Source organism: Crinia signifera, chromosome 3, assembly GCF_055691185.1.
Source record: "Crinia signifera chromosome 3, ASM5569118v1, whole genome shotgun sequence".
NCBI classification, from domain to species: domain Eukaryota; kingdom Metazoa; phylum Chordata; class Amphibia; order Anura; family Myobatrachidae; genus Crinia; species Crinia signifera.
Genome location: NC_139219.1, coordinates 42,845,633 through 42,917,721, shown reverse-complemented (window position 1 = coordinate 42,917,721; position 72,089 = coordinate 42,845,633). Strand labels below are relative to the sequence as shown.

Sequence of the window (72,089 nt, the reverse complement as noted above, 5' to 3'; positions counted from 1 at the left end):
CCTAACCCCAACCACCCTCTTAGTGCCCAATCCTAACCCTTTGTTTACAGAGCCTAATCCTTGCCCTAGTGCCTAACTCTAGCTGCCACCTTAGTGCATAATTTCAACCCTTCCATTACCAAGCATATCTAAAGCCCTAGCGCCAAATCCTCTGCTCCCGCAGCCTATACCTAATATCGGATTTCTCTTCCATGTAAACTTATCAGTATTGTAAAAATCATAGCTATCACATACTGGCCTACCTGACCCTCTCCATGAGGGAGAAAATGCTCTGTTTTTGGACTTCCCTGGTAATGTATGATTGCCATCACCTGTGGTGAAACGCCTTTCTTATCAATTATCCAGCTCCCCACAGGTGATGACAATCCTACATTACCAAGTCCAGGAACAGAGCATTTTCTCGCTCATGGAGAGGGTCAGGTAGGCAACCCTGAGCTATCAACATGGTGACTGCATATGTACCGGATGACTGTCCGGCAGTTGGGATTCTGATGGTCAGTACTTCAACATTGGAATGCTGACTGTTTAAATGCCCGACAGTTGGGAACCCGACTGACAGGGGCTATTCTCCTTTGAGGGTATCCACGACCCCCCAGAGAGGGAGTATAGAACCGCAGCAAGCCCGCAAGGGGCTTCATTGCACTCACCCCATTAGAGTACTGGTGGTCGGGATTCCGATGTTGGTACACTGACCGTTGGAATGCCTAACCACAGCCGACTGCATCTTCAAACAAAATCTGGCCTTTGGAACTTTCAAAAACAAAACAAGTGTGACTGTTTCTTCTCTATTACCATGTTCATATAAGAATTCTCTTTAATATGGAGCTCTCCACTCACCACTGAACATGGAACCTTATCCCCAGATGTATGCATATAAAGGAATGTAATATTCATTCCCGTAGACATAGGTATGCAGAGAACACCCACGCACAGCACTACATACACCTACACAGAGATGAAAAATTACAGGCTCTCGTAAGTCATGTTCAGCTTTCTTTTCCCTGGACACTTTATAGCTCTTTTCTCAGAAATTGAGGGTCGAAATTAGTGCGGGGCGGAATACTACTCCCATGTCTGGTTAATTCCGGGTGGGGATTAAACAGATTGCTTCAGGAGTATTACCTTACCCTGCACACTGGCTTCATGGTAAAATGAGCTCATCTGAGAGATTTGAGATTAGAATTGATCCTTTCCAGGTGCAGGCAGATCTATCTGATCATATTCTGTGCCATCCCGTCATGTCTTTAGATGCTGCCATTCCGGAAAGCTCCCAGTGATTGATGCGTTATGCAGAAGTAAAACCTGCGTATTGCTGCGTTATAGGAATGTAAAACCTACGTAGTATTGCCTTGTATCTTCCTACTATCCCACCTTGGGTACTTGTGTATTATAGCGGCGCCCATTGCATCGCATACCATAAGGCATGCGATGGTATGCGATGCGACGCGATATCGCGCGATATTGTACAATGTCATACAATTTTAAAATTGTATGACATTGCGTATGGCATACAATGAAATGCGATTAAAAATTGTATAAGCACCCTAATGGGTGCTTACAATGTTAAATGCACCCCCACGCCACCCCCCCACTATAAACGTGAACCTGAAGCGTGGCGAGCGCAGCGAGCACCGAGGGGCGGCTCCGACCTTTTCATACCCCCACTATCAACGTCGGCGTGGAGTTGAGAATAGAAAGTGTGGCGAGCGCAGCGAGCCACCGAGCCCGAAGCGTGGCGAGCACACGCGGATACCTTCACAGGTATCGGTGTCCCCTCGCGGGCTTCACAGGTATCCGCGTCCCCTCGCGGGGCTCGCCCTCCGCCTGCAGTGTAACTACACAGCAAAACTGTGGCAGGGCATGCTGGAATGTGTAGTACCACATAAGCCGGAGGGCAAACGTGAATAACTGAGGGGTAGACTGTGGTTCACAGTCTAAGTACTCTGTTTGACCCACCAGGTTGGCAGTGACTTTACTTATTTGACAGCCAAAGTGTTCACAGCTAAGATAAGGGCATAGTTTGCAGTCATTTAATGAAACGCAAAGTGCCCTCTTCTCAGTAATACAAATTTTGGTACTTGTGTAGTTTTACGGCGCCATCATGGCACCGTGTGTCTGTGTCCAGCTGCAGGGCTGTAAACTCCATGCCAACGTGTATAGTTCGTACCCCCACTATCCACGTTGGCATGGAGTTGATTTTAGATAGCGGGGCGAGCCACCAAGTCCGCATCGTGGGCGAGCGCAGTGAGCCCCGCAAGGGGACACAGACGCACGGCGCCATGCTGGCACCGTGAAAGTACACAAATACCCAAATTTTTCTTTTAACTGTTTTATGCTTGCTACAATCTCTTGTACCCCTTTCACATCACATATGCCGGGTTGCACTTGGGATTTGGACATGGGTCCGCCCCAGGAGCAACCTGGCATTTGCAGTGTTTAGCTGCTCACAGTGACCCATCTTATTGCTGAGTCACTGATGTCATCCGGGAGGCGGGGCTTGTCAGGTGGTGGGGGTGGAGGCAGCACTGATGTGCCGCTGCTGCCTCCTACATAGAAGTGAACGGGATCTGGGTCACTCGATTCGGGTTAACTGTTTACACTGCCCAGCAACCTGGGTCCGACTTGGGAATAACACTGCTTTTATCCCGGGTTGGATTGCCGGGTTTCTGGACCCGGGATATTCAAACCTTTCACACCACACGCCGACCTGGCAACTACAGGATTGACCCTTGTTATTTTGTGCAGTGTGAAAGGGGTATTACATAGTGACCTAGGCTTCAGTATCGCTACATTTCTCATGCAGCTCTGGCTGGAAATGTGTCCTGCACTATATTGAGAAAATGTGTAAAGGCCCATACACACTGGGCGACTTTGAGCTGAAAGTTGCTCAAAACAGCAGTTTTGAGAGGCTTTCAGCTCAAAGCCGCCCAGTGTGAATGGCCCGGCGATGAGCGCTGCTGCGTGTTCCCGCAACATCTCCGGGAAAGCCGTTCATCTGCTGGTATACCAGCAGATGAGCGGCTTTCAGGATGGCTTTGCGTAGCGCTCTGCTATGCAACGCCGTCCTCCCCCCCCCCCTCCGACGGCGCCAGGCAGGGGTAAAGCCGCTCAGTGTGTATGCACACTGGCTTTCCCCGCAGCGATGAACGCTATTATCAATGTCCATACACGCTGGGCATAGTCGCCCAGTGTGTAAGGACCTTAAGATGTTTCTTCTGCAAAGATTGAATTCTCAGTCACTGCGGCAGATTTGTGTTGTGCGCTCTATATATTGGGCATTGTTGCATATATTATAGAACAGCTACATTTTCTGCATTATTATTATAATGGATTTTTTTTTATTTTTAGGAAATGTATTTTCAATCCATCTTTATTATTATTGTCACATGTTGATCTTCTGAGGAGGATTACATGCACTATTGCACACTGTCTGCGAGACTTCCCCTCGCCTGCCCAGCACGTGACATCAGATGGACCGCCTTTCCTATTGCTTAGTGCCCTGTGACTGAGAAGCTCCCATAATGATTAGTGTTTAATGTAGCCAGGGGCTGAGCACAGCATGGAGGTGAGCATATATCTCATCCTCCGGTTATAGCTGCACTGATAGGAGATCCCCACAGAACCATTCATTTAACAGATTGTTCTTCTTATCTACAGGAGTGCCACATGAAGCAGCCATCTTGGGTGCATCATATAGGTTACAATGGGTGGGATGCATTATATAGGTTACAATAGGCGGGATAAGACCAGGGCACAGGAGGTTGGTGCGTCTTGGCCAGGAGACTGATCAGTCAGGTTCAGAGAGTTGGAATCAACCAATGGACCATTCAGCGCAACTAGGCCCAAAATGCAGCTCCAAGTGGTAAGACAGAGAGTGAATGTAGAGCTGGGGATGGAAGCTACGAGCATGTGATCATTCCCTGCCTCTACGGAAATTTGCTACAGGATGGTCAAATCCAATCGAAGTATTTTAAATAGATAAGATGTAAATTTACTAAAAAATAATCTTGTAGCATAGCATCATGGGTACTTGTTTCCTATCTGGGCGCCCATCGCGGGCATCGCGGGTACATCGCATGTCATTATAATGACATGCGATGCGCCCGACGCGATGCCCGCGATTTTCCCATAGAGAACAATGTTAAATGGCTCAATTTACCCGCGATGACCGCGATTTACCATAGGAAACGATGTTAAATGGATCAATTTCCCCAAATTATCATAGGGAACAATGGGAAATGGGGCAAAAACACCCCTGAACATAAAAATGTCCCCCCAAAAGTAGTTGACGCCACCCCGCCATCAACGTGAACCCGAAGCGTGGCGAGCGCAGCGAGCCCGCGAGGAGCGGCGGTACGCGTCCTCCGACCTTTTCATGCCCTACTATCCACTAGGGCGTGGAGTGAGAATAGAATAGTGTGGCGAGCGCAGCGAGCCACCGAGCCCGAAGCGTGGCGAGCGGACGCGGATACCTTCACAGTTATACGCGTCCCCTCGCGGGCTTCCCAGGTGTCCATGGCGACGCGGACACCTGGGAAGCCCGCGAAGGGACGCGTTTACCTGTGAAGGTATCCGCGTCCGCTCGCCACGCTTCGGGCTCGGTGGCTCGCTGCGCTCGCCACACTATTCTATTCTCACTCCACGCCCTAGTGGATAGTAGGGCATGAAAAGGTCGGAGGACGCGTACCGCCGCCCCTCGCGGCCTCGCTGCGCTCGCCACGCTTCGGGTTCACGTTGATGGCGGGGTGGCGTCAACTACTTTTGGGGGGACATTTTTATGTTCAGGGGTGTTTTTGCCCCATTTCCCATTGTTCCCTATGATAATTTGGGGAAATTGATTCATTTAACATTGTTTCCTATGGTAAATCGCGGTCATCGCGGGTAAATTGAGGCATTTAACATTGTTCTCTATGGGAAAATCGCGGGCATCGCGTCTGGTCCATCGCACCCGATTTTTTATCGGCCGCGATGGCCCCGATTTTACCCCCGATGCCCGCGATTAAAATCGTGGGCGCCCAGATAGGAAACAAGTACCGCATCATATTCCTATACTTTAGGCGTAGCTACAGCTGTTGGGGCCCAGTCTCTCTCATATTTTCACCCAAGCTCCATATCTGAATCAGTCTGTCAGTGAGTCACACACCAGTATTATGTAGAGATGAATAATAAGGTACCAGCTGTAGTTTATAGGGTGAAGAATGAAACATTGCTACATAGGCAGTTGCTGAGCGGTCTTGTATAGTCCCCTGATTGCATATTTCTGTGTGTATCCATTGTACAGTAGTGATTGGGACGCCCTTGTCTATGGTGCTGACATGGAATTACTATTCCACTTGCAAAATAAGTTTATGTACCAGTTATTCCACTTGAAAGGTTTTTCTTTGCCCAGTAAATAGAGACATTCTCTAGGTCTCAGGCTACACAATCTTTTCTTAAAGTCTGTGGTAAAATTGCCTATATTTGTGTATAAATTTCTTTGTACATATATATCCTATATCAGGAAACTATTTGACCTTTTACCCCAAAATATATTTAGATACACCGATGTTACCCCTTTGTTTTTGAAATTATATAATGGTAATACACACTGTACCCCCAGAAATTGATGATTTATTCTGCTAGTATGGTACACAGCCTGGCAGCCATTGATGATGATGATTACCAGTGCTATTTTTGTGGGTGGAGTTAAAAAGGGGGAGGGGCATCAATTGTTGCATAATTTTTTTAACACATAATGCCCTCAGTAGTGCCATATATACACAATGCCCCCAGCAGTACCAGTTACACAATACCCGCAATAATGCCAGATACACAATGCTCTCCAGCATTGCAAGATAAACAATGCCCCCCCAGCCAGTGGTGCAAGTCTTAAAAAAAAAGCCGATGATGATGATTACCAGTGCTATTTTTGTAGGAAATTAGGTTCAGGAACTGTGGGCCGGGCAGAAGAGGGCAGCGATATGGGTGGAGCGAACAAATGGGCAGGGCATCAATTGTTGCATAATCTTTTTTAATATACACATATGCTCCCACAATGCCAGGTGTGCCCCCACAATGGTGCCAGGTATGCCCACACAGTGCCAAGAGGTATGCCCCCACAGTGCCAGCACACGCCCTCCAGACAGCACAAAAGTATAAAGGCCCCCATACACTATGTGTCTTCTCCCCTTTTCGCATCCAATCCCCCTTCAGCTGCCCGGGACCTTCCCAGGTGGCAGGATCACATATGCGGTACTACTGCATGCAATGTATCACATGCAATCCCTGTTCCCTGCCACCGGGAGGGGTCTGACCCAGAGATCTTACGTGCACCACGTATCATCTCCTGCTCCAATCTGCCAGAAATGGGTGATATCAGGCCCAAATCGCATAGTGTATTGGGGGTCTTTAGACCCGCACTCACATTCAGTATTGGATGAATATATGGAGAAATGTATTCAGCAATAACTTGATGCAATAATGAACACATCACACATCCGACAACCAATTCAATTGCTCCAGGGCAGTTTTTGTCAGGTCTATGCTATATAAATTAATTTATGGCTGAATAACATTCTCCATCACATAATACTGAAAGTGAGTGCTGGTCTAATGCTTTGCTCTGCCTGGAGAGGGTGAGTAGTATATATTGTATATACACACACTTACATATAGATTATTTCTCCACAAGCTCGTATAGAGTTTTGCCATTATTCATATTTATTTGACACTTTGCGGTTCTGTTGCATGTCCTAACAAATGCTATTTGGACACATGGGATATCAAACCGTATTAATTATTCTGCTGCCCCCTCCATGCCCCACATCGCATGTTCCCAGGCTCCCATTACCTTCTCTCTGCTGACGGATCAAGGCGATCACATCTGCTCTGCATATACAGCTGCCGGGTTCTCTACATTCCTTTATGGGTGTTTTCTGCCCTTAATCAGCGCTGAAGTTTAGCCTCAAGTGGTTGTTTCGCTCTTTCTGGAGTGTTTCATTTCATTTTATTTAATGTTTTATCGGGGGGACCCTAGAAATGTTTTCCTCCAGAGGAGATCACTGAGGATCCATCCTGATTCTCAGTAACTACCCTCCCTCCCAAAAAATGTCAGGCATTTCTTAAATGGACTGCACTCATCAGAAATAGCTCACAATTATTACACTGTGTCATCTCTAAATAGGCTACGTATGGTTCTATTTATTAAATCTGTCATCTTGCACTTTATGTTGCGGACATCTAAACGGCACAACCTTTCTCTGAAGGATAATAAAGATGATCTATACCCACCAGGAGAACAGTAAAAATGCACTTTCATTCGGCAATTTTGCAATGCTGGAATCCGATCTATGATATAATGTTGCATAATAATTAGAACATGTTGTTATTCTCTATACATTAACATTCAATTAGAGATCTTCAGTGGATCAGCAGCATTGATGGGTCCAAAGTTCATGTGGATAAATAATACAATGAATATTTCTAAGACATTGCCCTTTCTTTAACCCATTCATGAAGAGACATATCCTCTTTAAGCAGTGCTCATAAAGCCTCCCGCACGGCCCTCTGCCCATCAGAAGATAAAGCCACTGTTACCCATAATCTTACCGTCTTACTGTGATCCCTTCTTGCTCCATCTGCACACTGGGCCACTCCACAAAATACGGGTTGAGTATTCCTTATCCGAAATGCTTGGGACCACGAGCATTTTGGATAAGGGATTATTGCGGATTTCAGAATATTTTTTTTTTTTTACATACTCACCTGGTCTCCTTATGTCCCCTGGGGTCCACAGCGGCCATCGGATTCCTCTTCAGCGGCATCCCCGGTTCCAAGGATGCATTGTGCCAGTGATGTCGACGGCACACCCGTGCAATGCATCCTTGGGACAGGGGATGTCGCGGCATAGGAATCCGATGGCCGACGTGGACACCGGGGGACGAGGCAAGTATAAAAAAAACCACCAGCACTGCAGCCACACACAGGGGTATTTGTATGAAGCTTGGAGAAGTGGTATCTGTCCCCATAAAGAACGTTATGTGCAAGGTGATAATGCACCAGCCAATCAGCTCCTAGTTGTGAATTTACATATTGGAGCTGATTGGCTGGTGCATTTTTCCCTTGCACATAACGTTCTTTATAAGGACAAGATACCACTTCTCCAAGCTTCATACATTTACCCCTCATTCCTAAAATTATGCTTCAACCCCATATTTTGAAAGAGAAAAAATATAAGATACAGTGCTTGGGTTTTTACTGAAAGTAAAATAAATTAAATAAATAAAAAACATCACATATAGTTACAAATTCATAAACAGGTAATTCCCATAAGAAAAACATATATATAAAATCATTAAAAATGAATGGGTATCAATGGGTTCCAGCAATGTATGAGGGTGTATTTGTAGAGAGTTTGTGTTATGTCCAAAAACATGACATAACACAAACTCTCTCCTCAACCACATATTTTGCCTGCACTCTCTCACGTGCCACATTGCACAGCTTGAGATGGTTCCACTGCCAAATTTAGAGCAATTTCAGTCCTATTGGGAGAAATATGGTATAAAAATAATAATTATTATTCAGCAGCAGCAAATCCTATTGATTCTGTTTCACCCTGATTAGCTGCCACACTGTCTGACCTCATTGGACGATTGGCTACATGCCTTCCAGTTCCTAACCATGCAGCTGCCAGTACAATGCGGGGGGCCAGGATGCCTGGCTCCCTTGTAGTTGTATTAGTAGCTATTACTGCTTTATGGGCCTGTCCATGGAGGTGAGTGCTACGCTACAGCACATGCATGTTGTGTACGTAGTGACACCAGTGCATTTGGGATACACAGTATACAGTATATTGGAAATGTGCTGGGCGTTCCTGGGCAGTAGCTTATTCAGATAGAGGGCCAGATTCTCTAAGCTTCAAAAGTGATAAAATGGAGAGTGATAAACAGCCAGCCAATCAGCTCCTGTCTGACATTTTTCAAACACAGTCTGTGACATGGCAGGTAGGAGCTGATTGGCTGGCTGTTTATCACTCTCCATTTTATCACTTTTGAAGCTTAGAGAATCTGGCCCATAGAGAGATGACAATTTTTTTGGGGCATGTTATAAGAGTCCAGGCTCATTGCTCAAGTGTTTGCATACAAAGACAATCGCTCACATACTGCAAAATCCTGTCCTGGTGCGAGCAATAGTGACCTCTGAAGATGCACCAAGTGGTATTACAGCATCTGAAGACACTCGCAGTGGGCGTTTCGGTCCTTGCACATGCAGACTCACAGATATACACCAGGAGAGGGCTAATATCTTATCATTAGCATAGAACCGGCAGATACAACTACGGCCAATGAGGAGAAAGCAGCCACAGCATCATGTGACTCAGACTCTGCCACCATGGGTGGTAATATAGCTGTGGTGAGGCAGGTGCTACTCTGTGCTCCCCCATGGACAGGGAATAAGTGAATGTATACTGTTCAAACCTTTCAAATCTGAAAATATAATTGTAATGGCATTTGCATGTTAAATGGAACCTGTAGAATGTGTTTCCAGCAGTGATCTGCTCGGTCGTTTCGACTGTACTGGCAACAGTGCAGTTGGTTTCAGCATCTTCCCGTAGGAAGCAGGGTGCCCCCGCAGCCAGGGCAGGCGACAGGGGGGGGTCAAAGGGGACACTTGTACCGGGCCCCAACCTTGTGAGGGGCCCCAAGGCTCTGAGGGGCTCAGGGGATGTAAGCATGGCTGCTGCCCTAGCAATAGTTTATAAAGGTGCTGCCTGCCCACCTGGCTTCCTGGAAGGAAACTTACAGTACATGGGCCCCAATCCAGTATTCCCCCTCAGTCTGGTCACCTGTCCGGCTACCAGTACAAATGCGTTACGTGACATCACACAACACAGTGAACCATATGATGCACAATGCTACGCCTTCCCATCTGCCCTGCCATATTATATTTCATAGTGAATATGAATTATCATTTATTTCTAATTATAAAAACACATTCAATGTAATAAAAATCTTGGTGTGCCGTTGGGGAGCCCCAGAGATATCAGTGTACCGGGCCCCAAGATTTCTGTTGCCGGCCCTGCCCGCAGCTCCCTGTCCATCACAGCACAGCTGCACAGAGAGGGTACATTCCTCTGCTGCACCCAGGGAGAACGGCTGAGCTGGGGAGTGCTCAGTGCAGAATGCATGTTCTAACACACACACACAGTCATCAGCAAGACTTGTCATTCCTATTTACTTTCAAAGATGAGGGCATACTGTATATCATCATGTATATTCACCTCCTTAGCAAGGCTTTATAAACACATTAACTTCACATTTCCAAAATCAAACAATGCTCATTTCTTACCATCTATGTATATAGTGCCGGCAGTGGCGGTTTTTACCTATGGGCTGCAGCCCCCCACCAGGTAACATCTGCCACTGCCTAAAGCCAGATACAGTCTGTGAGATTGCACTGGCTTCACTGTGACTGGCAGTGGCTTTCTATTGGAAGTACGACCTGCCAGTCACCCAATTCAGTCCCATTGGGACGTGTTCCCTCCGGGATGCCTCTACCATTAGGCAGCTTTAGGCAGCTGCCTGGGGCGCCAGGATTTGGGGGGGGGGGGGGGCGCGCCACCTCCAAGTTTTCCTTTCAAAAAATCATGGCTATCTATGAGGAATGTGCAACTTCTAAGACCTCACCACCATACTTTTCCTTGAGGCATAATTCCCTACTTTACTGCCCCCTCCTCCTTGTACTCTGTTGTGGGTGTCAAAGGGAGGCCTCCAGGGAAAGCAGGGGACTCGTCCATCTTCCCGGGAAGGGCTGGGATGACCAAACGATTTTTGGGAGCCTCCTTGGAGGGGGCAGTAGGGTAAAGTTTTGCCTGGGGTGCTGAGAAGCCTTACACCGGCCCTGGCCTCTATAGGCTGCAATAATGTAAGTCCATAAAAATGGGTTCAGCACATGCCCAGTACCGTGGTTGATACTGCGCATGTGCTGTACTCGGGACAGTGAATATGCTTCTATGCCGAAGCAGCTCATAGAGGATAGCACATGCACAGTGCGAAAAAGCTACTGTGCATGGGACAGTCCCGCGACGGGGGTCAAGACTGGCAGCGGAGGGAGGGGCGTCATCGCGGCAGCCCCCCCTCCTCCACAGAGGATAGCAGCCACTGGGCACCAGCATGTTTTGTTGCATTTTACAAATGGTAATATTATCCAGTAATAGAATACTTTAGCATATCTGTAGCTTTCAATATAAACCTATACACTATGTTGAATAGCACATAATAGGTTTGTCATATTGGTTCCTATGGCACCAGTGTGTGCTAAGATAAGTGAAGGGGCCGTCCACATTACTGCATGTGCGGACAGCTTTATTGGCTGTTATGTAAACATCACATAGAGGAACTGGAGTTGTCACTCATGCAGTTGTATCCAATGATGTGACTACCAGAGCAGTGCAGCTGCACTGGATGTGTTCAGTTTGTCTTTACAGGAGACAGTCACATATAGATGTAGTTATCCTGTAACTGCTATGAGTCAAGTCACAGGGAATAGACAAAATAGTACAATAAAGTGGACCTTGGTATTGTTGTATTAAACTGGACAGAGCTGATGTGACAACTTGTGTGTTATTTGGTCTGATTTGCATGGAATTAAACAGCCGTCAGGAAAGAGATTGTGTGATTCTATACAAATGATAAGCAAATGCAGCATCTGCAAGAACCATGTGCTGCATCTGAGGATGATCACCATGACGACCATCAGTCACAATTTGCAATAGTCCCAGACCCCGGTCATTCTGCATAAGCTGGAGCTAACTCAGACTGGCAAGGTCTGAGTTAGGGGGGACATGATAGAAATCTTCAAATATATCAAGGGTTTTAACATAGTACAGGTGGGAAATTTTCTTCAAAGGAAAACAAGTAATAAAACACGAGGACATGCACTGAAACTGGAGGGAGGTAGGTTCAGGGGAAATGTTAGAAAGAATTACTTCACAGAAAGGGTAGTGGATAAGTGGAATAGCCTCCCATCAGAGGTGGTAGAGGCTAAGACAGTAGATCAATTTAAACATGCTTGGGATAGGCATATGAATATCCTTACAAAGAAATAAGGATTAAAAAGGGTTGAGTTTACCTGAAGGGTAAAAAAGGGGCAGACTAGATGGGCCAAATGGTTCTTATCTGCCGTCAAATTCTATGTTTCTAAGGTCCAGGAATTCTGTGTCCCAATGACACAGGACCTTGTTCCAGCACTCCTGCAAAACGGGGGAGACATGTCCCCATTTAGGAGAATAGTTGCAATTTCCACCACCCAAATGCGGCCTAAGACGTGTTATGTTAATTTGCAGACCCCCAAACATTATATTTGCACGTACGGTGTTACCATCTAAATCAGGCAGTAGGGTGATCAATACTATTGACCTAACCTGCGTCCAGACATTTTCTGTGCCACATGGCCTGCTGAGGGCCGGGTTACCTCCCAGTTTGTTGTAGTGCTGTTCATGTGTTGTCCTCTTCAATAAACAGTAATCCACGGTAAGCAATTTAGCGGTAACACTCGATATCTTAAATAATGGTTAAGAGTAAATGTATGAGTACAGTCTGGCTAAAGACATTGAGACATTTCACTGCCATTAATATATTTGATAATGTACCAAGGTAATTATAAGGGGTGTGGGACAACGGGTAGACAGCAAAAACGTCTACACCATTAGGTTGACATGCAAGAAGGTTGACATGGGTTTAGGTTGCCAGTGATTTCATGTGCGACCATATTGCCAGTGATTTCATGTGCTATGGGCGATAAATTGCCAGCCTTGCAATGGTCGCTGGTTGCAAGAGCATGCTCCTGCGACTAGCGCTTTCCCCGGCAGTCAGCTGTTTCCCCCCAGGCAGTTTCACCTTCTCATCAGCGATTATCTCTGGTCCAGTGGCGTAACTATAGCACCGCAGCCCCCGCCACCGCGGGGGGGGCGCTGTGCATGTGGGGGCGCCGGGGGCTGCGGTGCTATAGTTACACCCCCCCAATCCCCCGCAGACTTACCTATCTCGCTGGTCCCGGCCGCTCCGTTCTTCTGCTGAGGACCACCACAAAATGGCCGCCCCCATATAGCACACAGTTCTCTGAAACTGTCTGCTGTATGGGGGCGGCCATTTTGTGGTGGTCCTCAGCAGAAGAAGAACGGAGCTGCAGGGGATTGGGGGGGGGGGGGGGTTGCATGGGCGGAGGGGGATTGGGGGTGAGGGGCGGCGGGGGGGCGCCCAAAACGTAGTTACGCCACTGCTCTGGTTGCTGGTGAAAAGGAGACACTGAGCAATATATTGCTTGAAAACAGGACAATGAGCAATATATTGCTCCGTGTGTACACAGCTTTAGTTACATTGCATTGAGACTAAGACGTATTTTTGGGTCAAAATGCCTAAGCTAGCAGTCACTGGACCTGGCAGCTCACTTGCACGTGGCATATTGAGGCATAATGAGGACACTTTTTTATTTTGTACCGTGCATTTTATATTACATATTACAGCTTATGTTTTTCCTGACCTAGGCCCTAATTCCTACTTTTATGCTAACCCGATAGTTTGACATACTGTACAAGTCCGATGGTGGGGACACTGCTCGTATAAAGGGGATATGGTCATTGGGTCTACAGCAAGTTGGTCGACAATCGTTAGGTCGACATGGGTCTAGGTCGACACAAGCATTAGGTCGAAAGTCAAAAGGTCGACATTGGGTTTTTCACCGTTTTTTGAGCCCACATGTGCCGACAGGCAGTATTTCATGCCCTACCATCCACTAGGGAGTGGTGAGAGAATAAAATAGTGTGCCCGAAGCATGGCGAGCGAAGTGGTGCACTGGAAACGGTGTGCATGTCGACTATGTCGACATTCGGGGGAAAAAACAGTGAAAAACCCATGTCGACTGTCGACCTTTTCCTCAATGATCCTCAGAAATCCCTGCGCCTGGCGATTTTGCCTGCCTGGTAGCCATGTTGGAATTCTGAATAAACAGTGGGAAGTACAAATGTTACCTTACTTCACTGCACATCGCCCCATATTGGAACATTATGTGCTACGAACACATAAATGGTGACTAAATAAAATAGCGTGAGCGTCGTTAGTCCATTGTATATGCGGAATAGGCCACTTTCCTGAGAGGGTTTCTACAGTTGCTAGTTGCAGGTGATTAGGGAATAAAAGCGTGATTTCTTATGGCCTATTTATAATTGGTGGTTGAGAAGGCCCTAAGAAGTAAAATTCCTTACCGCCACATACCGCAGCCCTGTGGAATGACTTTTCAGGGGCCAAAGTCTCTTGCTGGGAAAAGGCTCTGAACCTACGGGTTGGGATCATTCGGTCTACAGCATCTTGGTCGACATGGGGAAAGGTCGACATGGCACAATGTCGATACGGCTTTAGGTCAACATGTCATAAGGTTGATTAGGTCGACAGTGTCTAAGTTGACAGATAAAAGGTCGACTTGGGGATTTTCAGTTTTTTTACCCGAATGTCGACACAGTACACATGGACACACTTTAAAGTGCACCGCATCCCCTCGTTGTGCTTCTGGCACTATTTTATTCTCCCGACACGCCCTAGTGTGTCGGCACATTTCGGCACAAAGAACAGTAAAAACCCCCATGTCAACCTTTTGACTGTCGACCTAGTGCTTGTGTCAACTTAATAACCTGTCGACCTAGACCCATGTCGACCTAATGGTGTTGACCCAATGCTTGTCGACCAAATGACCGTATTCCGAACCTACATAGGGTGAATACAGTAGTAAAGTGGTATCTTCCACTATCCCTTTAGTGCCGGGATCATTGGAAACAAAAGTTACATGTGATGATGTTGAAAGAAATCTGCATTTTTCAGGGAGAAAATGAGATCCTTCTAGGCAACGCAAACAGCTTATCTCTACATTCCTTGGCGTCACACTGTATCACTCCTCTTTCCTAGAAATGTATAAGCAAGTAGAAGCTCGCAGTGCGGCCAACGCTGTCTGTGTTCCGTATCAGAGTCATGCATAGAGGGCTGTACGAGGGAACACAGTGTTCCTCAGCAAAATAAATAACATCAGATTTGTGGGATCGTTGAAAGGAAAATGAGAGAGAAAATTCTAGATGATATTATATTCTAGAGCACGTTCTGCCATTTATAGATAATGAAGAAAACTTTCTTTGCATTTATAGAAATTTGAATTTGGTTCCACAGAAATTGGGAGGACAGAAGTTTTCTTCACCAAATATATAGAGGATATCGTTTTATATGCTAAGTATCTGAGATTCTCAGTGGCAGATCTAAGCTGCTCTTACCTATTAATTAGGCAATTGCCAGCGCTGGGATTACAGTATTAGGCGTGTGCTTCACCTCCAGGCTTTACCAGTCATGTTCCCAAAGATATTTTACAGCTTGGAAAGTAGACTCTGTGTTCCTGCCAATTAAAAGAGATTTTGACTGAGTGATGAGCCAGGTCTTGTGTCTGATTGGGATGAGAAGGGATTGTAATTTCTGCATGTATGGGGCTGATTCGGAGGTGGAAGCTATGCACACAGGTGCTGCGTCTTTGTTTGCAGTTGCGGCTTCATCTTGGCTCTCAGCGACTACATTATTGTGCGCAGCTCTTAGTGGATGCGTCATTGTATGAAGCGGCTGTGTCTCTGGTCTCAGTGGCTGGTGGCAGAATAAAATGATGCTTAAAGTTTTAAGTAAGAAGATGCTAGCTGTTGGCTTCTGTGATTTCCAGCCGGGTCATCTGTGTTACCATCAGACGTGACTAGCCCTCAGATTACTCAGGATGTCTGGTGAAAGCATGCTGCCTGTGCCAGGGATGAAGGACCTGGCTTTGAAAGACCTGGAGTACAGGATTGGCACAATCCTGGTTTCTACATCCCAAACGTCTTGAAGCGCTGTGTGTAACATGGCAGCTCCAGGTTTGCACATGCTCAGTGCTGCTGCTGCGCATCTGTAGATCTAAAAAAACTGGATATGTTTGTTAATACTGAATTAATGATTCTCTCAGACCAAGAGGGTAATTCAGACCTGATCTCACATGCACAAATATGCAGCGTCCGGCATTTATGTAGACCGCCCCACTTGTGTGAAAGCCTGCCTTGCAAATGAATGTGATCGCTGTGCGTAAGATGTGTACAGCTGCAAATCTACTTGCAGCCATGCAAATGTGTTCAAAATCATTGGTAAACCGCTCACAATGAATGATTTTTTCACTGGGCCCCAGTCATTGCAGGCTCAGAGTTGCCAGAGTCTTACTCAGTGGCTGCGATGGAAACAGGAATCTCTGTCCTGTTGCTGACATCACACACCCTCCTATAAGACACTTAGGCACGCCTGCGTTCTCCCTGACACTCCCCAGCATGCCTGCGTTCTCCCTGACACTCCCCAGCATGCCTGCGTTCTCCCTGACACTCACAGCTTTTTTACCGCCATGCCTAGTGTTTTTGGGGGCACTCCCTGAAATGACCAGATACCACCCCTAGACGCCAACTTCCTGTCAATCATCTTGCAGCAGGCCAGCAAGTCTTCATCACAGGATGACCAAGTGCATGCGTGCTATGGGCATACGCAGTATCGATAATCGTCCGCCACGCGATCAGGTCTAAATCAGGCCCCAAGTGTTAAAAAAAAAAAAAACTAGAATAAAGGAAACATGTACAGGATATATAGATCTCAAACAAACTTCAGATTACAGCCCCACACGTTCTAATCCCTCCAGCCATCCAGCTGGGCCGTATAACTGGGCTGTGATAGACGCTCTCGTTTGTCCCAGGGACAGGCCTGAGTCATGTCCTGCGTTCCATCAGCATCTATTTACACAACGTGATTGGCTGGGACAGTATATTATACCATGCAGATTTAATGTTTGTGTGTTACGTTTGCTGCTAGAACTGTTTACAGGACGATATATATAAAGAACATCCCTAATGACTGCAATGACTGGTTTGTTTGTAAGAGTAAACGCTCTCCAGGAGTTAGTAAGAGGGCTGGAATTGTGAAATAATCCAGTCTCCCCGTGTGGTGGATCTCGCCTGGGTCCATATTTAGCAAAGCCACTGCACAGGAATTAAGATGACGCAATGCAGGAACGATGTTGAAATGATTTACATTTAGACATCTTGTATAAAGAGATTTTTTGCTGATTTTAAAACGTGTCTTCCCTCTCCTCTCTGCTGTTTAAATGCTTGTTTATTCCTAGTCATTAGAGTTAATGTAGCTGCCTCTTACTTCCTGCACTGGCTTCCAGTCAGACGCTGATCACTTTCCCATAAGCAAAGTGTGAGCAGTATGGGGAGAGGAGAGCCGCACGTGGGGGTAAACCAAGAAGAACAATAACAATCATCGCTAGATCAAGCAAAGCATAATTTTAACACAAACAATGTAATCCAGTTTTATAAACGTGTGGGTGGGATGAGTGGTCGCTGTTACGTGATAGATCAACAATGTGAGGTCTAATGTCAGTTAGTGAAAGTTCCCTCGTTCTCCTAAAACAACAGTGACAATCTACTGTATGCAATTTTGCCAGTGTTCAAGCAATGCCACCTTCTCACTTACCCTTACGTCACTCCTGGTCAATGTGAGTAAGGGGCAAATGTATTATGCTTTATAGTTTCTTAGTGTTGATATGTATTAAAAAGACAGTCACCGCAGAGGTGGCACAATAGCTCACCCCTCCAGCCATCTCTGATACGCCTGTGACGCAATAATGAATGTCTCCGTGTGGACGAGCTTCGATACCACAAGATTCTTATTCTAGAGTTCAGTGGCACGTGTACAAAGAATTCTGTAGGGGATATGGTCGCTAGGTCTACAAGCATTAGGTCAACATGACTGAATATCGACATGCAGGAAGGTCGACATGACTGAATGTCGACAGGGCCATTAGGTCGACAATCGTTAGGTCGACATGGGGTTTTACACTTTTTTTTTTGAGCTGACATGTGCCGACAGGCGGTATTTCATGTCCGACCATTCACTAGGGCATGGTGGGAGAATAAAATAGTCTGCCGAGCATAGCTGTGAGCGCAGCGAGCCATGTGAGGGGATGCAGTGCTACATTTCAGTGTCCATGTTGACTGTGTCGACTTTCGGGACAAAAAAGTGAATAACCCTCTGTTGATCTAACCCATGTTGACCTTCATTCATGTCGACCTAATGCTTGTCAACCTAGTTGCTGTCTATCGTATGATCCATACAATTTTGTAGATGGGCAAGGGACTGGTTACTAACACATCGCGCTCTGATTCCCTAAATCTCAGAACATTGTCGCTTCATGTGCTGTAGGTCTACTTCAGCTTCCTATAATCCAATATTAAAGGTGCATGTGTCTTCAATGTACCCACTATCATAATACTTATATTATATACTTTATAATATGTTTGACCACAGATGTGACCTTTAAACAGCCAGATCAATTGACATTGTCCTCTGCATACAGAATGATTTTGGACTATTTCAGGGTAGATTTACACAGTAATCGTCATAAATGTAAGACGTAGGTCTTGTGATGATATTGGTCTGCCTTTGGAACATACCCTGGAAATCTCCTCGTATTTCTAACTACTATCATGTCATCTAGGGCTTTTTATTTTAGGAAAGAGCAGGTCTGCAGCGTGGCAGCCGTGGTTGGGCTATCCTTACTCCTGCCACGGTAGCCTGTTGTCCATCAATAAGAGAGGACAGCTTCCCTTGACAGGGGTACATTACATTCACTTTTGAATCTCCATCTAAAACTGTTTTGTCAGTTTTAAATACAATGATTCTTTCAACATGTTTTTTTTCCATATGAAGTAGAATATTGTGTAATCCAGTGGTTCCCAAACTGTGCGCCTAGGCACCCTGGGGTACCTCGGGACACTTGAAAGGGTGACTCAGGTTGGAATTATTTTCTTATATAGCGCACACATATTCCGCAGCACTTTACAGAGAATATTTTCCCTGCTACAGTGGAGCTTACAATCTATATTCCCTACCACATGTACACAGACACACCACACAGACATTCTAGGGTTAATTTGTTGGGAGCCAATTAACCTACCAGTATATTTTCAGATTGTAAGAGGAAACCAGAGTACCCGGAGTAAACACACGCAAGTACAGGGAGAATATACAAACTCCACACAGTTAGGGCCATGGTGGGAATAGAAATACACCGTCCGTACTGCCCCATTTATATTATTAAGTAATGGACAAAACCAAAGCTGGTGGGTGACCGTTATAATATATGTCTACAATTAGAACCACAACTATGTCCACCACATAACAGAACCCAAGGGTGACCAGGGGTGCCTTGAAAAATTCTGATACTCCAGGGTGCCGTGATTCAGGAAAGTTTGGGAACTCATGGTGTAATCCATCTACCCCACAAGTTCTAAACTCAGTCCTCAGGACCCCACATGGTTCATCTTCTCCAGGTTACCTGGGGATTTTTAAAATGTGACACTTGATGCTACACAGTGCTCCTGCCGGGTCACCATGACCTGTGTAAGAATCCTGGGGACAGTTTGAGAACTACTGATCTACACCAATGGAAACATAACCCAAGTGGCCGGAACAGTATTCGAGGAAACATGTAAAATTTCACACAATATGGCACTTTGGTTGGGTATTATTATACACATATGATAATATAGGGATGAAGTGGAGATCAGTGGAAGCACAACCAGTAATCCTGACACCTGCTCATGCCGTGTGGTCTGTCTTTTTATACAGGATTTGCATATTGCACAGTCAGTCCTCCCATGGCCTTGGACCTGTCACTCGGGGTCCTGTGTGAGCGTCTTCAGCATTGGGGTCAAGTTCCAGCTGGTGTCCCTGTCCTTGTGGAGTGGCTGTTAGGAGAGGATGACCTCAGCAATGAGGTGGCTGTGACTACGGTAAGTACACTGCCCAGCAGCTACCTCCAGCACCTGACATATGGAATAAGCGTGTACTCTGCAGCTAGCACATGATGTAACCTGGTGGATAGGGAATGTTGGGCTATTCATATTACCAATTAGACTCACAGGTGTAAAACACACCAATGCAGACATTTTATGAGAGGATATGGCAGGCGTGAATACCAGTATGTAATAATTAAGTTGCAAAGGGGTTTTATGCCAAAGGGCTCAGAAGAATTTTATAATTACAAAATGAAAGCACATGAACACTAAGGAACATAAACAGTATAGGTGTTTTAAGAGCTATTGGGATTAGGGTGAGTTACAGTCTGGCTAAACAGGAAAGGCTTTATGCTTTATTAATTCCCAAACATTTTCTTACACAGCTAGGGGTTGCTGAGGAGAACACAGCTTAGTTATACTGTACATAGCAGCAGCCTCACCGTATACGGGCCGATGCGATGGCACCGTCACTGCACACATATAATATGTGGGTATTTAGCCACATGCAGATATGTGCACATTTATTCCATTGCACCACAATAGACCTATCCTAGGTGCACCACATTGCACTCCACACTAGACCTATCCTAGGTGCATTCCATTGCACCACACTAGACCTATCCTAGGTGCACCACATTGCACCACACTAGACCTATACTAGGTGCACCATACTGAACCTATCCTAGGTGCACCACATTGCACCACACTAGACCTATCCTAGGTGCACCACATTGCACCACACTAGACCTATCCTAGGTGCACCACATTGCACCACACTAGACCTATCCTAGGTGCACCACATTGCACTCCACACTAGACCTATCCTAGGTGCATTCCAGTGCACCACACTAGACCTATCCTAGGTGCCAGATATCCATCTGAGAACTGAAAGATCTATGCATAGCCTTCAATTTGATCCGCACACAGACATGGCCCCTTATCACCCAGTTACACTCCTTCAGCCGCAAGGGGCCAAGAACCGAAGGGCCTGATTCAGACTTGACAAATGCTAAATATTTCTCAAATGGGCAAAACCATGCTGCACTGCAGGTGGGGCAGATGTGACATATGCAGAGAGAGTTATAGAAGGTACACACGGTGAGATTTCCACTATTTTCTATTTGATTTTTGCTTGTAGAAGCAAAAACAAATCCAATGGAAATTGAATGGGCATCTAATAGCTTTTCCACAGATTCCATCCCTATGCGCGTTCACGTTTAGTGGAAATTGACTACAAGACTACATAGGGATGCAGTTAAAATCCCGGCGGTCGGGATCCCGGCATTCAGAATCCCGACGCCGGAATCCCGACCGCCGAAATGCCGACACATTCTCCCTCCTGGGGTGTCCACGACACCCCTGGAGGGAGAATAAATTAGTGTGCCGAGCGTAGCGAGGCACCGGGCCTGCTGCGTGGCGAGCGCAGCGAGCCCGCAAGGGGGGGCGATCCATGTCCCCCCCTTGTCGGCATTTCGGCTGTCGGGATTCCGGCGTCGGGATTCTGAACGCCGGGATCCCGACCGCCGGGATTCAATACTTAATCCACTACATAGTATAAATCAAATCGAATGCAAGATCAAGCGGCTTATCAAATTGAAATCGATCGAATTCCACATCTAACCGTGTGTAACCACTATTAGATTTGGGTGAGTTATTTGGTTTCTGTGCAGGGTAAATATTGGCTGCTTAATTTTTACACTGCAATTTAGATTTCAGTTTGAACACACCCCACCCAAATCTAACTCTCTCTGCACATGTTATTTCAGTTTCCCCACCCAAATCCAATAGAGGGTACACAGGTTGTGATTTCACTATTTTCCTATTTGATTTTGCTTATAGAAGCAAAATCAAATGGGCATCGAATGGCTTTTCCACATTTGATGCAGATTCGATCCCTATGCGCGTTCACGTTTAGTGGAAATTGAAAAGAAAAATAGTCTTGCCAGGCAAGACTACATAGTATAAATCAAATTGAATGCAAGATCAAGCGGCATATCAAATTGAAATCGATCGAATTCCACATCTAACCGTGTGTAACCACTATTAGATTTGGGTGAGTTATTTGGTTTCTGTGCAGGGAAAATAGAAAAAGAGAAAAATAGTCTTGCCAGGCAAGACTATATAGCAGAAATCGAACCGAAATCAAATCAAATGCCGGACCGAATTGATAGGGCATATTGAATCGAATTCCACATCTTACCGTATGTACCCACTATAACTCTCTCTGCGGTACTTGTGTACACGGCTCCCATGATGTCCATCGTATAGGAAAAAATCGCATCGCATGCGATTTGTAACAGAAATGCATCCAAATGCATTGAAATTAGTATCAAACATGTTCAATGGCCCCCAAATGTCATTTTTGAGGCTGTACCACCCCCACTATCAACGCGAACCCAAAGCGTGGCAAGCGTCGGCGGTACGCGTCCTACGACCTTTTCATACCCCCACTATCCACGTCGGCGTGGAGTTGAGAATAGAAAGTGTGGCGAGCGCAGCGAGCCACCGAGCCCGAAGCGTGGCGAGCGGACACGGATACCGTCACAGGTATACGCGTCCCCTCGCGGGCTTCACAGGTGTCCGCGTCACCACTCGCCACACTTTCTATTCTCAACTCCACGCCGACGTGGATAGTGGGGGTATGAAAAGGTCGTAGGACGCGTACCGCCACCCCTCGCGGGCTTGCTGCGCTCTCCACGCTTCGGGTTCGCGTTGATAGTGGGGGGTGGTACAGCCTCAAAAATGACATTTGGGGGCCATTGAACATGTTTGATACTAATTTCAATTCATTTGGATGCATTTCTGTTAAAAATCGCATGCCACTACATTTGGCATGCGATGGCATGCGATGGGAGCCGTGAAAGTACACAAGTACCCTCTCTGTACATGTAACATCTGCCTCACCTGGAGTGCAGCATGGTTTTGTCCATTCTGAGAACAAATTTGTCCTGCGATCAAGTCTGAATTAGGCCCATGGATTTGTCCATTTTAGAAATTTTGCATTTGTGATAAACCCTGAATCAGGCCCTGAGTCTTGTGCTCAACTTTACCACAACCACATAATGCAAGCAGAGGGGGGAATGGTGTCCTACAATAGTATTAGGCCGGTTTCACACAGTCCGGCTCCCGCCGGACAGCGAAATCCCGCACGGCCGGGGAGCCGTGCCGCACACAGTAGTTTATCATGAAGGGGATGGCCACAGCCCGGCAGCCGTCCCTTCCAGTGGCGGGATCCGCCTGCAACCGGACGGCCGGGCCGTGGCCGTCCCGTGTGAATGGACACAATAGTGTCCATTCACAACTACTGTGTGCGGCACGGCTCCCTGGCCGTGCGGGATTTCGCAGTCCGGCGGGAGCCAGACTGTGTGAAACCGGCCTTAGAAAGGTCTTCCGGGTGACAGTGCTAAGTTCAGATACTTTCTGTGTCCTGGGGAAGGATTTTGTATTGCCTGGGAAATAGAGCTTTGTTTATTTAGCTATGGTGCACATACAACTAATCGTCTCTTGAAGTTATTTGAGGTTCTATATATATATTTTTTATATGTTGTCTCTGTGAAGGTGGAAGACGATGACCTATTTGAGAAGGGTGAAGCCAACTTCTGGGCTGAGAAGCTTGTGTATAGCAGACTACTCTTTAAACACCTCAATGAGTTGATGGCCTCCACACACCCCAATCTACTCCAGGACCTGAGGCTGCACCAGATGTACGAGTCAGCGCAAGAGCGCTTGGACAGAGTACAGCGCCATATCTGCAGCTTGCCACCCGCTCCACAGTTCCTGAAGTCTGCCGAGTACACCAAATTACTGATTCATAAAGAAAGGACATCTCTGTGCATTCAAATACTGGAACTCCTGGCCAAAAAAACATGACTCGTATAACTGTTTAAAGTGATGGTAGGCAACGTGTGGTCCTCCAACAGTTAAATGCTGGTGATGGAGGTACCATTGGTTGCTTAATCCTGTTTTAAAGCAATACATTTGTTTTGTATCATTTCTGTTTTATTGTGAGAATTATTTTACCAATATTAAACAAATAAAATTGTATGTCCGTATCTGTAATTCCTCGGATATAGGCTTTTCCGTACGGCCTGTTTACAGTGACATAAATTCTAGATATTTCTGGTTGCTTTAGCAGAACATGTACCACAAAGCAGGAGCTCAGGACCTCGCTGAAATCTGGATTGCAACACAGTTTGTTTCTCTCAGAGATCTCGGTGAAAAACAGGATGTCGGGCAGCAGATGCAAAAGATTGAACTCCCCATCTAATAGAATGCTTGTAAATTTGTAGGAGGATGTTAGAAAGTTATTTTAACAAATAGAACAAACTAGAATTTGGAATCCAGCCATCTGTTCTGTGCCAGCAAAACTCCCAGCAGAATAGTCTGGCTATGCGTTGTGCGTCTTAATAGGGACCCAAATTAGATGCAGTTCACACAACGCAATACCAAAAATAGGTTTTCATTGTCCTACATCTGTTTTTTGAGTATGTATGTATTTATATGTGTGTATGTATATATGTATGTATGTATGTATGTATGTATGTATGTGTGTGTGTGTGTGTGTACATATGTATCTGGGTGTATATTTCTTTCTTTCTTAGCTTAGAATGTTCTTGCTTGCTGACATGTCCGACATGAGCTTGTATTACTAGTGTTACAGTAGAAAGGGAGTTGCTTCTCTATGTAGTGTACTGACACCCAGCAGTACACCACATAGAGAAGCAACTCCCTTTCTACTGCCTCTTTCATCTGAGGTTCTGTTTAATAATATACCAATGGCGTGATCTACTATTAGTGAGATCTTTGTTACCATGAAGTCTGACATGTGCAGAAAGTACAGCACAGGATTAATCATATAATAAGAGATCTTTAGCGTCCGCCGCCTATTCAATGATGCCGTTTCCGACAGGCGGATCTCGACAAAACAGATTTGAATTTCAAACCAGTCGGATGTGTTTTGTCAGAACCAGCCGTGGAATGTCAAATTCCTGGCTGGATCTTGACGATTCATGGTCATTTTCGCCAGCACGCCCTCTTTTTCACCACTCGACAGACGGAACATTGAATTCCGCCTGTCGAGAAACTGTTGAGCTGGGTGAAAACGGGCCAGGATTCCGACTGTCGTAACGTACCGACAGTCGGAGTCCGAGATTGAATAGCCCCCTTAATGTTTTGTCTGTTATTGAATAAATTTAGACATAAAAATCTGTAATAGTACAATAATAAAACCTAAAACTATATGTATATACTGGGTCTATTATATTTAAAGATAGTATTTCTTTGCCACTGGCATAAGTGAGGTGCACTTTCCACACAGGTGGATGTATATTTGTTGGTCAGGAACTTCTATAGGGCCCCTTGTTGGTTTTACCTTCCATATCCAAAATCAGTGTGACCAAAATGTTATATAATTGCTGCTAGAACCTGAATACGAGGCAATAATAGCCGTGATGTTGTTATCTGTGCAATTGCATGGCGTGATCGGCAAGTTTCAAGCCCTGGCACGTGCCTGGTTGTCCTGATTTTGGCAATCATAGCATCTTCCACTTGCGCCTTCCCTTCAGTGGAACTCTTGTATGCCTCCTGGAAAATGGCCTGGGTCAGTCACTGAGCATCAGCTTGTTATTGTGTCAATCTGGCTTAGGCATAGCCATCAATGGGTTTACCAATGATTGGTTGGTCCATATGGGGGCGTGTTGCCCCTGTTCGGATGTCTGATGGTCACACAGTTGATCCAATGTTGTGATTGGCTGCTGTGAATCGGACATAGCATCCAATCGCAGTAGACGACAGCAGTCGTCTTTTAGCTAAAGCTGCCACCTGTGGCTTTCACATATTTTCATACTGCCACTGCTGGGATTGCACAGTACTGAAGAGCAACAGGATTTTGCCATGGAACCCCAATCCCCCATTGGTAGTAAAACTATTTAACATTGATTGGCAACCATCCATGGTTATTAGCATTCACTGAGCCTTTTTCTATATGGAGTTGTTTATAGGAATGTTTTTTCAGTAATGCTTTTGCAGTACGTAATAACACCCCCTCCCCTCTTAGTGTAATACCAGTCCCGCCCCTGTCCCCTGTGGCATTTTTAACCACCACACTAAGCATCTTCTAATCATGAATTCAATATTGTCACTGCTACAGTATTTTGCAAATAGAGACCCAAAGAGCTAACATTTCATCTAGATTTGTGATTGGGTGATACACTTGTTCTACTTGGTGCATGAATGTGAATCTCAATGAAACCAGATGTGAACTCTCCTGCTACTGATTTTACAAGAGCAGATGTGTCATTTTTATACAGGTGTCTCTGACTCAAGTTAGTTATCGTAAATGATAACTGGAGCATTTTAGCAGCCAAAAATAAGAATGGTCTGCCATGAGTAAGCGCATTTATCTTGTGGAGTGCTCAAAATAATTTAGTTAAAATGACCCTAATGCCAAAACTATTATACCTGTTTCAGATATTCCCAATACTTTCATCCAGGACCAACAGTCTCCACTCAAGGCATTTATACGTAGGAAAGCCTCTGTGCAATAATTCCAAACATCACAAATTCAGGGGTAGATGTATGAAGCAGTGATAAGGGAGAAGCAGTGATAAAGTGACTGGTACTTTATCACCGGCCAATCAGCTCCTGACCTTTTTTTTTAAAACCCAGCCTGTAACTTAAGAGTCAGGACCTCATTTCTAACCTCCATGCAGTACGCTAGGACGTCATCCAAATCCTGGCCTGCCCACATGACCGGGATCCAGTGTCGGGGAGGGGGAGCACACCCAAGTTTCCTAGGCAACATATCAACAAAAACAAAGCATGATGCCATACAGCATATTGTGTGGACTGCCCGATATGGACACCATGCTAATGTTACCTGGCTTATACGCCATAAGAAGTGACACCATATGTATATATAGAACCAAAAACCTGTGGAGGACATACTGTATATAAAAAAAAAATTCAAATACAAGAAAACAAGGATCTATACAAGCTGTATTGTCCATATGGGCAGCCTAAAAAAGAATTTAAAAGCAACAAACTACAAGCTGCAAATCTGGCTTGTAAATATAATAGTACTAGTTAATTAACATATAGATAATGATATAGAAAACACTGAGATATATGGCCCAAGTCAGACTTCAAAGAAAACATGAGAACTGGTTTGTCTCATTTAAACCAAAGGGAGTTGATACATTAAGACAGGTTCCCAAAAACAGTCCTCAAGGCGCCCCAACAGTCCAGGTTTTAGGTATATCCATGGCTCAGCACAGAATATTAAATCAGACTGACTGAGTTACTAATTAAGTCACCTGTGGCCAAGCATGGATATACTTTATACCTGGACCGTTGGGCTGAATTGAGGACTGCGTTTGGAAACCTATGCATTAAGATAATGAATCCAATAAGACACTGTTGGAAGCAGTTTCTTCTCGCGGTAACTACCCATCTTGTTAAGGGGGATGTGGTATATGATCTTGTAAGGTAATGTTGCAAGTGTCTGAGTTCTTTAAAGTGCCGCGCTACAGGCTGATCAACGTCCTCTCTTGATAAGGCCAGTCTAGTTGCTGACAGATCTTGGGTGTATGAAATGGTTCCCCACTTCAAGGTACAGTATCTGCAGGTAGTGCAACCAATAGTATCCAGGGCCTCTACTCAAGAAATGCGCATCCGTACTAGGTGATGATCTTGCCACATAATTGTACACTAGCCAGTTTCTCAAGTTCCTTCCTATATTATAGCACATCATGACTTTATACTAGCGACTGTGTTAATAATTGTCCATAGCTTCCTGGTGGTATGCCTCACATGATCACTAGCAGTATTGAAAGTGGTAACAAATGGTAAACTGCTGGTCCCATCAAATTTATCTTGTGGCTTATCTATAATTTCCACAGATGGTCCCCATGTCAGATTGTAGGGCTTTATTATTAGCTGCTTCCAAGTCTCATAGAAGATAGCCTCTTTGTAAAAATGTTGTCTTCATAACTTCCATTTCTGCATCAGCTTTAGTCAAGTCTTTAGTAATTTTCTGTATCCTAAGAAATTGTGACTTGTCCCTTTTTTGGGCAATAGTATGATGGATGTGTATGCATGAAGGATAGTATTAGCATCTGTAGGTTTATGATAAATGCATGTATTAAAATTAGTGTCATCACAATAGATACTTAAAGATAGTGAATTTCTTGTTTATCACATGTATACATTGTAGTTCTATATGTTGGTGGGATTGGTTTTTATCACTGTCACTTCTGAGAATTGTAGTGCTGTACCATTCCAAAGGACAAAAGTTTTGTCTATATAACAACATAAAAACAAACGCTTGTCTTGAAAACCAGAGTTTAGGCGAAAGACTTGTTCTTCAACATGAAACATTTATATATATTAGAAAAAGAAGGTTCAACATGCAACCCCATAGCACAACCTTATAATTTCGCAAAGAAGATGTCAAATTTGAAATAGTTGTGCACTAAAGTTTTTCCAATAGGCTGAAAAACAGGTCAATGTGCGGTCCACCATACAGTAGTTTGAATATACACTAGAAGAAGGGACACCATTTGTTTATATAGAACCAAAAACCTGTAAACATCAGCAGCCAAGAGGGTGTGTATGCATAGATTGAGTGTTGGATATGAGACCAGGGTACTGGTTCAGACAGTGGCGTAACTATATATTTTGCGCCCCCCCACCAAACTTTTTCGGCGCCCCCCTCTCTCTCTCCCTCCCCTCGGCGCCCCTCCCCATGCCCATACCTGACAGAGCCGCATCTGTGGTCACTGTCCCGTCCAGTCTCCCGGTGCCGGCTGATAATGAAAAGTGACTCTTAGAAAATGGCTGCCAAAACTGTCTGCAATACGGGGGCAGCCATTTTCTAAGTGTCAGTTTTCATTATCAGCAGGAGCCGACGCCGGGAGCGAGTGACGGGACAGTGACCGCAGATGCGGCCGGGCAGCAGCGCAGTGGGTAACTATAGTACCGCAGCCCCCCCGGCGCCCATAGTTACTCTGCGCCTCCCCGCCACGGCGGGGGCTGCGGAGGCATAGTTACGCCACTGGGTTCAGACCTGATCACAGTGATCAGTTAATCCCCTCTTGCCAGAGTGAAATCCCGCCCATGTGCTTATTGCTCTGGAAGTGAGATAATAAACAGGAAAGGTTTACATAGGAGCTGCAGGTCACAGATTGGCTGCCAGAGTCAGCTGAGGCAAGGAGCACTCTGACTGGATAAGATGCAGTCAGATGACAAAGTCCAAAATAGTGATGTCCATGCATCATCTTCACAACATAACTGCAACAACCAATCCTGACCTGCAGGACTGGCAGCAAAGGTAAGTCACATGATGAGTATGATACCCACATTGTTAACATGTTGTTTTGGCCAAGTTAGGGGAAAAGATATGCAAGAGAATGCATAGAGAACTCATTAGACGTTTAGAAAAGTCTTGTCATAGAAGCTTGGTGTACATATTGGGCCTTATTCTGGTTTCATTGCTCTCGCACGGGGAAGCGATGTTTTGCATCTGCACATGCGCACTTATGCGCAGATGCTGGGTGCGAGCGGGGGACTGGGGTGGTGGGCTGCACCCATGGGAACGGTTAGCATTTCATGGGAACTACCATGCAAACGCTGGGTGTTACCATGCAAATGGTGGGTGCCAGGGGCCGGCAGCTGATGTCACCGGATGTCAGCTGTCCGCCCTCTACCATACAGGGAACATGCAAGCTAAGACACCAGAGAGTGCCTTTGTTTTGCGTGCACCTTCCAAATCATTTGATGGTCGGCGACTGTCGAATGTTTTGGCCCCAGCACTCAAGGCTGCGAATGGATGTTTATGCAAAACAATAATTTGCAGCAGGGAACTCAAGCAAGCAAGGGGGGGGGGGCGGCAAGCGGCCGTAAGGACGGCGTTACATCCACACGCAGCGCTGCAAACTTTGCAGTGTTGCCTGTGGACCAGAATAAGGCCCATTATATATAAAGCACACAGTTGACGTTCCGTTAACCAAAAACACATTTTCCTCTTCTCTTCTATATACCAAACATATGTCTAGTTTTGATTTCTGTCCCTATAGTAAATAAAGTTCTAGAAAGTTTTGTCCGCCTACATATGTAACATATGTCGTCCATTCTTTACGCAACACCAGCCATGGACTAACCAGACTGAAAAAAACAAATAAATGTTTGAGGCTGAGGAAGAAGAATAATCCTTTTTTTTCCCATGCTATGCTTATTACATCTTGCAGTGCGTGGGATGAAATCTCTCTCCATCTTTTATTTCAACCAAGTAAAATATTCAAAAAGGCCACAGGATGATGAGGTGGGGAACAGTCAGAGGATCAATTCCACATATATTGACTAAAATGGATTTTAAATGACTGGAATGAATCATGCTTTCAGTGAAAGTGTACTTGACATTTTTCTTACATTGTTTTAATAAAAAACAAAGTCCTTTGGAATAGAGTTTATTTACCTTTTTTTTATTTTATTTTTTTTACTATTGTTAAAATGTCAGACATACAGCTCTGAATAAGCTTTATGAAAACAGAACCAGAATTTAGAGAGTGTTTTGTAAAATGGAAAAAGATATTTAAAGGAAAAGCAATATTACAGTACTTGTATGGATGGGAGAAATCCTATTGGGATGTAGTCATCCTGGCTTATTTACTAAGATGGGAGTTGGTATGGGCAACCATTCGGATTCTATCATCTTCTAGAAGGTGCAAAATAGATTTAAAAAAAAAAGTATAATCTGATTGGTTGCTATGGGCAACATCTTAGTAAATAAACCCCATACTGTCAACATTCAGGATGTCCGTGGCAATGACTACATTTTATATGGACCCACTGTATTTTGGATCTTACCACATTAGCAGATATAGTCGGAGCAATGTCTCTCCTCTGTTCATTCATTAAATCTAAATTCAAGTGGACTAAAGGACCTTGCCCCATTTACCCTGACCATCCCACCACCCAAAGACTAACCTTAAACATCTCCCTGGGGTCCTCAGACCTCACCCTCATGATTCCCCCCCCCCCCCCAGCCTATTCCTAACCACCGCCATATTGCGAACAGTCCTCCCCCACATGATTTAACACCCCTCTGTGCGCTCCCCATGATTTCTCCATCCACACCCTAACCTTTACTGCCCCTCCGGGCGCTCAGTCCACCTCATTTATCTTGTTTCCCACAGCCTAACCATGCCCCTGGTGCTCTCAGTCTGCATGATTCTCACCCCCACAACCGAACCAACACCCCCTCCCCCCCCAACATCCATTCGTAGCCGTGCCCCCCAGATCCCAACACCCTAGGCAGCTGCCCAATGATAGAGCGGGCCCTGCTGTGTCCAAAGATGTATGCTATTATTGTCCATCTCTAAACCACCCCCAATATCTAATGATGTCCTTTTCATGGACTTGCATGATTTACCTCATTCACTTCTATTCTTTTTATTTGTCTTTGTGATGGTTAACACACTGTATGCTTTTATTTATGTGCCTGTATTTTGATAGTTTTGACCTATATAAACTTTTATTGTTTATTTTAAAAAAATAGGGCAAGCTCTATGAGTTTGCTTCCACTTTTGACTTTATTTCACACTTCTTATTTTGGTACGATTTCCTTATTTTATAATTCCCTCTATAGAAAGGTCAGAACAGCAGTAGATAATTAGCATAAACCACTTATAGGACAAGTTGTAATGTCAGGAACACAACATAAAGAGTTATAGCTGGCAAACATTTGGATCACATCTTGGGAAATGACCCAGAATTTACCGCTAGAGCCTATTCTTTCTCAGTTCCCTCTGTCTAGGTCCCATAATCTAGCTAAGCCGTGCATTCTGGAGATCACAATCTATGCTACACTGTCTGACTGTACTAATAATGCCTATTGGATACAAATGCCAAACATCTGCCTTGCCCAATGTGTCCACACATTTTGTTCAAAGGTCAAATTTGCCTTCGTGAGATAGTAACCCATATGATACTGCTTTCAGACCGAAAACCTGGGTCCAAACCGGTGTTATGAACATGGGTCCATCCTTGCTGCAACCCGGGTCAGACTCTCTATATAGCCCTTTCACACTGCACTTCAACCCGGGTTATTCCGGGGTTGGTCGCTTACACACTGGACCTGGGTCAGCCCTGCAAAGCCTATGGGTGTCATTAAAAATTAACTTTTTTCAGACTCCCAAACATGATGTCACAAAGGAAACAAAAGTGATTGGCGGGGACTGTTCAAAGCATTACAGGAGCAGCCATGGCAGTCATCTCTGAGCTCATGAGTCTTTGGGCAATATTCAATTGATGTCGGATCCATTTTGCCGGAATGGATCCGGTATCCATTATTACGGATTGAGAAGGACGGAAACAGCAGTTTTGGCTGTGTTTCTGCCAAAAGCAGGTGAATTAGCACTCTTCTGTCAATCCACCTGCTTTTCAGGATGTCGGGGGGAAAAAGCTAAGATTGAATAGATCGGAACCCCTTCCGATGTATTCATGTCGAAAACTGACGTCTTTTTGGCAAGACGGCAGTTTCGACACTGATTGAATATACCCCAATGTGCTTTATTGCTGTTTGATTCATTTGCTAGCATGCTGTACACCTATTTCATGATGAGGAGTGCCCAGTTTTAGGTTACTGCTGGAATGAAGGCCGGAATGCTGCCTCAGATGTGTGCTTGTTTTTCTGGGCTCTGGCTACTGACCTCATCAAAGGAGACCGAGGAATCATTCAATAGCTGCTTTTGATGAATGCAGTGTTGGATAACCCAGGTAGGGAGCCTTCAGACTGCACGGCAACCCTGGTTATAGCCGTGTTCAACCCTGGTCAAGACCAGGGTTGAAATACCGAGTTGCTCAAAACGTGAATTTTGACAGTGGCACTTTCACACCGCATCTCGACCCCTGTTGGAGACGCAAGGACAGGGCAATAACTCAGTCCGAGAGTGTGGTCTGAAAGCAGTATGATTTATATGACTAAGGGTAAAAAGAATTTGTGCTGCACTGTGTACATAAAGTATGTTTTCAGTCCCACAGCAATGTTCCTGGCATGTTGGGAATTCATAGGTTGCCGTTAGGGATGCCAATCCCGGGGCATTTTTTCAATCCTGGGATACGGGATCGAAAAATGCTCAATCCCGGGATCCTGGGATTGGCTTCCCTAATAATAAAAAAACACCCTGGCCATCTGCATATTTACTTACAGTTGCGGAGTCGGCGGCCGGGTGCAGAGTTGCGGAGTCGGCGGCCGGGAGCCGGTTCCAGCCGGGAGCCGGGTTGCTGAGTGGGCGAGTGGGAGAACTGCTGGTTTCCCGGGATGGCTGGGAGCCGGGAAGGCTGGGTGGGCGGGCGGCTGAGGCGGAATGTGTGGCTGTACCCTGCGCAGCGTGACCTCTGACCTCATCACGCTGCGCAGTGCTGAACTGCCGGATTTGGGAGAAGCCGGGCAGCGTCTGAGTGCTCAGGCGCTGCCCGGCATTAGACCCGGCTTTTTGGGGGCCAAATCCCGGGATCCTGCCGATCCCGATCCCGGGATTGGCCACCCTAGTTGCCGTAAATGGTGGTACCCCCCACAAAGTGTCTGCTTCCTATGTCAACTGTAGAAAAGACTCAAAGCACCCCATTGGACCATGGGTTATGTGGTTTATCTTCCTTACTTGAGGCTGTCTTGATGCATGGTGTCAATTTACCCTTTGACATAGGTTATGAAGCTTTGGGCATTGACAGAAAAAAATAAAATTAGTTAAAAGGGTTTGGCAATTGGGTGGATATTAGAGGTGTAAAGTTGGTTTGCTTGGAAAAAGAGAAAACAAACTAGTAAGAAGTAATTTGTAGTGGAGTAAGTTCAAGTTGGAGAAAGTTATGGCCCTCAGTGGTACTTTTGCAGTTTTGGGCTTGTTTTAAGTGCTAGGGATTGGGTGTGCATCAGATCACTGGTCAATGTGCCAATGTCCCACTATTGGGTGGCTGTTGGTATTTACATCGCCTCTCTTGCCTGCTCACCCCAAGTTCTTGTTATGTTTTCCCATTTTTAATATTATGCAAAGTAGTTAAGCATTATGACTGTCCCTCTCTAGTTCTTACACCCTGCTCCCCCTGGGTCTCTTTTAACACCCTATTCCATCTCTGTTTCTCTCTCTTTGCCATATCAGGCTAATCTGTCAGGCCAGACAGAGGGTCCTCTCTTCCCTGCCTAATAATACTGTGAATTTACAGGGGATGCTGCTCCTCTGCATCAACATATAGTCATCATCAGGACAAAAGGCTGTTATCAGGGAATGCCCAAACAGAGACGCTGGAGATGGTGCACAAACAGCAGGACATGAGGTCTGACACCAGGTAGCGTCCATCACAGAGGTGCTGTCCACTGGGCTGTGTAATCACTCATTTAGAACATTCATTTACAATCTGTAACATGGTTAAATGAAACATTAATAATTAGGGACAGTTGGAAGTTACATTAAAGGCCCATACACACTAGAGGAAAGGGGCAGCGGCCAATATAATTAACAATATCGACCACAGGAACCGTTATTGTGCATAAACACTGAATGATATCGGTATACAAGAATGTTCATTGAGGTCAACGGGACCCGCTGTACATGTGGGTTGTTTGGCAAAATTGACTCGCATGTTCATCAGACATCAATCATCATCATCGAAGCCCCTTTCTGAACGATATCTTTCACAATATCCTCTAGTGCAGGTGTGGCCAAACCGGTCCTCGAGATCTACCAATGGTCCACCTTTTCCATATCATCTAGCTGGTGCACAGCTGTGGTCATTACTAACTGTCACATTTTCAAACATGCTGCATTCACTCCTACAATAGATCCACAGGTTGCCTGAGACACATGAACTGTTGGTTGAAAGGTTTGGCCACCCCTGCTATATAGTGTGTATGGGGCTTTAAAGAGGGTATGTAACTGTACATGCAACATGTTGTATATGTGATTGCCTACTGCAGTGGTTCCCAACCTGGGGTACTAGTACCCCTGGGGGTACTCTGCAGACCAGTTGGGGATACTTGAAAATAACATTGGTCATGGCGGAGGAAGAAAAAGTCTCCCTATGGCAAAAGAAGTCTAACATTGCCATGGAGAAGAACCACGTTGCGTCACATCCGGTTCTATCTGCAGCATCATCAGCGTCTCCTTGTGTTTTGCCCAACCAGCAATCCACTGAGAGCTACCTGTGCTGCCCTCAGACATCAGCGAACATCTGCCCTGTACTAACATGGGTGGAAGAAGCATTAATCCTACAGGCGTTAGCGGGAACTCTGGAGACAATGCACAGCCAGCGACCAGACAAAGAGGGACCCGATTCCTGACCATATACTAGTCCACGGCTACAGCTCACTTCCACGCATACCGCTCACTTCCACTCATAAGTACTGTGGATATTTCAAATTGAGAGGAGGGGTACTTATAAATGGAAAGCCTACTCAAGGGGTACGGGAGAGAAAAAAGGTTGGGAACCACTGGCCTACTGCATACTCAGAAGGGAAGAGTACAGGGACCCACAAAAAAAACTGAAAACAAATCGTAAGAGCCTCCAAAGAATGTATTGGGCCTAATAATCACCCCTATATCTATCTCTCTAAGGGCCAGATGTATCAAGCTTCAAAAAGTGATAAACAGCCAGCCAATCAGCTCTTACCTGTCATGTTGCAGGCTGCATTTGAAAAATGACAGGTAGGAGCTGATTGGCTGGTGGTTTATCACTCTCCACATTATCACTTTTTGAAACTTGATACATCTGGCCCTAATATTAGTCTGGAAAGCAAAGGAAAAGTGAGGAGACAATAAGAACAAGTGTGACCCAAAGACTGTGGGTTTAATATGATGATCGGGAAATTGCATGTGTGCAGGACGCTTTGATCACATTACTAAAATGTGAACGCCTCTGCATGACTGAAAAGCAGAGGCATTTGCACAAGGGTGTGGGCGGCATTCAGGAAAACAGGGGCGCCCCCGTTTCTCAGGCATGGCAAGGCCAAGGACTGCTAAGTAACTATCTACATTTCAGGCTATGGGCCTGATTCATATCTGACCGCTAATGTGAGAATTCGCAGTGGTCTGCAAGGAGAAAGCCGCCGCCCAGACAGTGCCCCTTGCTAAACTGCGAATGGATTGGTAACCGCTATCCACTCACAAATCTATACGCAATCCATGAAACATCGAATAGTTTTTTGCCATCTGTGCAAATGTGAGTAGCTCTGAGACTACCACTAATCTGTGACTGAGATGGCGCATAAGGGGTCATTGCTGACATCACAGACCCTTCCCAAAAACACCTAGGCAAATCTGCGTTTTTTTTCAGACACAACCTGGGGCAGTACGGATGGTGTAGTGGATAGCATTACTGCCTCACAGCGCTGAGGTCATGGGTTCTATTCCCACCATGGCCCTAACTGTGTGGAGTTTTTATATTCTCCCCGTGCTTGCGTGGGTTTCCTCCGGGTACTCCGGTTTCCACCCACAATCCAAAATTATACTGGTAGGTCAATTGGCTTCCAAACAAAATTAACCCTAGAATGTCTGTGTGCATGTACATGTGGTAGGGAATATAGATTGTAAGCTCCGCTGGGGCAGGGACTGATGTGAATGTTCAACTACACTCTGTAAAGCGCTGCGGAATATGTGTGCGCTATATAAGAAACTGGTAATAAATAAATAAAAAATGTCCAGTTTCCACCCCTAAACACCGGTTTCCTGTCATATGCATTTTCTATTGCTATTTCCCCTCACACATGGGCAATGCGAACGGTGCACAACATGGTCAGTCGCTCGATTTGTGAATTATTTTATTAGTGGTCAGGTTTTAATCAGGCCCTATAATAGAAAAGGCCTAGGTGTTTGAGGTCCGAAAAACAGTATTATATTGTAGAAAATGGTCTGGTCATGCTGGAGCAAAAAGCATCACACCTTCAAGTGGACATTAAAGACAGATTTCTTTAAAAAATAAACCCAGTAATTAGCATTGCTGCCTGGTAATGCTGAGCCTTGAGTTCGATTCCAACCAAGTGTAAAGATTACTGGCTTTTCATTGGGCGCTCCTAGTTTCCACCCACAATCCAATAACATCCTATTAGATGGCTTCTGACAAAATGAACCTTACTGTCTGGGTTTATTTGGTAGATGGCATCTTAATGATTTAGTTAACATACCTTATTATTACAATAATTATTGTTATCAAGGTAATTATTGGCTGTATACCAAATAAAAGTTTGCAAAGGCTTATCTGTAATAACTGGACCTCCTTGTCTCCAAATATACACCTCTTGGCTAAAGGTTACAGTTCCTGGTAACCATTAGCCAGATGGATAAGGAAAAATACTTTATCTATCTGGCTAATAGAAGTGTTCACATATTACACCATTGTGGTGCTTTTCTGTCTGTGACTGTCTGGTATGTACATTCATTATTTTAGTAATTTGGCATAACTTTTTTTTACACAAGTTTTAAGTTTGGTGTGTCACTACTACAGTACTACTATAGGGTCTTGCGGTGGTGTAAGTTCCTTCCAGTTGCCCGAAAGCAAAATAAATATTGTTGCCCCCCCCCCCCCCCAAATAGCTCAGTAAGGTGTCTGTCACCCGTAAGATAGGTCTTAGGTTCTAATACAGGGTGTGACACTTGCAAAATTTATGTTAGGAGGGCCAGTCAGCTACAGAAGCGATATTGATATCTTTGTATTAACTGATTCAAACTAGCAGTTGAGGAGAGGTGCCCCCTTGGGAGCAGGTGCCCGGCGGCAGATGACTCCATTGCCTCCCAGAGTTATGCCTCTGGGGTTTTGTATAAGTGACACTGTAAAGCAGCCCACTGCAACCTGAAAGTGGGGTCTGGCAATGCATACGCGTTAGTAGAGCACTGTAGCTCTCGCCCTTTACTCTCTATGGACAATGTGCCATGCATTGTATACAACCATTTGGCTCAGTGGAAGAAAGAAGTGAGTATCTTGTTATCAATTAGACTTCTAGGAAAATATATGACTGCTAGTTTCCGTTCCATCAACATGTCATTGGCACGATGGAACGGAGGAACACTTGAATTGATCGATCGGGTGCCATCTAGTGGCTACTAATGCACAAAACTTACAGTCACCCCCCTTATAGGTGAGGAGCAGTGTTAGCGTTTTATTATATAGGATATGTTTTTAATGATGATCTGTATAAAAGAAATGTGCAATGTCCTGCAAGGCTGTAAAGGTTCTACTGACTCCTACGTTGAAATATGTTCATGTAAAAAAACACTCCTTGTTTGTTCTATATAACAAACAGTGTATAAAAAATACATAGTTATACAGAAAGCTCCAGCCCATGGCATACTTTATGGGTTGCCTAGTTTTAAACACAGCATGAACGTATTGTAACCAGTATTGTTTGTTTTTTTTTCGCTTCATTATTCCCAATAAAAGCAATAAAATTGCATCCATGTCTTTATTTTTTTTATTGTTCTTTGCCTGGGGTCAAAGGTTGTCCCAAAGGCTTCTGGGGGGAAAAAAAGAACAAAACAAATAAAGCATATAAGTAACAAAGAGAAAGGACTTTGAAATGATGCACTGAAAGAAAACATACAGTAAAGATGCAATGACTTTTATATGCATTTTTATTAAGGCCTATGTTCCTGGGAGCTCAGTCACATTACATCTGTCCCTATACTTGCTGCTCGTTGTTCTGTGCATTCACACATCTCTGCACTGTTGCCCTCTCCCTGCCCAGCATATTATCTCCTCGGCTTTCTTCAGCCTCTTGTTTGCTGCCATCAATGTTAAGTCCCTTGCTGAAGAGGCAGGCGCCGCACGGCTGCTGGGAAAGTGTCCTGAAGGCTACCTGTCATTGTGAATCATTAAAGTAGGTAGAAAACAAGGGGTGGTTTATATTATGTGAGCAGATTTGTCTTGAGCAGATTTGTCTTCACAAATGTGTTTCCTGATCACAGCACACGTTTTATTAGATCCCGGTGTCACTGACATTTACCATAGAGTGTATTAGGAGACAATGACCCCTCCCAATGAGCTGAGAGTGTGGAAAAGGTTAGATTTGTGCGTTTTATTTTTCCACCTCTGCCCAGAGCCTGGTAAGCACCAAAATAATAATAATGTAAAAAAAAAAAAAAACAACATAAGATGTGTCCACAGTAGTGCATAAAATATATCATCTGAGTACTGACAGATCACATCACATGATGCCGGACGCTGTGATCACCTACCTCCTGGCAACGAGCATGTTACCCCTTGGCAACGAGCAAGAAACCCCTGGCAACAAGCAAAAAAATACCTGCCAATGAGCATGTAACCTCTAGAAATCAGCATGTAACCCCTGGCAACAGGAAGCATGTAAGTAAAAAAAATGGTACGATTAATGTACGGGGGAAGCACCAGAAACATTTTTGGTCTCAGGGCGTAAAAATGGCTAGTTATACCACTGCGGGCGCGAACGCTAATTACGAACAGAAGGAGAATATTCAGGACCTTATTCTGGTCCATTCGCAACCAGCATTCGTTTGCACAGGGACCGATATTTGGCGTATGCGCAGCCGCATTTCTGCGCATGTGCATATGCTGGGTGCGTACAGCCACGACAAACAGACGTGGATGCACCCAAGACTGCGAGCAGGGGGAGGTGGCATTCCCATGTAAAAGCTGGGCATCCCATGGAAATCGCCGGTTGACACGTGCCCATTTCCTCCCGAATGTGATGTATATATAAGTGACCTGAAAGTCACTCTATATATGTGTGCACGCACCACATCTTTCGATGGTCGGTGACCATTGAAAGATGTGGGAGGTTCTTCCTGGCATGCAAATGGTTGTTTATGTATAACATACATTCACAGCCCATGTGAACTTATGCGGCGTGCAAGGGGGGGGGGGGGGGGTAGCGTACCACCATTCGCAGGGTGGGTCATGGTTTTATTTATTAAGCACACATCGTATAGCGCACACATATTCCACAGCGCTGTACAGAGAATAGTTGAACATTCACATCAGTCCATGCCCCAGTGGAGCTTACCAATAGATTCCTTACTACATGTACATCTACACACATTCATTCTAGGGTTGATTTTGTTGGGAGCCAATTAGTCTACCAGTATATATTTGGATTGTGGGAGGAAACCAGAGTTCCCGGAGGAAAACAAACGCAAGCACGGGGAGAATATACAAACTCTGCACAGTTAGGGTCATGGTGGGACTCAAACCTATGACCTCAGTGCTGTGAGGCAGTAATGCTAACCATTACACCATCCGTGCTACCCATTCTTTTCAGCCGGCGCTGGTATATTTATATCTTTTTAAATGTAAATAAATAGTGATGACTGACAGTCCTCTTACTAGCTGCTGTTGAGAGCGCACCTCCAATTGGAATTGGTTTAATCTTTCTACACCAGATAGGTGGACATCTTTCTACAATGATAGGTACTGTGGGTGAGCATATTTCTGTACTGATAGGAAGACAGTAATTACACCACCCGTGATGCCCACTTTAACATTATTACTCATTAAGGGCCTTATTCTAGTTCACTCTTTCTGACAAAATCCTTCTTAGATGAACAAAACCATGTGCACTGCAGGGGGGCAGATGTAAAATGTGCAGAGAGAATTATATTTGGGTAAGTTATTTTGTTTCTGTGCAGGGTAAATACTGGCTGCTTTATTTTTACACTGCAATATAGATCTCATTTTGAAGTAAAACCCCACCCAAATCTAATTCTCTCTGCACAAGTTACATCTGCCCCACCTGCAGTGCACATGGTTATGTCCATTTAAGAAGGATTTTGTCAGAAAGAATGAACCAAAATAAGGCCCTTTATGGCAACGGTACTCTTTACCTAGAAGGGCGCCCATCGCGGGCATCGCATGTACTAAAAAATCGCATGCGATGCGACCGACGCGATGACCGCGATTTCCCATAGGGAACAATGTTAAATGTCCCAATTGACCCGATTTTCCTGTTCAATGTCCCAATTGACCCGATTTTCCATAGGGAACAATGTTAAATGGCCCACAGAGGCCAAATAGGCACCCTGAAGTGTGAAATGGCCCCCCCAATTGTTAACGCCACCCCACGATCAACGTCAACCCGAAGCGTGGCGAGCGCAGCGGTACGCGTCCTACGACCTTTTCATACCCCCACTATCCACGTCGGTGTGGAGTTGAGAATAGAAAGTGTGGCGAGCGCAGCGAGCCACCGAGCCCGAAGCGTGGCGAGCGGACGCGGACACCTTCACAGGTATACGCGTCCCCTCGTGGGCTTCACAGCTGTCCGCGTCCCCTCGCCTCGCTGCGCTCGCCACACTTTCTATTCTCAACTCCACGCCGACGTGGATAGTGGGGGTATGAAAAGGTCATAGGACGCGTACCGCCACCCCTCGCGCGCTCGCCGCGCTCGCCACGCTTTGGGTTGGCGTTGATCGTGGGGTGGCGTTAACAATTGGGGGGGCCATTTCACACTTCAGGGTGCCTATTTGGCCTCTGTGGGCCATTTAACATTGTTCCCTATGGAAAATCGGGTCAATTGGGCCATTGAAATGGAAAATCGGGTCAATTGGGACATTTAACATTGTTCCCTATGGGAAATCGCGGTCATCGCGTCGGTCGCATCGCATGCAATTTTTTTGGTTGCATGTGATGCGACCAACGCGATTTTTTTCCCTAACGATGCCCACGATCAAAATCGTGGGCGCCCTTCTTCAAGCATTTATTATTAGGAAGATGAGAACTACAGTAGTTTATTTCCTTAGCATATAAAGGGATGCGGTCAATTTGCCGGCGGTCGGGATCCCGGCGTTCAGAATCCCGACACTGGAATCCCGACCGCCGAAATCCCGAAACTTTCTCCCTCCGTGGGTGTCCACGACACCCATAGAGGGAGAATAAAATAGCGTGGCGAGCGTAGCAAGGCACCTGGCCCGCTGCGTGGCGAGCGCAGCGAGCCCGCAAGGGGGGGCGATCCACGTCCCCCCCATGTCGGGATTTCGGCGGTCGGGATTCCAGTGTCGGGATTCCGACCGCCGGGATTACGTATCGGATCCCATATAAATGGTACCCTACACTGTGCTACAAATCCATGCTTGTGGAGAGCTGGTTTTAAGTGGTTTTAAGTGGCTCACCCTGTATATAGCATCAGGGCCGACAATTAACATTACCAGATGGAGAGCGCAGGAGCCCACGTAACACTGGATGAAGTAGGCTATTATTGTACCATTTTTTTAAATATTGTGCATCAGTTGCTATAATGTATAGATTTTTATAGGATCATTATTGGACATTGTGGTAATTTTGAAAAAATACAAAACACCTCAATCTGGTTAGGAGAGTACGGACGGTGTAATGGTCACAGCACTGAGCTCATGCATTCAATACCCACCATGAACCTTATGCCTGGTACACACCAGAACGATTGAGATCGGGAGCAGATTGTAAGACGATCTGCTCCCGATCCGATCAGTACCCAGTTGTACGGGTCGTTTTCAAATCCTACCTGCTGCAAATGACCCGCGGGGCCTTGCATCGGATGGAATCGGATCAGATTTGGCCCAAAACATGCCCAATGTACATAGAATTGTATCTAAATCGGGTGTTTCGAGGCAAAATCATTCTGGTGTGTTCCTTACAGAACTGTGTGGAGTATGTATATTCTACCCGTGCTTGCGTGTTTTTTTTTCCATGTATTGTAAATTCCTCCCACACTTCAAATTATACTAAAAGGTTAATTAGCTCCCAGTGAAAATTAACCCTTGGGTCAATATATATGTGTGTGCACGTGGTAGAGAACAAAAGGTGGCCATACACTGCCTCGATGTATCACAGCAGTGTATGGCCATCCGACCCCCCCCTGAGCCATCCCGGACCTTCTCGGCGATACATCACGACACCGTTCACATGCGACACCGCCGCCCGCCCCCAGGAGGGGGCCAAGCCGGACTTCAGATGCGCAGCAGGTCCGACCTCCAGCTCAGGTCCGATGCGCACCTCCAATTTTGGCCAATTTCTCGGCCTGATACTAGGGGATCAGTTGAAATCAGCCCAAATTGGAGTAGTGTATGGGCACCTATAGATTGTAAGCTGCAATGGGGCAGGGACTGATGTGATATGCGAATGGCCAAATATTCTCTGTAACGCTGCAGAATATGTGTGCGCTATATAAATAACTGGTAATAAATAAACAATGTCTCCACATCACTCATAAGGAACACCACACTTCTTGTGTACATAGGTTACCCCTTTGGCAAGCTTGCATATGGTATTAGGCCATGCCCCTCACCCTGCAGTAGTACTGGGCCACACCCCTCACCCCTGTAATATTACCAGGCCATGCCCTTTACCCCTGTATTAGTACCAGCCACAACTCACACTCCTACAGTTTACCAGGCCACGCCCCTGAGGTAATACTAGGCCCGGTATGGCTGTACTATTGCAAGATTACAGAAGCTGGTGGGCAACAAGCTACATAATGTTAGTTTTGGTACTCTTTACTTAGAAGGGCGCCCATCATGGCCATCTCGGGCATTGAATGCACTAAAAAATCGGGTGCGATGCAACCGACGAGATGCCCGAGATTTCCCATAGGGAACAATGTTAAATGTCTCAATTGACCCGATTTTCCTGTTCAATGCCTCAATTGACCCAATTTTTCCATAGGAAACAATGTTAAATGGGCCACAGAGGCCAAATAGGCACCCTGAAGTGTATAAAAGCCACCCGAATTGTTAACGCCACCCCACGATCAACGTCAACCCGAAGCGTGGCGAGCGCAGCGAGCCCGCGAGGGGCGGCGGTACGCGTCCTACGACCTTTTCATACCCCCACTATCCACGTCGGCGTGGAGTTGAGAATAGAAAGTGTGGCGAGCGCAGCGAGCCACCGAGCCCGAAGCGTGGCGAGCGCAGCGGATACCTTCACAGGTATCCGCGTCCCCTCGCGGGCTTCACAGCTGTCCGCGTCCCCTCACGGGGCTCGCCACGCTTCGGGCTCGGTGGCTCGCTGCGCTCGCCACACTTTCTATTCTCAACTCCACGCCGACGGGTCAATTGGGTCAATTGAGACATTTAACATTGTTCCCTATGGGAAATCGCGGGCATCTCGTCGGTCGCATCGCACCCGATTTTTTAGTGCATTCAATGCCCGAGATTTTTTACTAACGATGCCCACGATCAAAATCGTGGGCGCCGTTCTAAGTAAAGAGTACCTTAGTTTTTTATCTGACCACACTAAATTGCTCCCGCCTTATCTCGTTGTATTGACCACTTGTCTGGCGTGGTCCCATCAGACGCGATCACACCATGCTAGGCTTTTCCTGACAGTGTTGCATCTAAAGCTACCAGGGTCTGCCACCAAAAAATGTGGGGCCTGGCCTGGCACTTACAAGATAAGTATCCCCTCCTTTTATTTTGTTGCTTACCACCTTTGGCTGGTCTTATCTCCGCTGCAATGCTTTCTACGCATATCAATAAGTTGATAATTGGGTTTGGTAAGAGTGAGACAAATCTAGTGATCAGAATTTCCTTATTTCCTGCTAACGCCCATGAACCCTTAACTACAAATATGGCTTAAGTAAATAATTTATATTGAAATTAAAACTACATATTCTTCCCAAATTTACTATGTAATTATGAATTATTTCACATATATAGCTGTGTCCTTAGACACCTTTGCCAAATAGCCCCAATGTCACACTGGGGTCCAAAACTAGCATCTTCTTCACACCCATAAAAACTATGGCCCTTATTCTAGTTGAATCAGACTGATGCATATTTCGGACAGGAAACGAGTGTTCTTAGCCCCGCCTACCATACGGAACTCTCACACGCTGACCGAACGGACCGCGAGTGGATGTTTCATGTGGGAACCTCCCCCATCCTCTGATGCTCCAGACCACTCAGACATTTTTCCGAATGAAAGCAGGGATATGGGCGGCCAGTTGACATCCGGCTATGTCAGTTGTCCGCCCCCCACACGTGCGTCACGGCCGGATTACCATACGTATGCCCAGCGTTTCCATGGGAACGCCCATGAAACGTGGGGCATACACATATGTTAATTAGCCAAAATAGCTCTTCCCGCCCCTCTCCATCCCCTGCTCGGATGGTTCCGTACGATCATTTTCAGCATGGAACTCACCTTGTGTTCGTACGTGTAAGGCGTTCGCACATGCGCAGATACGCCACCGCACATGTGCAAACACCAACCATCGGCCGTTTGTCCGCATTCGGAGCCATCCGACTCAATCAGAATAAGGGCCTATGTGACAAACAAACATTGCTAGTGTACACTGACTTGTGGAACTTGTGGTACTTGTACATCTGTCTGCGGCTCTTCCTCCCACCATTGTCCGTTATGTTGAATCTGCAGCTTTGCACATGAGTTGTAGTTTTTTTGTGACTAAAGTCGCAGCCTGGTGTCTCTGGTACACTGTTAGTAGCTTAGTACGCAGCTACAACGCCTATATATGCAGGATGATGGTGCTAGTGCAGGAGAAAATGAGAAGCCTGGCACAGTGCCAGAGTCTTTGCTAGCTCCTGTGTAGATCCATCTTTGCAAATATATGGAAAATAAGCCTTATATAATATAGCACCATCTGGTGATTGTAGGGAGAAGGGACGCGCCGTACAGACAGCCATGTGCGGCTCATAGACCAACAGGCCAATGTGCACCGCACACCGTGCACTCATTATAATTATGCCACTGGATGCCATATAAATAAAAGGTAATAAATGACATGAGGCATCCCATTCACCACTAGGGGGCAACACATGTCAGTACATATACAAGAATAAGGGATTACAAGCTAGTATTCTGTAATACACATATTTGTCCACCTAGCTCATATTTTGCTTTTGTGGAACGGAAGGTTTGGATTCAAATGCACACGGCAAGAGGTTTCACAATGTAATTTGTATGTATTTAATAAAGGCGGTCCAAATATACCTTTCTTTCATGTTTAATTAATGGCATAAATGAAAGCAAATGGAACATTATTTTAGGAAGATGAAGGAAACATCTGGATATAATGAAGGTACACTGTAGGTTGCAGGTGTGATATTTATCATCAGGCATACTGTACTTCTAGTGTGCAGAAAGTGGGCACCTATATACCCGCTGGGTGGACCAACGAGGGGCATTCCTGCAGATTGGAATGAAAACACATTGTGAATACAGTTTCAAGGCATATTTGAGAGTCAAAGACAAATAAGCATATTGTATAAAGGAGGGATTGCAATACTGATCAGCGCTGGCGGTGCATGTTACTGAGGCTAAAGAGAATGCAGTGTAGTCACGGTAACTGGAATTTATGTGCCAGACGTGATGCTACTAGCACGGCCTGGAAGCCTGCAGTCACAAAGCAGCACTGCTTTGTCAGATCGCTCCAAAGAAGATCAGAGCCAGGTCGACATGAGTTTTTCATGGTTTTTTTTTTATTAGGTTTTTCATGCTTAACAATCCACGTGGACATAGAGGGGAGAATATAATAGTGTGCTGAGGGTAGCGAGGGCACTGTGTCCCAATCAGGGCGAGCGATGCAGTACACTTATACGGTGACCATGTCTACTTATGTCGACATAGACAACAAAAAACATGAAAAACTCATGTCAGCCTATTGCTCGTGTAGATCTTTTGAGCATGAGGACCTAATGCATGTTGACCTTTTTATGTGCTGACTTTTTGACTGTCGACTAATAGAGGTCGACCTTTTGACTTCTGACCCTATGACCCATAACACAGGTTGCTGTTCAACTATCTGTCAATATAGTCTTTGTTACATATCTAATTTCACAGTATTGGAATAAAAACAGTAGCTTTATAACTAAACCAACAGCAGGAGTAAACTCTGCATCTGATTGGACAGATGGTGGAGAGACCCAATCACATACTATTCTTCAGCAGACCATACATCAGGCTAATGTTCCTCCTACTATCCAACTAGTTGGCTGGTTGGACTGAAAATCTTTTAAGGCAATCAGCTGGAAAACAGGTGAAAAATGGTCTTTCAGACCAGTTGGTTAACTCTTTCAGGTCCAACGTCTAGTCAGGCTCAACAGCCCTAGCGCTAGTAGCAGATCCAATGGTGAGCCACTTTAAAATAAGAACATTGAGGGACACCGTTCAACATTCAATGTAGACCATTTTTTTAAAATAAAAAAACAAACAAAAAAAACAATTAATTTAAACATTTAAACCAGACTATTTGAATCGCAAAAAGAAAATTTGGTCTGCAAAGGGTTAAATCTGATAAATCTAAACCATTTGTCTGAGTGATCTTTTTGATCCATTTTCCAGAGTTTGGGAGCAAATTGCTGTTTGTCCTTTTGCTCCCATCCATTACCAGATTTTCATCCCAACCAGCCAACTACCTGGATGGTAGGAGGAAAGTTGGTCTGACGTGTGGCCTGCTTTACGCACATTCTGTATGCTCTTTGCATGCTCAAGGAGGCTGAAGGCCTCTAAGCTCAAGGTCCCAGAGACGTCCAGCAGTTAGTACACACCAGGGACAAACTGTGAAATGGAGGTAATAGTGTGAGTACCAGGGGAGGGCAAAAATGTGTAACTCATATATATAGTATAACTTATCTTATAACTTACACTGTTGGAAGATGAACATTTTAAGTTATCTAAAAAAATGTTGTAGCACAACAGGCAGTTCTTATATGCTGTGTGTTATTGTGACTTCTATGATTAATTTAACAACTGAACCCTCCTAATAAGTAACCGCAACATGTGCAGTTAATGAGGAGCTGCTACAACCAATATACGGTGCAAACACAAGGTGAGATTTGGGCTATGGACAATTTTGACTATATATTAGAAATAGATTGTACATTTTCTAGTTAAATTGAGTTGCAGTCTTTTTTTTTGTGTGTGTGATACCAACCCAGTAGTGGCATGCATCGGTATCAAGGGCGTAATTACCATAGGTGCAAGGGGTGCAGCTGCTATGCAGCCCAGAGCTGAAGGGGGCCCATCTTTACTGTCTAAGTAATATAATTTACATACATTTGTCACAATCAGTTGCTAAATAGGGGGCCCTTACAAACTTTTGCTATGGGGCCTACGGATATCTAGTTACGCCACTGCATACCTACCAACATGACCCTCTCCAGGAGGGACACAATGCTCTGCTCCTGGACTTTCTGCTTAATGCATGATTGCCATCACATGTGTTGAACAGGTTAATTGATAAGAAAGGTGCTTCAACACAGATGAGGGCAATCATACATTAGGAAGGAAGTGCAGGAGCAGAGCAATGTGTCCCTCCTGGAGAGGGTCATGTTGGGAGGTATGCCACTGATCGGTATCGTAAGCTGCATACACACGGTGCGATATGTACTGTACTATGTGTTCTATCGATATGGACTATATACAGTAGTTCATACTGCACTGTGTGTAATTAATCTGGGTGGAAATCATAGCAAAATCTAAAAAGAACTACTTCCTTCTATTAAAAAGGGCTAAAAAAAAACATTGTTGAAAAATATTGGGGTATTTATTAAGGCACGGGGAGAGATAAAGTAGAGAAAAATAAAGTACTAGCCAATCTCTGTTTGAGAAATGACAGCTAGAAGTGATTGTGTAGTGCAAACTGTGTGGCGTCGCACCCTGGGGTGCCTCGATACACTTGCAAGGGGGTGCCTTGGATTGGTGGTCCAAGACCAATTTAAATTATTATTTTTGGCCAATTTAATAGGCAACTCATAGGTAGTGGCTGCCAATCTTGGCCCTCACCACATAACTAAATGTAAGGATGACCTATAAACACAATATAGTTAATTTAATATTTTTTTAATTTCTCAATTAGAAACATTTGGGTTAGGGGATGCCGTGAAAAAAATTGCAATATTCTAGGGGGCTGTGATTTAAAAAAGTTTGGGAACCACTGGTTTAGTACTATATCTCTCTCCACTTTCTATCTTTATACTTTAATAAATACCGCCTTTTATTATTAAATGTGAGTATATTTGGCCTGTTGTTATTTTATAAGCTACAATTCATGGAACTATTCATCCCATGTAACCTGCACAATCACACAATAAAGTCTTGAGTAGTGGGTAAAGGGGGAGACAGTGGCATGTCCAAGGTTAACAAACTGAAATTAGGATTCCAACGGAGATCTTCACATATCAAAGTCATTTTTACAGTCCGTGACTCAAACCACTGACAAAATGCTCTGTAACAGCTACACTCTTGTCTGGGAAAAATTACTATTCTGAAACAACTTCTATGATTACACTGGTATTGAATGTCATTTTAGCTGTAGGGAATTTCATCTCCACTTTGACTTAATTCCCCTGCATGTGATGCTAATATTGGCCACTTGGTGGAGATGTGCCTCTGCCAAAGTCCTAATATTCTGTCTGCTGGAGTAACCATGCCTTTGTGTAAAGGAATCTTAAAAAAAAAAAAAAAAAAATGAAAAATGTATTAACTCTCTATAAAGTGCTTAGGGAATAATGAAAGTTTTTGTTACACCTTCAATGTCCCTCGAGCATTGAAAACAGTTCAACCTGAATGAACAGGTTTATTTTGTTAAGGAAACTGAAAGAGCTTGCACTTATATTGCATTCAGAAAGCTTTTGAGCAAAAACTGAGGACTCGCCATTTTTTTATTTTTTGTTGGAACTAAACATTGGTTTTATCCCTACCGTAAATATAAATTAATATGGGAGTTAAATGCATTCATGTTCCAAAAAAAGGACAATGTTCCTAAATTGGCCCCTTTATCAACACAGAACAATGCTCTAACCCCGAGGGCCTATAATTACTCAATAATAGGGGTTTTCAGCCTTGTTCTACTTGTTATATATTCGGGACACTGAATGCCATCAGAGGAGGACAATTAACTTGAGATAACTATACTTCTGCAATTATTAGCCTGTCCTTTCTAGAAGCCATAAAATCTCAGGGGCTGTTGGTCAGGGGATAGAGCTAAAAGGTTTGCAAATTTGGGATCTTAAAGGAATAGGGGGGGGGGGGGGTGCTGCCATTTGTCCTGTACTTTGAAGGCACAATGACAGTGATGAAGAGTGACATGTGTCAGGACTGAGGGAGTAATGCGTGTACTATGGAAAACTGCTTATGGACTGGAATTGTAAAGGATAATTTTCAATTAGCACTCTATTGCCTTCTACTAGAACTCATTTTAGAGCTAGATTATAATATTACCCCAGATTCCTGAAACAACACTGATATACTGTAAGTGCTAACAATTTATTGGATAGAGGAATTTGTAAAATAAATAAAAAAAACTTTTCATGGAGATAATTGCTTATTAGTGTCTGGAGAAAGTGCTTTCCTTATGGCTGTTGCGAACATCGTTTAATACACTTTACCGCTTTAAAAGTCTTTTCACAATGCAGCATGATTGCACGGCCAACATTTGCTGCAAAATACAGTATGAACTAGGAGTTGTACAGCTGTGTGACTGCACTGTAAAAAAGCAAAGCAACAACTTAAGAAAGCAAATAGTTGTATATAATAGTGAGTTTAAAAGAAAAAAAACCCTAAAATATTCTAATATTCAACTGGGTTAGACCAAGGTAAACTTTTTTTAAAACTTTTATCTATAAGTAAATACTGCAGTTTGTGTTTGGTTGGGACCATTGCTACAACTGACAGTGTCCTGTGTGTCTGAAGGAGTTAATGATCTGCTCTGTGAGCCCAGATAGCACAGACTAGGTTTATTTAGCCTGCAAACCAGCTGCACAATCTCCAGGGCGGGAGAGATAGGAAGCTTTGGGGGAGGGGGATCAGGCTTGTCACTCATTAACAAGCCACTGCTGGGTGGAGGATGGGATATGGAGAGCTGGGTGCGGTTTGGAGTGGGGGGGTAGACGAGCTGCAGATTTTGCAAACAGCTTTTTTTTTTTTCTTTTACTACTGAGAGGACTGCAAGTTACTCTCAAATAGCAATGCAGTGGGGGAGCCCTATTTCATTTAGTAAGTTATTTATACAACACTAGCGTACTTAGTTGCTCTTGACAATAGGGTGCCTTTGATGCCAAGAAAGAGATCCATTAGAGGAAAGTAGTTTAGGGCGCTCTGATCAAGGCAAATATGGATGTATTTTGTGGGAGACATTCACGACCTTGCAAAATCGCTGATCTGCTGTGGCCAGTCTCTAAAACACAATATGCGACAATGTTTGCACCATACGGAGTTGTTATGGGGGGTGGGGGTGGGGGGGGGGGGTCTTTCAAACCTTCTAAAGTGAACCAGTGAAGAACCCGTAGCAACAGGATTGTGAAATGTAGCATGTGTATAACTTTATGCAGACACAGAAAAACAAAGTACAGTAAAAAAAAAAGTGACTTCCTCTGCGATTCTGTCCTAAAGTCAGACTGTAAGCAAGAAATAAGGCACCGTTCCTGCCTGCGGTGTGCTGCAGAGGGTTGTGCGCTGCAGAGGGTTAATGCTGAGCCTCACACTTCCTGCTACGTGGTCAGCCTGCACATGCTGTGACTTCCACACACAGTGCTCTGTGCAGGCAGCCAGATGCTGAAGTAACCTATCCCTGCAGATGTTGCTTTTGGAACAGTGTACTGACATTAACCCTTTCCCTTACACACTATGTTTACACCTCTGTGCACAATGTATTGCCGGAGACCCACATAGGAGTCTATTTCCTTTGTGTATGGATTGCGATAGGATACATTAGAAATATATATATATATTTCTATGTAGTGCAGGCTATATAGAAATACTGCACGCACAAGTTATCTGGGCTGCAGTTATGTAACAAATACCCATAAATCTTAACCTGTTTGCAGAAGCAAGAGTTGGCATGGATAGCACATTAAGGCGGTGCATGGCTAATTGTGCCAGGACCAAGATAATGAGTTACATATACACAGGCAGAAACACATGGCATCAGCAAGAATCCTATGGGACTGGTGTGTACGTATAGTTCTGTTCTCTAACCTGTGTGCAACAGATTGTGTTGACACTAAACTTCTGCACTGTGTTGCGTTTCAGTGATAATGGTTACAGCTAGTGTTTATGAACAGTCTGTTGGTGTTAAACGGGGCCCAAACTATTGTGAATTCATCTATATTACTATATATAAACATGAGAAATACTAAGAACTTTGATAGAGAGACATTTATCACAGCTTGGAGAGAGATAGATAAAAAAAAATTGCCAATCAGCTTCCACCTTTCATTTTAAAGGTTCAGTTTTAAAAGTGACATTTAGAAAGTTATTGGTTGGCACTTTATCTCAGGGTTGCCGACCCTCCCGGAATTTGCGGGAGTCTCCCGAAAATCGGGTCCTTCCTCCCGGCCCCCGGAAGGGTGGGCAACCCTCCCGGAATCAGGGGGACCCCCACTGAGCCCCCCGATCGCGGCATTTATATGCCGCAATCCGCGGGTCTCAGGGGAGGGGGGGGAGCTAAAACGGCACAATCGTGTCATTTTAGCCCTGCCCCCTCCATGGTTACCAGTTATTTCGGCTATTTGCCGTAATGGGGCGGGGCTTAATGATGTCACAGTTAAGTCCCACCCCCAAAACCTCGTAATGCAAGATTCCTCTCCGGGCTTCTCCCGGAGAGGATTTTTTGAAAGTCGGCAACCCTGCTTTATCTCATCATTGTATTTGCCTCCAAGCTTTGATAAATACCCCCAGGGAGTTTTAAACATAATATACGTATAAATGTGTGCGCAGGAGCCCACTGGACTATTAGCTCACTGAGCCAGAAGTATAAAGCTCCAAAAAGTCATAATGTGGAGTCATACACATTCAAACCCAGCCTTTAACATGACAGGTAGGAGCTGATTGGTTGGTTGTTTATCACTCTCCACATTATCACTTCTTGAAGCTAGAGACCTCTGGCCCTAAAACTGTTCTCGTTACTTTGTGTAGAATTTAAGGTGTGAGTAACGAATGTGAACACAGGGACGCTCATGGAAAGCTAGCCCCATGTTTTGTCCACAATTGAGTGCCCTCGGGGGGTCAAGTTCATAGCTTAAAACTGACTTGTCCGCTCCTCTTTATTTTAAAGATGATTCAGTTCTAAATGGGACCCTATTCAATCGCTGTCAGATGCATGGCAGTTACTATGACAACAATCTTGGGGCTCTTCTTTAATAAACTTCCCCAGAGGTAGAAAAGTTGCAAACTGCTGCTATGGTGACACATTGTAGATAAGTTGGCTAGCGATGGGGCCACAGACATGTGGCAGCTTGTGGCTTTATTGAAGCTAGGGGTGTCTGTATCTCATACTGCTCAAGGGTTGACTTGCTGATTTTGTTTTTTCTTTTGTGCTTAGCAACAGATGAAATAGAATGCTTTACCCAATTCCAGTTTAATATAAACTGTAATATCTGAGTCACATATTAACGCTTTGCTCAGTCAGAAATGCCCTCCCAGTCTTTCATATTTACAATCTTAGGCTGAGTACCCACTAGAACGATATTGGGACAAACATGCTGTATTGGAACAACAAATTGGCTAGTTTGTATGCACAATTGCCTGCTCCTGCGGTTTGCATGCGACATCTTTTGGTCAGCTGTGCTGCGTGACTTATCAGACTGTGTGGTGTAATGAAGGACAGAAGGAAGCATTGTTATTATATGGTGTAGTGTGTACAAGACGATTGGACGTCGCTCTAGAATGCACCCACTCATAGACTCAGGCTCCCATGAGTTTTTTTTACCTGTGTTGTTTATTGTATTGTTGGTTGAAGTAAGTCTAGTAGCAACGTTTTCCTGTTAAGAAATGCTTTTAAGGCCTAGTTGCGGCCTGTGTGTACAAGCCTTACTACCGCCTCTCATTCTGTCCCCTGACAGACAGCACGGCATCTCCTGCCTTAGTTTTATCACAATGTGGCCGTACTCTCTCGTTCCCAGGGAGTTGGCAGTCGTTCAAGGTCTTGTGATAGAACTAACAAGCCAACTTTTTGTCCTTTGACACGGGAGCCCTAAGCCAGCAGATCCTTATTGCCTGCCAGAATTGCATTCACCCCTTCTCTGCCAGTACTGTGCCGCAATACAATGTGGCAGCCCCCTGTGTCTACGGCAGTGGGTGCCTGCACTTTGCTCTATATTTGCTTCTTAACATTTGCCCTCTGTCTAAAAATATTAAATTTTGCTTCACTCAGTAAGTCATATTTGACCAGTCGGGGGGAGCGCTGATTGTAATCAACTACCTGTAAGGGGCAAAGAACTGTTGGATTCAGCTGTGCTGTCATGGCCGAACATAGTGGCTTAAGTTGCAGAAAGCAAGGAAGAAAAAAAAAGTTTCCTGCAGCCATTTGAAAGACAGACAGGGGGAGGAGGGTGGAAGGAAATAAACAAGGAAATGTGAGAGAGCAGAGAAGGGGAGGGGGCTGCTCGGATTTCCCCTCATACTCCTTGATTCATTGAGACACCCTGCTGTCATGGGCCCAGTAACCAGTGATCTATGAGAACCACTGGACCAGTCACAGCCAGATCATGTATGTACAGAAACATGTGACAGCCTACCCTGACCGCTGCATACTATATGCATGAGCGGAGGAGAAAAATCCAGCATTCAGAAACGGCTCTTAGCATGTGCCACCCTGTCCTGTTGCATTTACTGTCATAAAGACAGAAAAACAAAAACAAATATCACATTTATACCCACATTGGAGTTTGCTTTGTTCTAATTTCCATGCAGATTTTAAGCTCATATAGTGAGTAAATAAGTTTTTTATCTTTTATGTGCAAAATTGACCTGGACTTATAAACTCCTCTATATAATAACAGCTTAGAACAAATGCATGGGCACTAAGACACTAGAACTCATAAGCTCTCTGTGGAACTACACATCCCAGCATCTTAGAGGACACCACAACTCTACTGCTGCAAACAAGCTAGCGTTTACAAAGTGTGCACATGACGAAACAAAGCCTCGTGCTTGTTACACTAGGACTTGTAGTTCCACAGCAGGAGAGACACAACTGGTTGAAGCCTGTACAGTTCAGCATATTTAACACTTAGTGTCCCCATGAGCCGGAGGGAGAAACCAACAGGAGGGAGAGAAAAGCATTAGGCACTTTGTAGTTCCACCACACAGCTACATGGTGGAAACTCAGTGCTCCATGCCTCAGTCAGAGCTGAGACTCTACTGCTCCTTGGGTGAGAGAGGCTGCAAGCTTTTACCCCAGGAAATTGGCGGCGACCAATAGGAATCTGCCTGCGTGACGTCGCGGTGTCGGGGAGGCGTTGCCCGGAGACCCCGGCTGGGTCAGCGTTCTATCCCTCCCACCGCGCGCCCTACTAGCGGTTATATAGTGCTGCCTGCACGCCGGCCGGGGAGTCAGCTCGTTGCACTTATTCCGACCCCATCCTCCCAGGCAATTCGGACCTGTCGCCCCCTCCCCTGTCCCTCGGAAGCCTCGTCGTGGCTATTCTAAACCCCTTTAGTAACGCAGGATCTTCTCGGTCCTCTGGACTCGCTGCAAACTGGAGCTGGAAATGTCTGCAACACTTTTATCTGCCTTCTACGACATTGACTTGTTCTGCAAGGTGTGTATAGGCAGCCCCAGCCCTGTGCATGCAGGATCCTTGGAAAGAGTTGTTGCAGGCCGTGTGCGATGGTGGACGCAGTTAGGGGAGACTTGTGCTTTTGTGCAGAGTGCATGCTTGTATTCTCTCTCTCTCTCTCTCTCTCTCTCTCTCTCTCTCTCTCTCTCTCTCTCTCTCTCTCTCTCTCTCTCTCTCTCTCTCTCATTCTCATGTGTATATATATATTTTTTTTTATTTAATATGTAACATGTATGTGCCTGTTGCATGCTCGACACTTGCAAAAGTTTTTTGTTTGCAGAAGTTGTAGGATTTGCCTCCCCCAGAAGACTGTACATAAAGTATTACACAAGTGTGTGTGTGTACACAAGTTTGGAGCAATTCTAGTACTAGTCTAGTCCCTACTGTATATGCAGAAGTTTCTGGCACTTGTAAAGTTGCAGGGGTAACAGAATGACTGGGTGGATTGCTCCTTAAGTCACTATTGTATTTGTAGTGTGTGAATGCAGAGCCTGCAGAAGTTAGTTCAGGGACTGGTGTTTGTGCTGTGTTGGGGGCTAGTATGAAATAACTGATAGTTGTGTACAGTTTTTTTTTAACAAAAGTTTAATGATCACTGTTGATTCTGTCCTTTTTTAGAACGAGAAAGTCTTAAACAATCTGAACCTGAGCAGCATGCTGGATAAGAAGGCGGTAGGCAGCCCGGTGTCTACCCAAAATTCCAGCTTAATTCCGGGGTTCCTGCGCAGACACTCGGCCAGCAACTTGCAGGCTTTGGCCAACAACAACAACTCGTCCCCCAAGTTCTGCAACAACAACCTCAAGGAATCTGTGGTGAACACCACCGCCCTGCTGAACAAAGAGAACAAGTTCCGGGACCGTTCGTTCAGTGAGAATGGGGAGCGCAGCCAGCACCTCATGCACCTCCAGCAGCAACAGCAGCAGAAGTCTGGTGCACAAATCAACTCCACCCGCTACAAGACAGAGCTGTGTCGGCCCTTTGAGGAGAGTGGCACCTGCAAGTATGGGGAGAAGTGCCAGTTTGCCCATGGCTACCATGAGCTGCGCAGCCTGACCAGACACCCCAAGTACAAGACAGAGCTGTGCCGCACTTTCCATACAATTGGCTTCTGTCCCTATGGCCCCCGTTGTCACTTCATCCACAACGCCGAGGAGAGGAGGCAGGCTCCCGGTGGAGGTAGCTCCCCCACGGACTGCTTCAATGGCCAGCGCCCCAAGCTACACCACAGTCTCAGCTTCTCCGGGTTTCCTAACCACAGCCTGGACTCCCCTCTGCTGGAGAGCCCGACCTCCCGCACTCCTCCTCCGCAGCCCTCCAACTCCCTGTACTGCGACGAGGCGGTGCCATGTGCCAACAATGCCTTTACCTTTTCTGGCCAAGAGCTAAGTCTAATCACCCCACTGGCCATCCAGACCCACAACCTGTCTGGATACAACCCTGCAGCCTACTGCCGCCAGCAGCAGCAGCCTGCTTCCTCCAACTCACCCCCTCCGAGCCTCAACTTCCAGCCCTTGAGGCGCCTCTCTGAGTCCCCTGTGTTCGATGCTCCCCCCAGCCCACCTGATTCCCTCTCTGACCGGGAGAGCTACCTTAGTGGCTCCCTGAGCTCTGGCAGCCTGAGTGGATCAGATTCCCCCACCCTGGACTCAAACAGGCGCTTGCCCATTTTCAGCAGGCTGTCTATCTCTGATGACTGAGCCACCCCCCCAGTAGGGGGCACTCTGGACTGGGGAGGCAAATGCTACCCTGGCTGGTATGTGGTTTTTTTGTTCTGTTTTTTTTTTTTTTTGTTCAATGATTTGGGCTTCATAGCAACCTATCTAATAACAGAGGGCAGTGCTGTAAAGCCCACAGCTGTTCCAGAACCTCTCGTTTTACCGATGAAAGCAGAGCTGCCAATCCATTGGTCATGTTGATCATGGGTTTTTCTTTAAAATCCAGTACAGGAACAGTTCTGCTCCACTAGAGGTTATGTGGCAGCTGGGGGTCTTTGAGTTCCACAAGCTGTCCTGGTGATTGGACTAGAGGGTTGTTGCCCACCCTGCCTTTAAATACAGTGGAAGTGTCAGGGGCCAGTTTTGCCCCCCTTTGTCACAAAGCTGCCAGTCTCTCCCTGCAACTCGCTTAGTATGTGCTACAGAGACTCAGGAGGGAGAAGCAGAGGATGACCCAAGCCTACACCTATGTAATAACGGCAAGGACTAAACACTTGAACTATTTTGAAGCTGGCACTCATGATGTTCCCTGTATTATTGTTGTCGATGTTGTTTATTATTATTATTGTTTTTTTTGTTTGTTTCTTGCCTTTGTGCCTCTGCCAATTTTTATTTAATGAAAAGCAGAGTCGGAAAAAGACTCGTGGAAAAAAAAATCCTGAAAGCTGAACAAAAATGAAACCTTACTCGCAAAAGGGCAAACTTATCGAATAGAACAAAACTATTTTTATAGAACTGTGGGGGTTAGCGGGTGGGATGTGTCTTTTTGGGGGTGGGGGATAGTTTTAAGCACCAGCAGGCATTCCATCTCTTAAAGCATTAGCACAGCAAACTTGGGGGACAACATTTTTATCTTTCTCCCAAGAATTTAATAGCAAAAACAGTCCGGTTGAAAAAAAAACAACAAAATAAAATATGAAAAAATTAACAAAAACCTTTAATACGCTTTTTAAAAAATTCACCATCCTGCCAAGAATATGCCTTAACAACCAGCAACCCTCTGAGATGTCTATTTTTCTTTAGCTTAACATGTACTAAAACTTTCATTCCAAAGTTTAACATCAGTTCCATTTCCATTGCTTAGTGGGCTGTTAGCTTAGAACAATTTGTTCCTCTATTCGGAAGCACTCAGTTAGTTTATAATTGTTGAATAACTGCTGATTATTTTTTTTTATTATTATTATTTTTTTTTTATTATTATTATATTATTTTAGCTGTCTGAGTTGCTTGCCTGTCACTGCACACAACTCAATATGAAACTATTTAACTTATTTATTATCTTGTGAAAAATATACATTGAATAATTTGTTCATACTGTATTTATCGGGTATGATGAAAAAGCAATAGATATATATTCTTTTATTACGTTTAAATTATGATTGCCATTATTAATCTGCAAAATGTTGAGTGTATGTTCTTTTCACAGTAATATATGCCTTTTTTTTGTAACTTCACCTGTTTTATTTTATTGTAAATGAGTAAAATCTTAATTTAAGAGATTGTATGTAATATTTATTTCATTAATTCCTTTCCTTGTTTACGTTAATAAAACAAAAAATTGGATGGTTTCTGTAAAGAAATCTATGTGCTGTGGAAGAAGTTTGAGGAATTTTGTATGGATTTTTTCCCCTCCCATTATTTTCAACCCATTTACCAATTTCATATGTATAAAACTCTTGTAGCCCGTCCAAAATTAAATTTATAAAAACAAAAAAGAAAAAAATCCATTATAATTTTTGACTTGAGTGACTTACTCAGATGTTAGTATAAGTTTTTTTTTTTTTTTTTATTATTTATTTTTCATTCATCTTTTTCCACTGCATTCACTGTGACGGTATGTAGCAATAAATTGGGGTCCCAGTATTATATTTCACAGTGCCTTTTGAAGAGTTCACACATGCCTTAAATGTTTCTCAACCAAAAAAGTATTGTGTAAAGAAAGGTGTGATAAATTGAATGTAGGGATGGGTTTTTGTTATATCTTACCACTCTTATTTAAAATAAAGGCCACACTTTTTTGAATCTGAAACTTCATGCAGTCTATGAAAGATTTTCAGAAAATTCCTTAAATTTTGCAAATAAAGCCAAACCTATTTTTCTCTTAATTTGCCTAGATGGTAAATGACTTTTCTCCTCCCCCCCTTCCTCTTGTACATAGTAGGTACAGATTGAGCACTATGTACTCTTTTTGAGCTACTTAACTTTATTCCCCCCCCCCTCTGAATGTAACGAAAGGATGAGTTGACTATAATTATATATGTATATATAATTAGTCGGTTCACTAAGAATTGTGAGACTGTAAACTTTGTACTGTAAATGTTTTGTAGTTCTCCCAATAAATTTTTTGGAAATAAAGAAAAAAAAAATTGGATGTTTTTGTCTGTAAGGTGGGTTGTTTGTCTTTGACTACAGATTAGTGTTTGAACTGAAAAAGGGCTGTTCTTGCAAAAGTTTCTGGAATCCATCCAGAACAAATACAGAGTATCATGGAAGGTTCCAAAGTCTTCCTTCGCTTGGGCATTGCCACAATTTTTAACCCTTTTTTTTTTTTTTTTTTTTTTTTAAATATATACACACAATGGCTTCTGCTTAGAACTTGGTAGGTCTGTTTCATGCACCAAACCAGCCTTCTCATTTCAACTTTAAAACAATGTGTTAAGTAAAACCTTACGACCCGCAAGCTATTTATGCCCTAGCTTTCCTCCAGAAATGTGCTTCTGATTTACAGAAGAAACTAAATACACTTCGATTTGAATGGGAATGTTTCTTCAAACAACAGGATCTACAGCCAGGGAGCTCTTTAACGAACAATTGGCTTATTCATGTCCCATGGCTTTGTAATTACAGGTATCCATAGCTAATTAAATTAATGATGAGCAATAATTGCAAACCCAGCATTATTGTTAAGCCTTAGCTGATACTCTTGAAAATTATATGGAATTTTTTTATTTTTTTTATTTGCGTCTTTTCAGAGGGAGTTTATGAAAGTGTATATCTAAAAATAACCCAAGTAGCATCTGAAATGCTACAGCACTTTAAGTGTACAGTGATCTAAAGACAATGGTTCAGTAAACACACAAAGTGCCAACGGTAAACACAATAAATGTGCAAGATACATTTAATTAAAAGCAGATTAGCCATTTAATTACACTTTTTTTTTTTTCAACAATTAAGTTTTTGTTTATTATGGATAATTACAGAGTACTGGGTAGTATGAACATTACCCAGATTTATGTTGGTAGTCAATACAGGAACACAGAATATAGGGGGTTATTCAGTAAGGATCTCCCTTTCTCTGATGCACAAAACGATGTGCACTGCAGGTGGGGCAAATGTAACATGTGCAGAGAGTTATGGGGCCTACACACGTAGCAAGTTTTGCCTATTTACTAAGCGATCTGATTGCTTAGAAATTGAATACAACTGTGTGTGTGTAGCAATGTACAGCCCCGTATGTCGCTATCGCCGGGCTAGATATTTCAAGCATGCTTATAAAATATCTAGTCTTCACCCATGTTCTTTCTATTGAGAATATGGGCACTGACAGATCGCCTCGCACACATCGCTGGTGCAGCGCTGAACGATGCTAGATTGCTCAGCTCAGAGCTCTCATCGCTACCTGTGTAGGCCCTATTTAGATTTGGATGGGGTGTGTTCAAATTAAAATTTATTTCAGTGTCAAAATAAAGCAATTAGTATTTACCCTGCACAGAAACATAACTCCACCCACATCTCTGCATATGTTACGTTTGCCACACATGCAGTGCACATGGGGCCTTATTTTGGTTCATTCTTTCTGACAAAATCCTTCTTAGATGGGCAAAACCATGTGCACTGCAGGTGGGGCAGATGTAACATGTGCAGAGAGAATTAGATTTGGGTGGGGTTTTACTTCAAAGTGAGATCTATATTGCAGTGTAAAAATAAAGCAGTCAGTATTTTCCCTGCACAGAAACAAAATTACTCACCCAAATCGAATTCTCTCTGCACATGTTACATCTGCCCCCCCCCCCCTGCAGTGCACATGGTTTTGTCCATCTAAGAAGGATTTTGTCAGAAAGAATGAACCAAAATAAGGCCCATGGTTTTGCCCCTTAGAGAATTTTTCTTTTGAAATCCTTACTGAGTAACCTACAGTGTGTTTTGCAGTCATGTCTGTTTAGACAGTTTATCTGTTCTTCTTGTTAAACTTATATGTATTTTGTGGCTCATTCTGGGTTTAAAAAAAAAAATGCCTTGTTTGGGTTAACTTTAAACTTTAGCTGTGTGAGAGTTTTCTGAATATATTGAAATATGCAACAAAATAGGCTTTTATGGGGCCTACACACGTAGTGATCCCTGGGCATTGTCTAATGCTGGCCACACATCAGAAAGATATCGTTCCAACCAGCCAACTTTTGGCTGGTTGGAATGATAATCTTTCTAGTGTGTGGGAGCAAACGATTATCAGCCGTTTGCTCCCACACGGCCAAAAACGCTGATAAACGGCCAAAAACGGTCGTTCCAACTAGCTGGGAAAAATCAAACCTGTTTGATTTTCCCCAGCTAATCGTTCTGGTGTAGGGGGAAAGTTCCCCCAACCGAACGATATGTAGGCGGACAGTGACAAGCAGTGTCCGCCTACATCTGATGTCTGTCACTGTCTCCCCGCAGCATCCCGTGTCCTGTCCCCCAGCAGCATGCCATGTCCTGTCCCCCCAAGTGTCTGTCCCCCCCCCGGCAGGATCCCCAGTGTCCGGTCCTCCCTGCAGCATCCCCAGCGTGCTTACCCCCAGCCCGGGACATGGCAGCGGCAGCAGCAACAGTGATGGCAGCGGGGAGGTGAGAGGTCAGCGCAGGACATGGTGAGGTGGGCTTCCGGGAGCTGCGTGACCTCTGCACGGGTGCAGCAGCCACTGGGCACTCAGCAGCGGCGGGGAGGCAGGCACCGTCAGCGGCTGGGGACACCTGCAGCAGAGCCATGTGCCCGGGAGACTGCAGCAGCGGCTGGGGAGAGGCTGAGGGTACAGTAGTGGCCGGCACGGGGAGACCTGCAGCGGCACAAGGGAGAGGGGCACATTCGTCAGTGTCCCGTGCTTGGAGAAGGAAACTTGCTGGGGCTCCGGGGAGCAAGAGATCCCTGCTCCGGTGAAGGAAAGCCACCGATGCCGGTAAAGGAGACCCGCCTTTTCTACCTACCCTTTCATCTCACTCCCTTCACTTAATCCCGGTCATCACTTCATCTCAGCTTCTCTCAGCCCCGTCACCTCACCCCCTCTCACCTGTCATCACCTCAACTGCTCTAGCCCTGTCACATCACCCCCTCTTTCCCACATCACCACTCTCCCCATCACCACACCTGCTCTTGCCCCCAGTTGCCTCACCCCCTTTTAGCCCCCTGATACCTCACATCCTCTAACCTGCCGCCACCTCACCCCCTCTTGCCTGCCGTCACCTCACCACCCTGTCACCACACTTCCCCCTTCACCACACCCTCTCACATCCCCAGTCTCCTCACCTTGCCATCCTTATCTTCCCCACATTACCTCACTCCCTATCTCCCCCCACCCCAATTTCTTTCCTCTTCACTCTCTACTCATCCCCTTTTCTCTTTCCCATGCTCTTCCTCTCCTCCAGCATCTGTCTGTCACCATCTCTCTCTCCCCTGCTGTCTGGGGACAGGCTCCCCCTTCCAAGTTCCTGCTGGGGAGAAGCCCCTGGTGCAACTGGAGGGCGCCAGCAGGCTTGTGTGAGCGCAGTGTCACCGGAGAGTCGCCCCCAGCAGCTTCTCCCGTCCTCTGCAGCTTCCACATGTAACCGCAGCAATCCCCGATTCCTGCCAGCTTTCCCAGTCCCACCTTCCATACACCACCCTCCACTGCATCCCCAGTCGTGTACCGTACCCCCCTCGATCCCCAGCCGCCATCCCTCTGACATCCTGCAACCATCAATTAGTGGCACCAGCACCCACCTCATTTGTATATATTTTACTCTCTCCTTGAGTGCCTTATATATGTATACACATACATACAGAGGTGTTGGTGGCAGTGTCACTCTGGAGGCTGGTTTCAAAGGTGTAACAAGTTTATTTAACAAATAACAGTCATCTCATACAGTACGACGTTTCGGGAACAGTTGTACCCCATTTTCAAGGTGAGACACACCTGTCCCCCTAACGTCGTACTGTATGAGATGACGATACTTTGTTAAATAAACTTGTTACACCTTTGAAACCAGCCTCCAGAGTGCCACTGCCACCAACACCTCTGTATTTCATCCATATAGATATATATATATATATATATATATAAGCTGTATGTTTGAAGTAAATATCTATCTCCAGGATGGCCTGCAACAACTCTGCTGCCGCCCGGTCCCTCCAGCTACCGCGTCCAGGAGGGCCTGCACCACCTCTGCTGCTGCTGGTCCATCCAGCTGTCAGAGTGAGTGTGGGAGAGGAGGCAGATAATGCTAAAGGTGCGTACACACGGGGAGGGGGGGGGGGAGATATATTGCTAGTAATATATTGCAGCGCTAAGGTCATGGGTTTGATCCCCACCATGGCCCCAACTGTGTGGAGTTTGTATATTCTCCCTGTGCTTGCATGGGTTTACTCCGGGTACTCAGTTTCCTCCCACAATCCCAAAATATACTGGTAGGTTAATTGACTTCCATCAAAATTAACCCTAGACTGTCTGTGTGCATGTACATGTGGTAGGGAATTGTAAGCTCCACTGGGGCAGGGACTGATGTGAATGTTCAAAAAATATTCTCTGTAAAGCGCTGCAGAATCTGTGTGCGCTATATAAATAACTGGTAATAAATAAATAAATAAATATAGGTACTTATGTAATATCTGGGCTCCCGTTTTTCTTATGAGACCGCGTCCCCTTGCGGGGCTCGCTGCGCTCGCCACGCTTCGGGCACGGTGGCTCGCTGCGCTCGCCACACTATATAAAATCAACTCCATGCGTAGTTGGATAGTAGGGGTATGAAAAAATGGGGTGCATTTAACATGGGAGCCCAGATAATACATAAGTACCTAAATATATTTTAAAAGGTAATCTAGTGTGTATGGGGCTTATGTTGCAACACTTAGGAATATTGTTACAAATTATTTGCATATAACAATTTGAACAGATACATGTAACTTTTAGGAGATTGCCTGGTGTGTGAAGCAGTTTCATTTAATTTCACTTTTCACATGCTGTCTACTAAACAAAGATGAAATTAAACCATTTTATTAAAATAAATGTAACAAAAAAACAAAACAGAAGTGGGCAGAACATGTCCGCCTACTTCTGTGACATCAGAAGTTGGACATAAATTGGCTGGATTAAAAAAAAAAAAAAAAGTTTGCTGGTTGGAGGAAAAGTTGGTTAGATGTGTGGGAAACTGTTTTAGTTGGACTGTCAAGTTGGTTGGTTGGAGGTTTGAAGGGTTTTAAAAAAGTTGGTCAGAAGTTGGTCTGATGTGTGGCCAGCATAAGCCAGGCATGTCCAAACTGCAGCCCTCCAGCTTTTGTAAAACTACACATCCCAGCATGCCTTGCTATAGTTTTAGCATTCCCTAATTGCAAAACTGTGGCAAGGCATGATGGGAATTGTAGTTTCACAACAGCTGGAGGGCTACAGTTTGGACATGGCCATGCCTGGTCTAAGCGGTCTCGCTAGACTGCTTTGAAAATTCCCCTACATCGCTCCGTATAGCGCCGCGCGGGGCCGTGTATTGCTACCACGATCGCCAGACAACACTGGCCCTGACAGATCGCTCAGCGTGCTGTGCACTGAGCAATCCAGCATTGCTCAGAACACTCAGTTTCCCATTGTGTAGGCCCCATTATTTATCAGATTTTGGATAGAGGTAAAATTGTGAGAGATGAAGTACCAACCAATCCGCTCTTAGCTGTAATTCTTTCTAACAGTCTGAAAAATGTACAGCAGCTGCTGATTGGTTGGTACTCTATCTCTCACAGTTTTATCTCCTTTTGAGCTCTGATAAATACCTCCTTTAGAACTTAAGTACGTTTTTACAGAACATCTGATTTCCTTAGTCCTTGTTGTTTTTAAAGCAAATGTACTAGTACTTAGGAGAGTCACTTTGTTTAAACATTACAACATATTGTAAATAATCTGCAATAAGACCAGCAGGGGCGCTGTTTCATTACAATAAATTAGATGTTAAGCAGTAGCAGCTTCTTTCCATGCAAATAAAGGAGAGTTGGAATGTTAGTTTACACTTTGTTTTAAACAAAAAATAAAGTACTGTATATTTTATGTAGAAACCGTATCTGTTCTGATGTAAAACTTAGTGTAGTGTGCCACTTAATCTATACGAAACTATATCAAATAAAATCCAGAAAAATGTGTGGTCATTTCACAATCTCAGAACAGAAGAAATGTGAGAGTCTGGTGGAAATGTTGTCATCCTTCTAATCCTATGGAAGCTTTTGTCTTAAAAGTAAGCAGTAACAAAAGCACACATTGGAGAATACGGGCAATGTAAAGTGTTGACGATGTCTGGATCTCTATCATCTGTATGTGCAAATGTTATCTGTATCTCTTGTATCATTCAGCTTGTGCTTCAGGGTACCGGTTTCTTGCATCTTCCTTTAAGTAGATCTTAAGTTGTTCCCATGTATGTGCGCTACTGAGGTGGGGCATTTTAGTTTTTAAGCCATGGGTGGGAATTCCCTGCCCTTAAGGGGTGTTTTACAGGCCAAGATCTTCTTGAAAGATCCCTATTCAATGGATCTTTAGTTATATTACTGATTTATCTACATTCAAGCAGGCATACAGTCTCTTACATTGTGCCATTAACAGGTGGTGTATTGTTTTTCTATATTGAGCCAATCACATTGCTTAGAAGAAAGTGTAGTATAGTCACTGCTACTTTGGTAAACTTATTTACTTACATTTATTTATATTCTGTTCTGATGAATAAGTATAAGGGCGCTACAGGGTATTCCGTTAGCAACAATGGGGCAGATGTATTAAGCCTGGTGAAGAGATAAAGTGGAAGGAGATAATGCACCAGCCAATTAACTCCCAACTGTCATATTTCAAACACAGCTGATTGGCTGGTGCGTTATCTCCTTCTAGTTGATCTCTTCGCCAGGGTTAATACATCTGCCCCAATGTCCTCTGCCAAAATGCTCCCATCTGGCAGATTTGTTGCCCTTAATAGAGCCAGTTACTGAATTGCAGTCTTGGCAAACAACCAAACAATACTTTTAGGGCCAGATTCAGACCCATTTGTAGGGGAGGTAAGGGGCAGACTGGGATGGTGCATGGGAACATCCAGCATATAGGGGCAAGCTCCTAAGGTGGGCATGTCGATGCCTGTGACGTCTGCAGCCGCCCCGAATTCAGCCATCTCCGGCCAAGATAAAAGTCAGTCTACACTTTTATCTGCAACGGGGGGGGGAATCATTCGGTGGTCAGTGTAAGCGTTCACATCCCCTTGCATGCAAATGTGGGGAATCGCACAGCGGGGGGAGGCGGCGTTCAGTCAGCAGGCGTTTTCCTGTTTGCGAGGCTGCGAACAAATGCAGCATAGCAAACAGGTCTGAATTAGGCCCTTAGGTAGTAGATGTCACATTACATAGTGGATGCAGCCATTTAATTTCCAACAACCATTGCTTACACCAGGCATGTCCAAACTATGGCCCTCCAGCTGTTGTGAAACTACAAATCCCATCATGCCTTGCCACAGTTTTGCTATTAGGGAATGCTAAAACTATGGCAAGACATGCTGGGATGTGTAGTTTTACAAAAGCTGGAGGGCCACAGTTTGGACGGGATGCAGTGTAAATCCCGGCGGTCAGGATCCCGGCGTTCAAAATCCCGACCGCCGAAATCCCTACACTTTCTCCCTCCGTGGAGGGAGAATAAATTAGTGTGCCGAGCGTAGTGAGGCACCGGGCCTGCTGCGTGGCGAGCCACGTCCCCCCCCCCCCCCCTTGTCGGGATTTCGGCGGTCGGGATTTTGAACGCCGGGATTTAATAATGAATCCGTTTGGACAAGATGGGATGCAACCAAACAGATCTTATTTTCTAGAAGGTGCAAAATACATAGAATCTATCCATAGAATTGGTTGCTATGGGCAACATCCCATCTTTAATATAACTCCTGTGTTAGTAAATTTACCCTATTGTCCTCTGTTCTGTTGCAGAGACTAGAATTTGGGTAATGCTGGTAAAACGCATGGTAGTTACGCCACTGCCATCATGCCTTCAAAACCAAAGAACCGCCACCCGCTCCAAACTCCAAATGATTGGACATGCTGCCTCTGATGGGGCTGTGAGCGACATCACAAGATCTGTTGTGCATGGGAATGGGTCTTGGGCTCTTAAACGCAGTACATTTTAAGTGATGTGATGTGATGGATTTTCTGTACAGGTGTGAATATCTCTAATATATGCCAAATAACAGGATTACTATGGCACCATATTATCTAGACAATTCTTGGCAGTCCGACAACATTTTTCTCTTCAGCACTCTTTGGTCGAGAACTGATGATGGCCTATGAAGCTATTATTTGGTGTTCACAGTGTCAGAAGCAGGTTTTGAATGTGATTTATTGTAGAATGGTCCTTAGCCTGGTAATTTAAAACTACCCTGTACCTTAAAATAACACTTTTGTTTCCATGTGTTCTTCAACAGGTTTGTACTGGAGATTCTTAGAAGCCCTCCTCATTGTAGAGATGCTTACCTCAGCAAGATTCAGCGGCCCTTCAGGGCACAGAGAGCTCAAAAAGTATTCTGTGTATATTGTGAAGCGAAAACTAAAAAAAAAGGTCTTAATAATTCTATATGTAAAGATACACTATTGTGATGGATTACATATTTAGACATTTTTTATATATTTACAAAAATAATCACGCCTTATTTTGTATCGAAGGTACACAGTATTTTCAGAGGTTGCTTTTCAGTAAAGCGAAACTTTCTTAACCTTTTATGTGCCAGCGTAGCGAGCCACTGAGCCCGAAGCGTGGCGAGCCCTGCAAGGGGACGCGGAATACATGTAAAATAATCTGCGTCCCCTCGCGGGGCTCGCTGCGCTCGCCAGGCTTCGGGCACGGTGTCTCGCTGCACTCGCCACACTATATAAAATCAACTCCACGGCTAAGTGGATAGTGGGGGTATGAAAAGGTCGGAGGACGCGTTCCGCCGCCCCTCACGGGGCTCGCTGCGCACACCACGCTTCGGGTGGGCGTTGATACTGGGGGTGAAAGGGAATGAAAGGGAAAATTACAGCGAAAATGAAAGCCAAAACGACAGCCATAATTACATGGAATGACAGGGAAAATCGCATTGCATCGCATGCTACTACTATACGTTATGCGATGCAATGTGATGTGATTTTAGTAAGTTTGCGTACGTAATAAATCTGGGCGCCCTGCTAGAAAACAAGTACCCTGTTCTTTTATCCTGGGTCGGGTTACTGGACCCAGGAATTTTCAAAAGGCCCTTCACACCGCACAGTGAGCCGGGCCCAGGTTATTTGTTCAATGTGAAAGGGGTATTATAGTAACTCTAAAGGTGCCCACACACTAGAACGATTTTTGGGCCGATTTCCGATAAATCGGATGATATATCGTCCGATGTTTTCCAATTTCGGTCCGATGCGCGCTCCCGTGGATCTTTAGCTGAATCTTCTGATCTTACGTGCTGCACGAAAGATCAGAAGATTTAACAAAAGATCCATAGGAACGCACACGGGATCTTAAGAAAAATCTTTGGTAAAAATGTGCGCTTGCCTGAAATCTTTTGTCCAGGACGGACAAAAGATTTCAAGGCTAATTTATGCGCACATCTTACGATCGCAGATCTTTCTAGTGTGTGGGCACCTTTAGGCTTCCACCTATCTGTGACAGGGACAGACTGGAAGTGGTCATCCCTGATGGCACAAGCCCTCAAAAACGCCTGGGCGCACTTGGCTGTGACCACACTTCTCTTTTTAGTGTAATGTTCTGATGTCATTTCCTGTTTACCGTATATACTCGAGTATAAGCCGAGCTTTTCAGCCCTTTTTATTTGCTGAAAAACCGCCGGCCTCCTGCATTGAGGACATGTATGGTGCAGGAGGCCTGGCCATTACAGAACAGAGCACGGCATCGGCGCGGCGAAGTCAGCGGCTGCCGCCGCGCACCCCCCTCCCCACGTGGAGCCTGTCAGCGGCACCCTCTACCTCCCTCTTATATAAAATAATCCCCAGCATTTTACTGTAGGTGAAGAAAGCTAAACTTTTGTTTTCTATCTGTATAATTTATTCTCCGGTCACATTCTGTAGCTCCATTGCATATAATGGTGGCTGAGCAGGAATGGTATTTATTAGAGGAGAGGTAAAAACTTATCTCATCTTCCTTTAGAAACATATTGCCATCTCTGGATGGCTTTATGTGTATATTTACCTGCAGGAAGACAGAAAAGAAGGGAAGCGCTGCGGAATATGTATGCGCTATATAAGAAACTGTTAATAAATAAATAATAAATAAGAGCTATCCTCTTAATGCTGCTTCCCCAAGCTGCTCTGTGTTCTGCGCTCTCCCTGTGGCACCCTCCTCTCTGCTTCCCCCTGCTGGCTCCACTGATCAGCCTCAGTAAGATGTCACCGATGCTAATCAGCACATGAGTTGATTTGCAAATACGAAATTCTGTACTATGTATTTTTTTGTGTGTTCATACTGTTCCTGTTCATGTTGTATGGTGCTGCAGACCCCTTGTGTTTTTATGCCACGGCTAATCAAAAATGGATACTTCTTCATCTTTGTGGCCACCACTACACCAGATACGTTAACCGCTACTTTACCACTATGTAAGGAATAGCACCATTGTTCACTCGCCACGCTTCAGGCTCAGTGGCTCGTTCTGCTTCGCTCGCCACAATTTTTCTAAAGGTAATAGATGGTGGCATGGACACAGGAGGGTGGCGTGTGAAGCGAGCCCGCAAGGGGACAATGATGCTAATCCTTATGTAGCGATTAAGTAGCGGCTACCATAAATTCCGTAGCATAAGCGGTGGCCGCAAATGTGATAAAGTACCCAAAAAATGCCTGGAAATAATTTAGGTACTTATGTAGTATCTGGACGCCCGATTATCGCATCGCATCCGACCAAATCGCATGCGATGCGATGCGATGGACCCGATTTTCCATAGGATTCTATGGGAAAAAGGGTCCTTTTAATTTCCCCACTATCCAACTACGCATGGAGTTGGGTTATAAACCTGTGGCGAGCGTAGCGAGGGGACACGGATTCGTTAAAAAGTATTCCGCATCGCCACGCTTCGGGCTCGGTGGCTCGCTACGCTCGCTACAGGTTTGTATCCAACTCCATGCGTAGTTGGATAGTGGGGAAATGAAAAGGACCCTTTTTCCCATAGAATCCTATGTTAAAATGGGAAGCGGTCATCTATTAGAATGAACTTAGGTCTACAGTCATTAGGTCGACCCCACTAGGTTGACTGGCAGGAAGGTCGACCTGACTTAAGGTCGACATGGGCCAAGGTTGACATGACTTAAGGTCAAATTTGCATAAAGGTCGACATGAGGAAGGTCGACATGGGTTTTTCACTGTTTTTTGAGCCAACATGTGCCGACAGGCGGTATTTCATGCCCTACCATCCACCAGGGCGTGGAGGAGGTTATTAAAGCTGTGGCGAGCGAAGCGAGCCACCGTGCCCGAAGCATTGCGAGGGTCCGATTCTCATTGCCAACTGTGTCCATGTCGACATTCGGGTAAAAAAAAACAGTGAAAAGCCCATGTCGACCTTATGACCAGTCGACCTTCCTCATGTCGACCTTTATGCAAATTCGACCTTAAGTCATGTCGACCTTGGCCCATGTCGACCTTAAGTCAGGTCGACCTTCCTGCCAGTCGACCTAGTGGGGTCGACCTAATGACTGTAGACCTAAGTGTGGTCTGACAGATGTAACGATTCCGTTAAAATGGACTCAGTCCATTTTAACATTGAATCCTATGGAAAAATCGGGTCCATCGCATCGCATCGCATGCGATTTGGTCGCATGCGATGTGATGCGATGGACCCGATTTTTTAATCGGGCGTCCAGATACTACATAAGTACCATAATTCATATTACTGGAGTGCATCTTATGTTGCCAGTTAAAACTATTAACACAACACACACATTACACATTGTGCAATTTTTTACAGTAGTCGGAGGAAGGCCCAATTCGGACCCACTCGCTGGGCTGAGAATTCACAGCCTGAGTGATTATGAAACTACAGCGCATACGCACGTACCGTGCGTATGCGCTGTAGTTCCATAATCACTCAGGCTGTGAATTCTCAGCCCAGCGAGTCATCCGTGCGAGTCATCCGTGCGAGTCATCCGTGCGAGTCATCCGTGCGTATAAAGCAAGTGAAGGATAGCCTTCGCTGTCAGTATGCAAGGTGATTGACAGCCGGTGGCTGTTTGTGGACAGCACGCCAGCATTTTCTCAGAGTGCCCCAGATTACGTAGGCAACACCCAGCCGTTGGCACACAACAGCAGCAGCCTCCTTCTCCCACGGCCATCGCAAAGGGAATGCCATTCGATAGTGGGTGATTAAGAATGGATTTTCCCCGTACAAGGCTGTGAATGTATTCAAAGCCGTGCACATGGGCAGTTTCTCACTCCGGCGGGAAAGCGTTCACTTGATCGCTGAACTCCGAACACACGCAGCCCAGCGGTTAGGTCTGAATCAAACTCATTTTGTAAACTAGTTTGATATTAATTCCTGCACTTTGTTTTGCTAGAGTAACAATAATACTCAGCTATAGCAGTGGAGACAGCCAATATGAGTGAGTGGTAACAGTATACAATAGCCCAGAAGACAGCAGCGGGGGCTATAGGCAAATATTGTACTGGGGCCATAAATGTGGTTGGAAACACTCAGCTAACCCTTGATTAGACAAGTACATCCCAACCTTTATTCTCAAAGGTCACCAGTGGCAATACTCTCCTCGGGTCTTGTCATTTAACGCCCTTTCATATACTTCTCTATATGT

General features: G+C 44.9%; 2 protein-coding genes across 2 annotated transcripts in view; both read left to right on the top strand.

The window, feature by feature from the left end:
• THADA (THADA armadillo repeat containing) overlaps positions 1-23,917 on the top strand; it is a 544,422-nt gene extending 520,505 nt beyond the window's left edge. Inside the window, exons 37-38 of the mRNA XM_083175704.1 lie at positions 19,704-19,867; positions 23,432-23,917. Of these exons, the coding sequence (XP_083031830.1) occupies positions 19,704-19,867; positions 23,432-23,743 (476 nt within the window). The 3' untranslated portion in view covers positions 23,744-23,917. The remainder of the gene's footprint in view (positions 1-19,703; positions 19,868-23,431) is intronic.
• Positions 23,918-55,105: 31,188 nt separating this feature from the next.
• On the top strand, positions 55,106-59,464 carry ZFP36L2 (ZFP36 like 2 zinc finger CCCH-type). The gene is made up of 2 exons (XM_083175702.1): positions 55,106-55,359; positions 55,996-59,464. The coding sequence occupies exons 1-2, from the start codon at positions 55,309-55,311 to the stop codon at positions 57,073-57,075; spliced, it is 1,131 nt and encodes a 376-aa protein (XP_083031828.1). The 5' UTR covers positions 55,106-55,308; the 3' UTR covers positions 57,076-59,464.
• The last annotated feature ends 12,625 nt before the right edge of the window (positions 59,465-72,089 follow it).

What these genes read in the sequence shown, in the direction of transcription:
- ZFP36L2 (XM_083175702.1), top strand. Translation starts at nt 55,309, where the DNA reads ATGTCTGCAACACTTTTATCTGCCTTCTACGACATTGACTTGTTCTGC. An exon ending in ACATTGACTTGTTCTGCAAG is followed by an intron (nt 55,360 to 55,995) that starts GTGTGTATAGGC and finishes GTCCTTTTTTAG; the next exon opens with AACGAGAAAGTCTTAAACAA.